This window comes from Cuculus canorus, chromosome 5 (genome assembly GCF_017976375.1).
Source record: "Cuculus canorus isolate bCucCan1 chromosome 5, bCucCan1.pri, whole genome shotgun sequence".
NCBI classification, from domain to species: domain Eukaryota; kingdom Metazoa; phylum Chordata; class Aves; order Cuculiformes; family Cuculidae; genus Cuculus; species Cuculus canorus.
In genome coordinates, this window is record NC_071405.1 from 30,338,899 (window position 1) to 30,409,423 (window position 70,525).

At 44.8% G+C, this 70,525-nt stretch overlaps 2 protein-coding genes and 1 non-coding gene across 12 annotated transcripts; 2 read left to right on the plus strand and 1 right to left on the minus strand.

Moving 5' to 3' along the window:
* Positions 1 to 251: 251 nt before the first annotated feature.
* Positions 252 to 40,121, minus strand: LOC128852391 (exocyst complex component 3-like). Of its 8 annotated transcripts, none has more exons than XM_054068942.1 (15): positions 37,995 to 38,028; positions 37,819 to 37,903; positions 23,516 to 23,629; positions 22,446 to 22,772; positions 20,185 to 20,779; positions 18,659 to 18,776; positions 14,696 to 14,770; positions 12,580 to 12,680; positions 11,451 to 11,543; positions 10,000 to 10,132; positions 8,809 to 8,919; positions 7,159 to 7,314; positions 4,062 to 4,183; positions 2,339 to 2,524; positions 252 to 388 (listed from the first exon to the last, which is right to left on the minus strand). In XM_054068942.1, the coding sequence occupies exons 4-14, from the start codon at positions 22,732 to 22,734 to the stop codon at positions 2,344 to 2,346; spliced, it is 1,974 nt and encodes a 657-aa protein (XP_053924917.1). In that variant the 5' UTR covers positions 22,735 to 22,772; positions 23,516 to 23,629; positions 37,819 to 37,903; positions 37,995 to 38,028; the 3' UTR covers positions 252 to 388; positions 2,339 to 2,343. The 8 variants fall into 8 exon arrangements, with proteins under 8 accessions (XP_053924917.1, XP_053924918.1, XP_053924920.1 ...); XM_054068944.1 differs by lacking the exons at positions 252 to 388; positions 37,995 to 38,028 and adding exons at positions 3,366 to 3,960; positions 40,032 to 40,121 and having other exon boundaries at positions 2,399 to 2,524; positions 37,819 to 37,942; XM_054068943.1 differs by lacking the exon at positions 23,516 to 23,629.
* A 10,831-nt stretch (positions 40,122 to 50,952) lies between these two features.
* Positions 50,953 to 58,752, plus strand: EIF5 (eukaryotic translation initiation factor 5). 3 transcript variants are annotated; one of them, XM_054068547.1, is made up of 13 exons: positions 50,953 to 51,100; positions 51,227 to 51,413; positions 52,892 to 53,037; positions 53,571 to 53,850; positions 54,123 to 54,204; positions 54,463 to 54,635; positions 54,954 to 55,065; positions 55,747 to 55,886; positions 56,369 to 56,527; positions 56,630 to 56,791; positions 57,028 to 57,192; positions 57,453 to 57,587; positions 58,360 to 58,752. In XM_054068547.1, exons 4-13 carry the CDS (start codon positions 53,779 to 53,781, stop codon positions 58,450 to 58,452), a joined length of 1,293 nt encoding a protein of 430 aa, XP_053924522.1. In that variant the 5' UTR covers positions 50,953 to 51,100; positions 51,227 to 51,413; positions 52,892 to 53,037; positions 53,571 to 53,778; the 3' UTR covers positions 58,453 to 58,752. The 3 variants fall into 3 exon arrangements, with proteins under 3 accessions (XP_053924522.1, XP_053924520.1, XP_053924521.1); XM_054068545.1 differs by lacking the exon at positions 52,892 to 53,037; XM_054068546.1 differs by lacking the exons at positions 50,953 to 51,100; positions 52,892 to 53,037 and having other exon boundaries at positions 51,114 to 51,413.
* On the plus strand, positions 55,410 to 55,533 carry LOC128852435 (small nucleolar RNA SNORA28). The gene has a single exon (XR_008450276.1). It is a non-coding gene; the product is annotated as a small nucleolar RNA SNORA28 (small nucleolar RNA).
* Positions 58,753 to 70,525: the final 11,773 nt, after the last annotated feature.

Below are 70,525 nucleotides of genomic sequence, written 5' to 3' on the forward strand. Positions count from 1 at the left end.
GTGATGCCATGTCATCCTCTAGGACACCGTGTGGTGCAGCACTCCCTGGTTTCATGTGAGATTGCATGAAACAAGGGGTGACAACAGAGAGAAATCTGGCAAGAGGGAACCTTCCTCCTCCACACACCACCATGCTACATCCTGGGAATAACCACCAGGATTCAGCTAAGCAGCAGTCTCTAGGAAATTTTGAAGGAATGTCTTTCTGCTATATCCCATTCATCTTCTGCCTGGACATCACATTTGGGCCAAAAGTGCAGGGATCATATCTTCCGTAGCTGTCAGGCTTCTCTGTGCATTCGGCTGCATGGCTTCCTGAAGCTTCCAAGGAGTTGTGATCGCAGTTGCTGCTGCGTGGGAGTGAGACCTCATGTTTCTCACAGGAGGCCTGAGGGAAAGCAAGAAAAATGCTGGATAATTAAATAGCACGCGTCAGAACATGTGCAAGAGTCAAACACCAGAAACATCCCTCCTATGCACATACTCTTGGATGAAGCTGTATCAACACTTACCTGCTAAAAATCTCCAGTTCCTGGGTTACTCTGGCTAACACAATCCACGGGCCCACAGCCGTGGGTAGCATCCCTGCTGCCCCCTGCCCACTCTAGCCAAATATGCTCATTTTCTTCTGGGAGGTTATTTCACACTAATACGAAACAACCAAAGATAACACTTTTCCAAAGTCCTCCCACCTCCATATACAGAAGCGACAAATACATGCAACTATTGTATTCCTGACTGGGAGAAAGCAGATAATTCCCAGTGTACCTGCAGGTCACATCCCACACCATGGCAGCAAATCTGCAGGGCTGGGATGAAAGGAGGAAGGTGACCTTCCTCTGAGCACACCCCATAACTGATTTCACCATTACTGCTAGCCCTGAGCTTAGGCGAGTCTCCTAACCTGTACTACACACAAGATTGCACCGCACTGCACACTCAGCTAGGTCTTCTGGGATTTGGGATCCTATTTACCTGGGGGATTTCAGGAAGTAGGAGATTAAGGGACTTACAGTGTTTAAAAAACATGTCCCTGAACCTCTTTTCTAAAGCAAAGGTGATGCCATGGGTAATTTCTTTAAAGGAGCATATAAAAGAGGGTGGCTGATAGCCAGCTCATTATATCAGAATTGGTTTACTTTAGGAAGGGAATGCTTGTGTGTTTATTAATTGTTTCTTTAATTGCCTTTGCTCCCTGCTACCAGGGTAGCCCGCTGTCTGCTTGTGCCTGGAGGCCCCAGGTCAGAGCCCTGCGTAATTCATCCCTGATCTGCTAATGTGGGGAACTATAAATAAATGGTGACACCAGAGAGCAGAGGAGGAGGTGGAAAGGGACTGTGCTTCTCGACCTGAGATACTCAGTCAAGTCAGCTAGTCAAACAAAAGGTGACTAGTGACAATCTGTAAATATTACCTGAGGGGGGCTGTTTCTAATAGCCAAGCACTCTAGCCTGGCAAAGATAAAACAAAATTATCTGGCTCTGAGCTGGAGCTGGACAGATTTGGACCAAAAAGAAGTTGCAGATTACTTGAAGTGAAGCAAACAGCCACATGTTCTCCACTAAGATATATTTTTAAACCATGAGGACCTGCTTAGTTTCGAAATCTGCTGCAACTTACCTCCCCCTAAAAAATACGCAATCTGTGACTGCGAAGGAATCCTTTAGGAAACAGAAAGAAGATTGCAGGTGTTCCAAATGAGCCCTGCCAATTCACCCCAGGGGATTTAAGGCCTTACATTGACAGTCATCCCTCTGACTTTTATCCCTCCTCCCTTCTGCCATACTCCTGCTGCCAGCATGGAGTGGGCACACTTGCCTCTGGTGCTCTCGGTCACCTGAACAGGACCAAGCCCAGTTTAATTAACACAGCTGCCATGGAGGGGGCAGCAGCAGAGCTCATATATCCCTCTCTTCAGCACCAGGGAAGCAGGAGGCCCACCAAGGAGGAAATCCCTCAGTATGCCCCGCCAGGAGGCAGCAGCACTTGCCTGGGAGATGCTGCCTGTGCACATAGTAAGAACTGTGAGGGAGGGGATGCTGCAAAGAGAAGCTGGTGCAGGAACACACAGATAGGAGCAAAGAACAGGGGAAAAGAGCCTGTCTTCTCATTTGTTCCTGCTGCAACCCTAATCGTGCATCTAAGCATTCGATGCCCTGTAATGCCTACAACACTATGCTTCATAACATGGAAATGTGCAGGCAGAGAGAGGGAAGTAGAACTGGTATATACCACAAAGAGGACCTCCAGGAGGTCAGTCTGCCTCCCTGTAAGCAAGACTGCCCACACCTGTGCAGGTACACGTGTTAAACACAAGCATGCTCACGCACATACCTACCTTTGCTAACAACAGAGGCAGCCACAGAGTCCACATTTGCTAGGTTTTACTTCTATGTCTGCAAAAAGCAAGTTTGCTTCTGTTTCTGATTCCCTGCAATTATCATGAAATGCCTTCAAGAGAGCAGCTCTGTCTTCTCGGCTGAGTGAGTCTTTTATGTCCAACACTGCATTCAGATGTTCCTTCCTTCCCAAAAGGATAAGAGGGCAGGTCAGTGAACAAGTCAAGAAAAAGAGCTTGCTTCCTATCACTCAGTTTGGTGGACCAGACCAAAGACTGGAAGCTGCCAGGCTGCTTTTTTTACACCCTCTGGCCACCTAACAAGGAGGAGGCTGTATCACAAGAGCTGTGTGGGATATGGCCAAGATCAGGGTGCACAGCATCCTTGTGAAGCTGTGGAAATCTTCACCTCAGGGTTCTTCTAGAAAAAGATCTGAATCTGCCATGATAGGCTACAGGATACTCTGCATTTGACAATTTGGAGGCATTTTTGATATCTTTTCTTCTTATAGCATTGCTTCACTGAGCACGGCCACACCATATGAGTCTGATTAACAAACAGGACAAATGTATTCTGGCCAAACAGTTTTAAACATACAGGAATCTGCGGAAATCAAGAACAGTGCATCTACTCACACCAGGATGACCTCCTCTGAGATCTGGATCAAAATTATATTCTTCTGAGTACTTATTATGCCAACTTCCTGTACTATGTATATCTCTACCGAAACATATAGTATTATATCTATATTACTAGTTATGTACGTGTGTGTATATATAGACATAGTAAGAAAATAAGAATTGCTATGCCATACCAGATAAGCAGCATTTTAGCTCAATAGCATCTTCAAAAGTAGTCAATGCTTGGGAAAAGAATACAGAAACTAAACAAAGCATAACATGATCTCTCTTTGCTTTTTTTTTTTTTTTTTTTTTTTTTCTTCTGGCAGACTGCAGTTTAGCGACTTCCTCTGCTGGGAGTTATATCATGACTGTCATGTTGAATAGGCACTGAATAATTACCTACCACAAATTGTCTGCTCCCAATTTGAAGCTCTTCACACCTTTGGCCTCCATAGCATGCTGTGACAGAGCACCCTGCACTGTAATCGCTTTAGCTTGGAAAATACAGTCACCAGCATAAGACACCAGAACAAAAGATGGATGTAATAAACCACAGACTTTGGAACAAATGCAGTCATCTAAGATCTCATCTTCCTAATGAAAGCTGGATTTCATTCCTCTTAACAGCTTCCTGTGAGAAATGGAAGTGTATTTTCTTGCTGAATATATCTAGGATTTGTGGAAATAGTTATAACTAGAAAAGGACTGGTGAAGTGTTAAAGACAAAAGCCAAGCACTTAGAAGTTATGAAATGCCTGAGTTAAGGATGTTCTTGGAACATACACTTGGCACATATGCCCATAAATTGTCCATTCAGATAGTATTTTTTCCACAGCAATTCTGGTTTGTTGACAGAGATTTCATCCTTCACCTTTACAGGAGGACATCTCAATTCCACTGCCTAATACCTGACAAAGTTACAAACCATGTTAATCAGCATCTGTGAACAGGCAGCACCAAGTGCACTCAAAGGTAAGCATTGTGCCTGGCCCAGCGTGCTGCAAAGAGCAAATATCACAGTATTAATATTGCTAAAGGTCTTCGGGAGATGAAAAATCATGTAAGAAACTATGCAAGTAAAACCAATAAAAGACCTCACCTTAGATAAGGAAACTCTTTGAGAATGGGTAGAAGGGCTATTTTCATCCCCTCAGCATCAGAAGTTTGAATAAGTTCTAAAATTGCTTTTATAGGATCCTTGAGGGGACCAGCTGCAGGACCCTGGGGAGAGAAGCAAGGCTGTGTTCAGGGCAAGGGAAGCAGCATACAACATTAAAAGCCAGACTTGTATCAGACTGGGGAGCTCACTGCATGCTTTACAATTTTTGCAGTACTGTTTGTGCATGTGTGTAGAAGACTGTTTTCCCTCTGGGGCAGGAGAAAAGAAACCAACGTGTAGCACAGACTGCTTCCAGGCATAAAATATGCTTTCAATAGCACAGAATACCCTCTTGCATTTCTTTTTGCGAAACAGGCAAAGGTATCTACGTCACCAGTCCCTTGAAACTGTTTTGCCCTTTGGGAAGTGGTTTTCTTCCACAGGTAAGCACAGCCCTGCATGTATGTGAAAACAAGCTCAGTTGGTGAGCACATGACGGCATTTCTGCAGCCCTGGAGCAAGCCCAGGGACAGCAAAGTGACCTTGGGAAGAGCATGAGGGGACACAGATTCTCTAAAAAAAAAATGGAAGCGGGGCTGGACACTATAAAGGACATGATATGGCTGGTGGATGCTGCATATGATCAGCTCCATCTGAGCTAGAGCACACAGAATAAAACCTCATTGAGAAACAGCATTTTTAGCAAAGCTGGAGGAAGCAGAATGCGGATGAAGTGCTGAAAGAGCTTCACGTCTTGCTCACATTTTTCATTGGTGCAGTAATGAAATTAAATTGCTTCCCTGAATTATTGATGCCATCACGTCAGCAAAGACTCTGTGACAAAGCAAACCTGGAGAACAGGCTGCCAAACTGGGGTAGGAGAAGCCCAGGCTCCCCTGATCTCCACAGGGTATTAGAAACATCAGGCTGCATGCTCTGTCTAGCTCACCTCCACATTGAACATAAATTAAAAATAATAGTGATATTTGAAGCAGTCTTCTCTCTCTTCCTCCGCACTGCAGGCACACAGCATGTCTAGCTCTGCACAGTGCACAAGCTGTACTCGGCTCCTAACACACCGATACTGCAAGGCTTCACACTTGGCAAGCTCAGTATTACAAAATGCTAATTGATTTGAAGGTGTCAGATTTAGTTATGAACTATATTAATTGGCAAGGTCAGAGGTAAACAGCCTGCAATCTAAAAGGACAAAAAAGAGGTGTCTTGTCAGCAGTGCTTAAGTTCCTTTGCCACATACTGCACTTGAGAGAGAAGCAAGGTATTTCCTAATGTGTTTTGAGGACAGAGGGGAAGGAAGAGCCTGGAGAGAGGGCAGAGCAGGGCAGGGAGCAGGTGCAGCCTGTGCAGCAACTGCATGATAAATTCAATCTGCAGCAGAGTACATATTTTGCATGCATAACCATGTGCCTCATTCGACTGACAGTCCCCTGCAAATCACTTGCGCATTTCCTCCCTGAGGTTTTCAGTACTCCCACATCAATAAGAAAGTGAACAGATTTAGGGCACAAGGGAAACTGTGCTAACTAAACGCAGAATTTTTTACCCAAGCAGGGTTTCAATATGTAATCAGATTTCTTGTATCCCCTTTACACTATAAAACCAGCTATCCTTGCACATAACATCCAAAGCTGATGCTGAGCACAGCATTGCTGGTAAACTTCCAAGTTGAGATTAGGGAATCTTCCTGCTATTTCCAATGGCTCAGTTGCTCAAGGCATTGACTTGGCTGTGAGTGATCACTCCAGGAAATATGGATCTTCAGTTAAAAGCACTGCCAGCTTCCAACTTTACACCATGAAAATAACACATTAAATGTAATAGATCTGGGAAGTTTTTAGAGGAGATTACAGGTGATCATTTTGATTTCTTTTGATTTGATTCTTTAGACAAACCAAGAATTGCTGACAGATGGCTTGTAGGAGGGTTTATATAGGAGAAAATACATATCCAGTTCCTAGCACTTAAATTTGGAAGTCACGAGAATGACTCCAAATTTGTGAAATTATTAAAATCAATACAGCTGCAACATTGTCTGCTCTGTCACATCTGAGTCCTGTTACCAAACTACCTTTGCTATCACCCAGCCTCTTGCAAAGTGTTATGCCTGCCCACTCTCAGCCTGCATTTCCAAATGAGCTATGGCAAGGGACATTGCATGGCAGCAATTCTCCAGCTGGAGGAGCCACAGGAGGGGATGCTGCTGGCACTGAAGTTCCTGCCCTTGGGTAATCAAGGAACCCATATGACAGCCTGGTGGCATCCCCAGATTCCGTGTGTAGCATTGCCAATTACACCAGACAACTAATTGAGCAAAGAGGCTTTTTAAATATTCCAAGATTGCCTCTGCAAATCAGACCTAGCATTTTTTCCGTAAGTTTTCTTCAAAGGTGTGGCTCAGCTTTTACACCCAATCTATCCCTTTTGAAAGGCATCTTTACCTCCCGATGCTATGAGGTGTTTACCCCTGCAGGAAAACTCGTTCCTTCCTGCAGCTGTCACCAGCCACAACAGCATCAGCATGTTTCCACCCATGACGCTGCAGCACAGGGAAATGGCTCACACAGCCATCAGCCCAGCTCTGAGGGAATGAGAAGGGCCTGCAGGGAGGGAGGAGGCTGGTCAGAGGGTAACAACACATTCCCCACGTCCTGGGAGGAGAAGACATACAGGGCAACACACAGAGAAAGTGAAGATGTGGAGTAGCTGATTTGGTTCATCACTCTAGAGGCTCAAGGGAAAGTACTGAGGGGAACACAGTTCTTCATCATCTGCACCTCCATTCTATGTACCAAAGGCTTCCCTGGGGAAGCTGACAGCTTTGGAGCTGTCTTACCAGCTCAGAGGAAATTCTTATTTCAGTGGTAGGAATGCAAAATTTGCCTCCTCTAGTCACACATTTCAAAACTATAAACTAACAGCTTCTGGCAGATCAGAAGGGCTGTCAGCACATCTGATTGTCATTTCTGTGAAGGCAGATACCACCGTGGTGAGACCTCTTAAGCTTTCAGAGCCTTTTCCTCTACTGGTACTGTTCTTGATGACAGAGAGCAAAACTGTAACCTTGTCAAAGACTTACTAAGCACACTTTAAAGACTGTTTGCAGCATCCTATGATCTTCTTCTATCTTGCCGATGATCCTCCTTCTCTGCACAGAAGATGGTTTCCTGGAAGTGGTCAGGAGGGCCTGCATATATTCTGTAATAATGATGGCGTTGACAGCCATGACAAGTGCCTGTTCCAGAGCAAAGACACCCAGATTAACTTCCCTGTACCAAGCAAGGACCAGACCATACCTACAGGACTCTGATCAATGTAAACAGTGGATATAGGCTCCGTGCAGATGGCCGTTCCATTTCTTTGCTTAAGTATCCCTTTAAAATGCCTGATCTAATGGAGCTCCTCCAAGCTGTATGTGGATGACAAAAAGTGTGGAGATGGTAAGTATGGAGACATCTAACCAAAAGCAATGGGACCAGTTAGGTGAGCCAAAAGTCACTCACACTTCAGAACATCAGTGACACTTGGCTTAGCTCCAAGTCAACACACACATCAGTTGAGGAAAGCATGGATTTACAGACTAAGCCAGATCCAGCCTCTCTGGAGCACCACTACTAGAGACATTCCAGGGACATACCTTTGGGCACACAGTTATGGCTGGGCACAGAGTAGTCACTTGGGCATCTCTGAGCCACCCACACCCTGCTGAGAAACATGCAGTGTCTGAAAGGGACAGAGGGTATTTCTAAGGGGAAATGGGCTGCTGCACAGAAACCACATTTTCATTAGCAATTGAAATCAGAGCCAGTTTAGGCTGCAGTCCAAAGGTACAGGAAATCCCCAGTCCTGTGCAAAAGAGACAAAGCAAGAGACAGACAGCTCTGGCACAGCGCTCCACCACCGAGCTGCTGCTTGCCCCAGCACTAATGTGACATAATGTCCAGTGACAGGCTCTGAGCAACAGCAGAATAACTCCTAATTTTTTTCTGTTCCGTTACCTTTTTCCACATTTCAAAATGTTAATTAAAACTGGCACTGACAAAGAGCCTGCAGACTGGGAAGGGTAAGAGAAAGAGAGGCCAGTACTTAGGGATACATGTGCAGCACAGGTAGCAGCAGCAAATCCAACCTGTGAGCAAAAGACCTCAGGTACCAATCTCACTGCTGAAGAGCCAAACTCAAAGGTGTCATAAGACTCTGGAAAAGTTAAAGGTGAAATAGCTTAGGTGCTTTGTGCGGTTGCCCTTTATCAACCCTGGCATATTTAACGCTGTCTGAGAAACCATGTCCTTTGAGGATCTGGACCTTTCACCTCTCCACGTGTCCACTCTTCATCAAAGGGATGATGTATACCTTACAGCTAAGGTTGAAGCACGTTAGAAGCTGAAGTTTACAATATAATGGTATTGGGGCAATGCTAGTATCAGATATGGCCCAATGTTCCTGCTCTATATTTAGATTCATTACTTATATTCAGTTTCCACATTTCTTCCATTGTTGGTTTCGCTGCTGAGATTGCATAAAGAGCCTTGCTATCAGAGTAAAGAAGATATCCAACTCTGTTGGACAAAGGAACTGAACTGGGACCACTAGATCTTTAAAAGCCCTTTTAACAACAGATGAAATTGTAGTTTGGATTAATGTTCAAATACTGTGCCATCCAGAGGTTGAAGGCCTAGTTTTAGTTACTTCCTGAGTAGTATCTTGTTCTTTCTTTCCTATTTCTTACCTTATACACCTCTGTTTTTTTCTTCCCAAATGCCAAAAAGCTTTGCTTTAAAGATTCAAGGATGTGGTCAAAACCACTGTCAAACTTTTTGAAGTGGTCCTTCAGTGATCCCTGAGGAAAAGGGACAGACAGAGTCAAAAGGTGCACATATAGAGACACTGCACAGACAACAGAGGGGAATTACTGTACTTTTGCTCTTTCTGCTATCAGAAACACTTCTTCATGAGCAGCAGCATCCTGTGCCTTCATTTCAAAGAGAAGCAAAACGTGAAAGAAAGAAATAATTCAAACTCAGGAAGGGTGTATTAAGTTCTTAAGCACAATCCTGGAAGACCAAAAACTACGAAAAATGGGTAGCAATAGCTCTTATCCAGGGTCTATGTAAAACCTGCCCCTATGGATGGCGAGTGCAGGAAGAGCCAGCTATTCAGTGTTTTTTTTCTCCAGCGTCCTGCTCTCAGCATGGCCATTCCCTCTTATTCAATGGGAAAGTATAAGTATCAATTAGCAGGCACACGGGATAAATTCTGCTTTTCATGATGCAAATCCTGTGTCAACATAGCTAGAGGAGGTCTTAAAACCTGAGCCCCAGGTGTCCTGTTCCTCCCCAGCATTGTCCACAATCCCTGTCAGAACCACCCTCAACTCCTATCTTGACATGTAGGCCCATGGGACAGGCACACACCACCACCCACTATTAGGAGCCTGCAGTCATGTGTTATCTGAATATGGAGCCCAGGATATGAAGCTGGGTGTCTGGTATAAGAGTTTAACATGACAAAGTGTGAAGGAAGGGGAACTTACCCAAGGGAGGGATATATTTCTGGTCAGCCTTCTCTACATCCTGACTAACCATCATAGCTTTGGGCTCTGTGAGTCATCACTGCCCTGGGAAGATGCTCAGCTGCTGAGGATGAGTAGGTACCAGGTGAAGTTCAGACCCTGCAGTTTGGGTGCCCAGGGGCAGCACGGTGTACCCATTTGTAGCACAACAGCAAATACTACAAACAGTAGAATCCAGAAACTGAAAAGATGAAGCTGTCAGTATGCAGCTTCAGACAAGGCAGAGGAAGGTACTAGGCCTGAAGATTAAACTGTGGTTTCACCCATTTCAAATCATGGATGTAAGAGTGAAGTGTGTGCCTGCCCTACAGTTTTAAAATATTCAGTGTTAACGTGAGTCTCCCATACCTTGACTTTAGAAGTGACTGTTTGCAGAAAATACTCCGTAATCTCATCTTCCATCCTGTCTAGAAATCCATTTACCTTAACATCCTGACCAGTGCTGGCACTGCAAATGTATGTTAGCTTATGCCATATAGTTCTGTTAAAAAAAAAAAGGGAGGGGATATGGAAAGTATTGATCAGATCAAACCAGGTGATTCTCTCAGATCAAAACTCTTCCAACAGTAACCAACATGACTGCCTGGGTAATTGAATGGACATATGCTCAGGTCCAGGGCTGGAGAAGTGATCCACATATGTGCACCCTTCTTTGCACACAAATGCCACTTGTAGCCTCCATTAGTGAGATTAGATAGGTAAAAATTCTAGTATTTTAAAAAATTAGGAGGTGTGAAGTGGCCTTGATGAATGGAGACTGGATGAGCATCCTGCGGGCCTCTCATACCCTACAAATACAAGACGAACAATAATCTTCCATCAGAACAGACTTCAAGTCAGAAAATCCTAGTTAAAAATGATTACCAGTTTGAAACTGGACATTTTACTTTCTGTGAAAGCTCAGTGTATAACATCATTCTCAGTATCACTGTAAAGAATTATGTAAGAGAGTCTTATCAGTATTCAGTCCAGGATCCAACATCAGCAACATGCAAATACAACAAACAAAACAGCTACCTAGGCTCAATGCAAGGCTGCAACATCAAGTAAGCACTGTCCATATGCTGGATTTAGGCATTTTGCTGACTCCAAAGATCCCCAGACAATGTCACACAGGAAGGAAGGAAGCAATCTTGTTCTCTGTACTGCTGCAAGCACTTCTGAAATTAGTCTGTAGGTGCAAACAGCCTCCCCCACCCTTCTGTGCTTTATTGCCTACCTCCTTCCTAGCAACCCAGGGAAAGCCTGGCATGTTCAACTGAGTTTCATTCAGTGAAGTAATTAAGATTGGGGTTAAATTGAAGTGCACACCCATCTTAGGGCAACATTTATGAAGCTTTCCTGCTAAGGGAGAATGGGTCAGGGAGAAGAAACACCTCACAACACATAGCAGAGTTGGCCAGGGTAACGCCCCCACATGCAATGTGGCGTCCCTGCATGCCTCCTGCTCGCCTCCTGCTCAAGGTAGAGGACACCAGGAAGAATGAGATGGTGGACCACAGACTATGGTCCCTGTATCTGCAGGGTTTGGGAGCACGTGAGAAGCAGAAGTACCAGGCTGCCAATACAGCAGTCCTGGCCCTGGCCACAGGCAGAGCCCCACATGAGTCTTTTGCTGGGTCAGCCAGGCAGCTCTGAAGAGGTCTTGCTGACCACAGCTAGCTCCCCCCTTCCTTAAGGGTCGGTGTGCATGAGGTTACATGACCAGATACCAGATGGCTGACCTCATAGGAGAGTAGGAAGATCAGACAGAAGAAAATTAATTTCACTACGGCTGCCTCTAGAGTCTTGTTTCTAACCTGAGAATGCAGCAGTTCTCCAGGATTCGCAAGCTGCTACCAATCCCCAGGCAGCCATCGAGCTGGAAGAAGCTTCTTACTTCATTTTCATAGCTAGATTAAAACAGGAAGACATATCTTTAAGCAGGTGTGCTCCATAATGCATCTGAAAGTGTTAGCCCAGCAGCAAATGGGGGAAATATCTTCCAATTATTTATATTTTCATTATGCAGAGTTTCACTCCCCAAGGGGGGGATCTAAAGCAGAACAAAGACAATCTCTGTTGTGCCCAGCTGGTGAGGAAGTAGAGCACAGGAGTGGCACAGAGAGAGCCCTCGAGCTGCCTGGGTGCCACTGCCAGAGGTCAAGAGGCAGGACGTTCATTTTACCATTGCTGTGGCTGCTTCTGGAAAGAAACTGGGGCTTTGTTGATAAAGCTGCAGAATAAAGCCTCAGCATGTGTGAATAACCCACAAAGTCTATCAACCACTTCATCATAGCTTCAGTCCACAAATGTCTCCTGGACAACTCCATTCAACTCCATTTTACAGGAATTTCCTTCCTCTTATAATGTGAAGGGCCAAGGATCTTAAATGAAACCTCCTCTGAAATGTTCCTCTACAACCAGCAGCACTGACATTTTCTGCTGCAGGGAGGGAGATGCCCAAGAACAAAAAGCAGATAAAGGAAGCCTGAAGAAGTGGTAAGAGGGCAGAAGATGAGAAGAAGATATTTGTCCTCTTCTGAGAAGCAGGACAAAGCAGAGCTCCTCACCTTCCCAGGGAACTAGCAGGGAGCACCATGCCTGGAAAGCACAGCCCAAGCCTGGCCACTGGCCACATAGCTGCACCTCTTTCTGGTTGTTTTTAAGGTCCGAGCCTCTCCAGAACAAACATCCCCCAAGGCTTTAACCTGTCCAGGCAAGTCTGGTGCTCTTTGTTCCCTCAGCTTTAGTCCAACAACCAATGCTGAGCACATAAACAGCAGCGAAGAGCTGTCCCTCCAGTAACAGCTTGATGGGAAACAACCATCAAACAAAACAGGAGCAATGGCAGATCCGGGTTAACATAGCAGCAGCAGTCACTTCATCAGGATTTCTTTCTTCTGAGCACTGAGGACGTGCCAAGGAGGAAAACAGCATCCTTCCTACCTCGCCAAGAAGCTCAGGCACTCCTCCAGGCACACAGCTTCCACCTTCTCACTCAAGCTCTCGCTGACACGCCAGGTAGCCTCCATCTTCTCTGTTAGTATCTGTGGATTTCAAAGTGTAAGAGAATGGGCCAAAGCTATTTTTCCTATATAGTGAACAGGAATACATCCCATCCCTCACTTCACTGCAAATCCCCTTGCCTCCTAGTCAACAACTTCAGTTTGGGTTTTGAGAGACCTTATGAAAATGAAAGTAGACCTGCCATCTGAGGGAGCACTTGCATTTCTGCATGATTCACCCTCACAGATAAAATTGGGTGCAAATACTAAAAAAAAAAAGTTTAGTAGCTCTGTGTGCCCTGTGCCTCTGCCAGAGTTTCTACTAGGGATGTCTGAAGAAGACAGGTGTCTTCTGCTCATGCCTGACGTGGCAATGTGTGTTAAACCCCATATCACCTGTCTTGCCCCACTGACCCCAGTTGGGTGGCCCAGGTGCCTGCAGGAGGTGGGCTGTGCCAGATAGCTAAAAATCCATCCCATATTGGGCAGGCTTGAGCAGGTGGCAACTTAATGCTGCCCATTAGTTGTTCTGTGGAAACAATAGCTTGAAGGGGAGGAGAGCCAGATGGATAAAAGGAGACAGATGGAATCATACCACTGTGATCTCCTGGTGCTCTGGAAAGCATGAGCCAGAGACAAAGGGTGACTCATACCATGAATGGGTTTTTCCACAGCTCACAACAGATGAAAAAGTTCTCCCAAAGGGGCAGGATAAAATATGCTACCCCAAACTGCCAGGGAACCATGGCTGAAGAATTTCCATGATACCTTGTTCGTTTTCTATCTCGTCTTAAAGCATAAGCCTAAGAAAATTGAGGAGGTGGTAATTTGATAAGGCTTTCCAATTTCTCCAGGCTTTTCCATTATCTACCCCAGAGCATTCAAAACTGTCAGTTACATACACAACAGAGCAAAACCACTTGTGCTGAAGCATAGCCAGATGTTGCAGATATGAGGACCACAGAATTCAAAGCAGTCTTTGGCCTGGTCCTTGTAAGAAAGCTTTGTTCTGTCAGCCAGCAGCAGGGCAGGGGGAAAGCTGGTTTGATAGCTAAAAGCAACCCTAGCACTGGTACATCACTGAGTACATCACTGTTTCCCTGCTCTAACAGGCACAGAGCAATGCAAGGAGGGAGCTGTCCTGGCTACAGGCTCTGCGTTTGGTCCCTGGGTCTGAGCTGGGTGAGAAAAGCCAGGTTTTTCCAGCTAAAGCCGTGTCCTCAGAAGGAAAGCCAGTTGTTGTTGACCCATAATGCCTACTGCCACCTCCAACAGGGTGCCTGAGGTTGTCTGCCATCCCAAAGAACCATGGGGCTACTTCTCTCTCTCATGACCTGAAACAGGATTGCTGCTGGGGGGTAGCAGTGGAGAAGCAAGACACAATCACGTTAGCCCACAACCTGCTCCTGACCTGCAGCATCACTTGCGTCCACATGAACACTCCAGGATTTATTTTAAACCTTCTGCATGTCTTGATCTAAACACTCTCTGGCCATGGTATGTACTGCTCATAAATTGGCAGCGTGCTTCCGCAGTGTCCTCCAAGCACTTGGCTGTGCTCTCAAGTAATCTCTTGTGCTGCCTAACCTATCAGGGCAGCAGTCACAGCTGCACCCTGCACACAAGCAGGGAGCATGCTGCCTGCATTGGCACCACCAGATACGTGGACCTGCCATGGCTTGGCAACTCTTTCTGCTTTTATAAAAGTGTTTTGCAGAACTCATACAGAGCAGACCAGTTAACATACACCATGACTTACCAAAATATTGTATGAAAATCTGGGCGCATACATGAAAATACAGTTTCAGCTCAAATCAGCTAATCTCAGGCTCATCGTTTTTAATTAGTTTAGTTCTCTTTACATATGCACAAGATAAAAACATGTTTGGGAGCAAAGGGATGCATTTTAAGTATTGCAGCTAACTTGCAAGCTTGTAACACACTGACCTTAGCCCAAAGACATTCAAAACTCAGTCTTGCCAAATGCCTACATATTTGTGGGGAAAAAAAACATAACTGCTCCAAACATGAGAGTTTTTCAGTTCCTTCTGGTTTACCTGAATGACTGCAGCATCTGTACAAGGGGGTTTCCCAATATCAAAGGCTTCTCTCAGAGCTTTCCCTACTTCCTTCTAAATATGAAAAGAAACGAAAAAAAGAACAGTTGAGATACAATGGCATTTGTAATGAGTTAGGTTTCCCAGTCTCTCTTTATACATTTGGACTACACGAATTTCCGTCTCTATTTTTTTGGCCATGTCATTTAACCCAAAGCCTGGCTATTTTCCAGCTGACCTAATAACATTGTTCTGTTTTGTTCTACATTGTTTGTTTGAGTTTAAATGATTTGCAGCTTCCTTTCATCCCAGTGTCAGCTCGGGTTATCTACAGTCTTCCCTAGTTAGCTTGGCTCAAATGAAGGCGTCCACACAGCAAAACAACATTTAGGCACAACACTGTGCTGCCAGCTACCGTATCTGAGATTTTCCACTGCTCCTAGCTCGAGCCGGCACCCACATAAACCAGCCAGTGCTAATTAAAAGCATTTCCTCACTTGAGTCAGGGACTTGTGAGTGCAAAGAGGAGCTGGGTTACTGTTTTGAGCTACTGCCACAGAGAGATGAGCCCCACAAGGCTGCACGATGGGAAATTTCCCAAGGCTTGGCTGGCTTGTGTTATTTTGAATAGACTGTAAAAGCAAAACACTGCAGAGAAAGGGCTCATTGCTTAAAACATGATCTGACCTTTATAGAAGCTTTAAACTCAAAAGCTTGGCTTGCTTATTTATTCTTTCATTTCTGCTTCTTCCTCCAAGGAAACAGAAAGAATGTAAAGTCTGATCTTCCATTTTTGTCTTTGTTCTTTTTGGGCTGATGAATTAGGAAATTTGTGGCTGTCACTGAAGAATTTCATCAAAAGTATATTCAAAACAACTGCTCTGCTAAAATCATTGAAAAGTGTTAATCAAATACAAATAAGTAGTTGTAAACAACCCAAGAAAAAATTCCTTTCCTCATGAGTGCCATCACCTGACTGTGCACAATTGTGTGAGCATGACGTGCTGAGATAATACATCCCAGCCAAGCTGCACAAACACTTCTAGCCTGCACAGTAAAATGTGTCATCTTAAGCCAACATAAAGGTCTTGCAGGCAATGGAACAGAGCATGCATTTAGTTAGTAACTGCAAGGCAATAACTTGTTGAACTATGGTCTTAGTTGCTCTGGATCAGACAATGTTTCTGAATCAGCACAAGTTTCAGATCCATGGACGGGCAGCCCATCAGTGTGAACAGCCCATCCAACCACTTCCTCTCAGAAAATACAAGGGGTTGAGTTATAACTTGGGTCCATTGTCTGTCCAGCTGCTGTTTTAAAACACATGAGAACTTAACATCCTTTAGATCTCTACATAGTTGTCAAGTGCAGTCAAAATTGGCTAAGAGGCTCAAACTGGGGAGGTGTGCATCACTGACACACTGACAGGCAGAACAACTGCACAGTTTTATTCCTTTGGGTAGCTGCAGGTCCTCTGCCCAGATTCTCCAAAGCACATGAACTTCACAGTCCTCCTTTTATCTACTTGAAAAAAACAGAAGGACGGAGGGAGGAAGACACAGGTTCAAGTGATTCTTTGTGGGTCAGCCTAAACCATCCTCGAGCTTCTGTCCAGGTGTGTGTGTCCAGTCCTGCCATCACTGATTTTGGACAAATAGCCTGTTTTGAGCTAAGGCTGGAAAAGCGGGGGATAGAAAGTTCATTTTCTACCTCTCCGTATCGGAGTGAACCTTGGCATTGTGCTGGAAGGTTTGCCTTGCACTCATACTAAATTCCCCGGTACAGTAGCAAGGGCAAGGGGGTTGAGTTGACAATCCAATCAATGGCACTGTCATTTCCAGTGTACCAGCCTTGCGACCTCAAAGGCTCAAAGTCCCCTTGCCCTAAACACGTCTGGGCTGAGGGAATGCTGCCTGTGTGCAGAGCTGGCTGAATTCCCCATAGAGGAGTTCGGAAGTAGTTTTGAACCCCAGGTGGTGCCTGAGCTCTCAGCACCTTAAGGTATGGTCGCAGTTCTCACAGCTTATTTCTGTTTGAAGTGCTTTTAGTTTGTGCAGATAGCAGGATAGCACTCCCAGTGACAAGCCAGGTATTCACAGGCAAAGTAGGCCATGGCTTACTCTTGGCAGTATCTTTTCATTTGGAAAAATTTAGTCATCTACTGAAGTGGCAAAACCCACACAATGGGATTTACAGTCACAATTCTTTATTAAAACTACTCATAGATAACTGAAAGGATATTTGTTCAAGAACAGCTTCTGAATATTTGGAATAATACAGGACTGGAGTATCCTAGAAAAAGTAATAGAAGGTTAAAGCAGGTTTTATAAGCAAAGACATGTCCATAATTTTTCCATATGGAGTCAGCTCATGTGCACTTAAGCTCATTAGCTTGAACCTGGAGCTGGTCCTCTGCTGGCCAAATCTGAAGTGAGCTTGCTTACTGCTGTATCACTCTCTCCAGCAATTCCAGCTCTGCTCTCTGTGTACAATGCAGCACCATGTACAGCTGTGATGCTTCCAGATTCAAGGTGGCATGAAAAAATGCAGCCAACTCAGGGCAGTGTGGCACAAAAGCTTATAACCCCTGCCAAATCTATGTCAGCCTGCTCAGCGCATGGTGTATCAGGAAAGCAGAGAGTTCATCATTAAACAAGAGCTTTCTCCAGACATTACATTAGAAGGAATAAAAAAAAATTTAAAAAGGAGTTAAATTCTCTATCCGTGTGTCACTGTTAGTCAGCATCTGGGAGGGTTTGTCAATGACTCAGTGACATGCTCTAAGATAACCTCACTAGCACTACCCTGAGTAAAGTCACTTCCTTCACCGAAATACATGCTAAAAACAGACCTTAAGAACATGTGGTCTTCCACAGAGTCATCATTAGAAACATCCCATAAAGATGCTTGATGTTAAACACTGAAATCAGTAGATTTTAAGCATATGGTCACCAGCTGGCACCTCTACTCCCATGTTTGTGACTTCTTGTTCTCCTTCAGGGACTAGGTCTTGAGGAAAACTTCTGCAGTTTAGCATAATTCCCTTGGGGTGATTCAGCAGTTTGCCACAACATTTCCCCTCTTCTGCTCGTCAGGGGACTGATGGGAAGGGAAACATAAGAGATGAGTGGGTAACTCCTGCTGCTGCATTTCGGCTTTAGTTGAATCTAAAAGGCCCCACTGAGTTTTCCAAACAGCATGGTTTCCTTCAGAGTTCCCCATTCTGCAATGCATCTTCCCTGCTTCATCTGTATCCCACTCACCGAGACAGCACGCTTCAAAGGGGGAGTTTCACTGAGAAAAGGAGAACCTGCAGCCCTGGAGCTGAGGCACCCTGTAGGATTGCAAGGCAGGATGCCCTGCTCTGTCCCTGCGGGACAGCCATGCTGGGTGTGCACAATTTCTTGTGCTGGGCTCTGGAAATAATCTTTGCTATAACCTCAGCAGTATCAGTTTAGCAGGCTGGAGAGGGCTGTGAGGGGTCTACATACAGACAAATCCTGCAGCCTCAATATCCTGCACAGCTGAGGCAAAGGGACTATAAAAAAGCCCAACCATTGCACACCATGGGCTCATTAACAGCTGGAGAGAAGATGAACATCATCTTGAAACAGCCCTCAATAAGGAAGTGGATTTCACACATTTTTCCTTTCCTCAGACACATTGGCTTCTGAGCAGAGTAGATTGCAGCCCTGTGAAAGCGCAGCAATCAGATGAAGAGGAAATTGCAAATGTCCCAGCATGTCTTTGCTATGGAGCAAGGACAGGGCAGCATCCCTTTGACAGAAGACAGTCATGGATCTTCATATCTGGGCTCAGCAATGAAACTTAGCCAAGACAGAGACCTTGGGGCTCACACACACCTGAGCAGAGCTGGCTCAGCTAATTTAACAAGGGCACTCTTTATTTTAAAACCATGGGAATAAAAACAGGCAGATTGTGGTAAAACTCCTGAGTTCTTACCCGGGCAACTGCAAGTAACTTTTCCTCAATCTTCAAAATAATCCACACGAGATACTGCACACCAAGGGAAAGGTTGTGCTGGGGGGTCTGCCTGGGTCTCAGACATGTCTCGCTGCCACTGCGTACAGAAACAAGAGCTCAGCCAGAAGGGCAGCTTCCCGCTGGTCCACAGCCCATATCCCACCTGGCACCCCCTGCACAGCTGCTAAGCAAACAGGATGCTCTGCAAGGACCCAGCAGCGTTTGCAGCAACAGGGCAGCCACAACATGGTAGATCATCTTTGTCCTGCCCTATTGCCAGCTATTCATTTGTGCTGTTTCTTTTTCTTCTTCCTATATTTGCTACCCAATTAGCAATTTTTGCCCACCACTTCCCTCTCCCCTTCCCTCAGTCCTGCTGCTGAATTCCTTCATGGGCTTGGCCAGAGTCACCCAAACACACTTCCAGGGATGCATATTTTTACAAATGTCATATATTCTCTCTGAATGGAATAAAAAGCACTTATATACTAGGACAACTGCATCTATATGGGAACATTTCATCAATCCATTACTCTTATCTAAAACCAAAGTTTAACCATTTCAAACCTATAAAAGTAGCAATAGAAGGGATGCATCCTGGCCATCTCCCATGTGTCTGAGGACAGAACACAGCAGCGTGTACCCACTACCCTCCCTGGGAAGAGCCCACCTGATCAAATGGTTATGAACTAATCAAGGGTTCATAAGTTCAATTAATACAAGGAACAGAGAAGCAGTAAGCTTGGATGGAAGCAATTAAATAACCTAAAAGGGCTGAAAACTATTAGGACATAAGTAGATTGAAGCTGTCAAGTAGCAAAGTAACCATGGACACAGAGAATCAAACACCCTTGTCATACAAAAAGAAATCACAAGAAAGCTTCAGTCTTTGATGACACCCACAAGCTTTCAATTCACATTGAGCCAAAAGGTCCCAGTTATGCTGCTCTTCAGATCAGGGGGAAAGCCACATCCGTTTTCCCAAATGTGTGAAGGAATTTAATGATCAGCTATATGTTTTTCCTGTGATCTGAACACTGATGCAGGAAGTATGGAAAGAGCTAGTCAAACTACAAGGCAGATAAAGCATTAAGAGAATCAAGGAGACAACAGGAGTCCACAGAGCACCATCCTAACATAAAGGCCAGACGAAATTACTCTGGAGTAATAGGAGTATTATGGTCCTTGATAAAAAAGGTTTAATGTGAGAGAATTGTTTAAGAAAAGCAGGACACTGTGCATGTCCACAGGAGGCCAGTGGCAAAACATCCGTCTACCTCAGGTAAACCCCTGAGCCCGATACTAAGGATTTAGAAAGAGGCATGGTACTGCATGAAAAAAGGCTCTGATTCTGACAGCACAGAAGATAAAACAGGTAGTGGGAAAGGCTAAACTCAGTAAGAGTCCTGAGCATCACCACATTAACAGGAAGCAGTGATTGTCCTCAGAACTGAAGAGCAGAGACAGAGAAAAAATGTAGAGAAAAAGAATTCCTTCAAACATACCTTTTGTACATTTTAAGACCCCATCCATAAACTAAAAGACCTTGGCTGAAGCTGAAATGGTTATTGTCAGTAAGCGTGGAAAGGTGAGAAGACAAAGAGGTGTGACAGCAGCGGGCATAATTGACGAGTAGTCCTGCCTCCTTGAAGACACCACTTCTGTGCTCCAGGCTTGGGAGAAACACCGTTTCCAGTTGACTCAGATGCTGTTTTAGTGCAGTCTCATCTGTGTTACTAGAGGAACCAAGCAGGGGAATCTGAGCTGTCATATGGTGTATTAGTTTTTCTTCCAGATCCTTCCTCCAGAAGTTTGGACTCCAGGTGGAAACAGACTCCATTTCTTGGCCACTGCCAAGCCACTCCATTTCCTTCTGCTTCTGCCACTTCAGTGATTCCCCTACTGACTGTAATGCCTCCAGGGATATCGTACCAGTTCCATTGAATGCTTCTTCCACCACAGTCCACATTCGTTCAGCCAATAGTGTATAAAGTGATTCAGACTTTCCCACACCAGTGCTTCCAGACTGCTCCAGATCGAAAATATGATCACATGCTTCAAGAAATTTTCCTTCCTCAATGCATCTGCAGATTATTTCTTCTGTAACAGAGAGAGTAACAAGACAATTTGATGTTTATTCACTCCTCTACAGGACCCATCACTTTAATATCCAAGTACTGAAGTATGTAGTTTATATGTATCCTAAAATTCCTCAGGATCTATTCAAGATCACCTCACTTAAGGTCTAGCACACGCATTTTTCAGTTTCTTTAGAGCAACCACTTTCTTTCCTTCTTCTATCTTTCATCCTTTCTCCTCAAGGCTAACTAAGCCTGCAGACTAGTCTTCTGCAGCTTTCAGTCATCATTCCAGTAGAACTCCTCATGCAGGCAATGCAGATTCATTAATGACAATCTTTCCTTAAGGAAGGTACCTTTTGTCCAGAAGAAAAGCATTACAGAAAGCACATTGTCTAAAACAGCCAACAGCTGAAAACCGAGCCTAGAAGGAATCCTCTGTCTTCTCTACAGAAACTGTACCAGGACCAAAGTGCTGCAAACTCTCTTATAAGGTCTCTCCTACCTGTTCACAGTCTGGCATGGCTATGCAGAGGGTCTCACTCCTGCCAGATAGCTCTTGTCTTAGACTGAGGCTGTGCAGTGCAGTACAGGGCCCTCTCTTTGTTGGGGCTTTTTAAATAGGCCAAACAGCTATCTGTGCTACTTCATCCAAAGGTGAAAATCAGAAGGTGGGATACTTATCTGCAGTGTGTCAGCAAAGGCGATTCACATAACACCCCATCATTTCCATGTCTGCAAGAAGCTGCAGTGAATGAGCCATTGCCCTAATCACCAGACACCATGTAAAGGCAGTTGTGAAATCATTAAACTCCAAAAGCTGGCAGATGAAGTTTTTCAGCACTGCGTGCTTCCAAAGTATATTGCCCACCACTAACAGTAAAAGTAATCTCACAAGAACTACACAGAGCTGGGTTTTCTTTTTTCCTGTGCATGATACGAATTAAAAAGTTGAGCAACAAATGGTTAATCAGATTTGCCCCAAGGTACCTGAAGAAGAGCCCAGAGGAACAATCAAACTTGATGAGAAGTTAAGCAAGTACAGAAGCAGTAGAGCTCTGAAATCAATTCAGGATATAGCTTTGGGCATAGAGGGAAGAATGAAGGAGTATGAGCTTCTCATTCACCTATATCCTAACTTTCCGCTATGAAAATACCTCATCTGTGCAGTAGGAATTAATCAAACAGGACTGGAGGGCAGAACATGACACCAAGTGGAGAAGGGTTGATCCAAGGATCTTCAACAAAGCAACTGGCAGGCTGCTCAGGAGGGATCTTGCAAGCTGTGCTCATCTGGCCTCAATACATGCAGCACATATGAAAGGTTCACTTAGTACAATTGGCCCATGCGCAGCCTACCTCTCCCTCCCCATCTGTGGAAGAACAGCACACTCATACTCAACAGGGTGCCAGTCATATGCACATCATGCTTCTCACAAGACACATTAGGATTCTTTGCAGGGGTAAAAATAAGAACAGCAAAGAGAAATCCTTGTGAGGCAAAGGGAAAGTGAAATATAGAAGTTTCCAGAGGACCAAATGTACAATTCAGAAAGGACAAGAACTCAGCTGAAGAATGGAAGAAAGCGTAAAGCACCTACTCCAGAAGCTAACAAAAACAAGAGCCCACAGGGCTGAGAGAGATAGAGAAGGTCCAGGACTGGACCTAGAGATAACTTCAAGGTTACCTGCAGGAGTTTCTCTCTTTTCTTTCTTCCTACTGGTTGCCATCTTCAACAAATTCCCTGCCACATCCTCACTGCCAGCCTTCCCCTCTGCTGCCTCTTTTCCATTAGCCATAGCTTTTAGCAATTTGCCTGCTACGGTTTTCAGTTTCCCTCTCCTTTTCGCTTCCTGCTTCTTTCTTTCCTCGTGCATGGCCTTTGGCAGCATCCTTGCATTTTCTGCGGCCGTGTTCTCCCACTTGCTGCCTCTTCTCACAAAGGCTCCCCAGGAATACTTTGTCTTCCTCATCATCCTAGTAGATTCTGATGTTTTCTGTCCAACTTGGAATACTATTAGAAAAAAAGCATTACAAACACTTCTATGCCAGGTGATCTTAGTGGTTGTCTCCCAGAGCAGACATTTCTGCCCAGATTTATCCTTTTTTCCGTGCAGCTATAGCCTCCACCTGCCTTCTAAGAAGATGAACCTGGTTCCTGCGCATGCTGAGTGAGGACATTTTTATAGGCTATCAGCCCTCTTATGTAACTTCTCTCTCTCTTCTAGGAAAATAATGTCAAAAACCTCACACATAATCTAACCACAAGAACTGGGGGAAAGCCAGTGGGGTTTTCAGCTTTTTCTAAATGACTAAAACATCCCTGCGTCCTGCCAGTTAGTTTGATGGCAATCCTACCAGTTTAAGGGAGTTGATCATTAATAGTTTTCATGAAGCACACATCATCACTTGCCACCCATCCCATGTGCCCTGGCTGCCCCTGAGTTCTCCTCTGGCAAGGAGATTACACCTGGCTTTGGAGCCAAATTTTTCCTCATCTCCCAGCAAGCCTAGTGTAAGCCAAGAAGGAAATAAAGCCCCAGAGAACAGGCATTGGTTTTCATGTTTTAGCAGCACAATTCAGAGGAGATAAGAGTGATCTCAGCCTTCTGGATTGTGCAATTTTCCAGAAACTACATACACTGTTATGTATTGTTTTATATTTATACACACACATATATGTAAATGGTGTAGCATTACAGCAATCCATCATAAACATGTGCATGTCTGTCTATAGACACCTACAGGTCTACTCACCAGCCACCCTCCCCGGAGAAGGGAAAGGAGATATATGTCCACTCAGTGCAAGGACTGTATTGGCAAAGTCTGGGGATGCTAAAGGTTCTGATCCATAATCCTCAGAACAAATTCCTAGACAGAAAATATCATTTAACTCCAGGAACTCATGTTTAAAATAGATTTTTTACAAGTCCCTGCATTGCTATGAGAAAGGCACTACACTTAGACATAAGCTGAAATGCGGCTCTTAGCATGCTCTCTTTGCTAGATAGTTACAAACTGGCTTTTATTTCTACTTTCCATTACTATAAAAATGAAATCAAGAACTTGAGGATTCTCATCAGCTGAAGAAAGTGCCTTGTGTTAGCCATTACAAGCTGTACTGATTCAAAACCATCTACTATTGAAGAAGTATTTGGGGGGTGGTATGAATTTAAGGGCCAATTTTTCAACACAGCATCTAGATTAATCAGAATATATGCATTCCTCTTTCTGGGTTAATGTCTGCAATTTCTTCCAAGACTTTCTACTTTTGTCGTGACAGTAAAATTCCACTAGTTTCCTACTTGGAAACCAAGTGAATGTCATGTTGTTCTGGCTCTCTTACTCAGCGATTAATTCCACCAGCATGTTATCACAGAGATGTTTGATTCATTAGTAATGATAGGGAGGAGGAAATAAATACATTTCATTTTGAAGTGCAAACAGAAATTCCAGCAGTGGTCATACATTTGAGCTGCTGCCAGTAGGAAACACTGAGGTTGCAAAATACAGTGTTTTCCCAGGTTGGGAAAAAAAGTTGAAAGCTGAGAAGCTTTCTGTATTTCCCTTTGGCCTTAGTTTTTAATTGGATAAAGTTAAAAGTTTCCTTTGGAATATTATAACTGCACTATATATGAATGCAAGATGGAGTGAGAGGGTTAGTACTGAAGAGACACATTCCAGGCGTGCCAAAACCCTTCAGCAACATTTTCCCATGAAAATTCCAGCACAATGTGTTTATGTTTCACTTCATCAGCAGTCTTCCAACAAGCCCAGCTCTAACAAAAATAATTTCCCCAGACTTCTGTGTGCAAGGAAATTGGATGTCAAAGTGCCAGTCCTGCAGGCAAGATTCTCTGCAGTATACAGATTTTGAAGACAGTACAATTGCAGATCGTGCCCTAAACTAGGCCAACATGATGTATGGGAATTGCTGTATTTTCCCAGAAAGCTTCTTTCAAGGGAATACAATATGAGCCTGTGGAAAGCAGGGAATGACTGAGCAGAGATGGATAGACTTCCTGAGGTCAAGACCATCTTTTGCTGCATGGTCCACACGATCCACTCAATCAAAGCCATGGCAAATGCTTCCCAAGATGAGAATGCCCTCAGGCCACACACCACCTGAGCCATGCAGTACCAATAACCCAAATCTCATCTGTTCACCCTGTAATTCATTCACAAATCAGGGGCAATGTGTGTGTATAGGCAAAGCAACCAGGGAAGCAGGCAGCTACGAGCACCCTACAAAGTGACAGCAAGTTGGGGATGGCCTTTCTGACTGTGGGTGCTGAGCCTCCTGCTGCAGCGGGAGCAGCCATCCAACTCCACCCACTCCACATGCCTTTACCCACAAGTACTTTCCAAAGGCAAGGGTTGAAGGATGCATTACTGATGGGGAACATAACATACCAGGAGAGGGCATGCCACAAAGGGGCTGCCAAAAGACCACCAGCAGCCTGCTTTTCTGGGTCTATATACCTTAACAGCACATGTAGGGTCCACAGGTCTCTCCTCTCTGTCTATAATGCTATTTTACTGCTCAGGTTAAGTTTCTGCAGCTAAAATATTGGCATGATTTGACTCTCCAGAAACATTTTCTAATGCAGTGCTTCCATGAATAACTTTATGAATAGACAAGCAAAGTCCCCAAGGAAACTACACCTTTACAGCAGAGGAGCTGAAAGGTATCAAGATCAAACTAGAACAAAGGTCTTTCACAGAGTGTTAGCATAATGCAGAGGGGTTGTTTGCTGTCCAAAACTATCATTTTGGGCAGGGGAATTGCGACACTGCTACATTTCACCTGCTCCCTGCATGTGCTCTTAAGCTGCTGACATGAGGGAAGTCCTTCCAAGCAGAAAGAAGGGCAGTAGGAAACTACAAGGGCACAGCACCATGACAAGCATAGTTCTGCTCCTGAACAATCTCCCTTGTCAGGTGTACCAAATGACCTTCTCTTCCTCAAAAGTCACTAGTTGGAAGCCCGCCCCTTCTTCCTGGAGTTTAAATGCCTCTATTTATCCACAGTGTGAGTTCTGCAGGGGAGGTCATTCTCCTTTCTGCCCTGACCCTTGCTATGCTCACTGCAAAAGAGGAGCAATTTGTCTTCTGGGAATATCCCCAGTATTCAGGAGTTTCCCCTGTTGCCTGGAGCTCCTGGAAAAGCCCGCAGCCTCCTCACATCACTGAGAGACTGTCTTTCTATCTCAGAAAAACTGTAACCCCTTTGTCTTTGGGATCTTTCACTAAACAAGCAGATATTTCAGATAAATTTTTATATTGTTTCTCTGTTGACTTAACAACTCTTTATCTTGCTGCTTCCCATTTCTTTTTCCTAAATAGATAAAAATCTCCTCATAATAAGTGAATTGTGTGCCTGACTTGAACAATAGCTGTTTGGTCTGAATGCTAATCGGATGAAGTCAGACTATTAGCACTTCAAATGAAATGACATTGCAAGAGTCCAATTACGTTAATATTCTAATTCCAGCAATGCAGTGATGCCCCTGCTTGCTTTGCAGGGACTCAACATGAATACAGTCAAACATATACAATGGAAACTTTGTGCTCAGTAGCATCTGTTATATGAAATACTCTTGAGTCCTAACAGGCAGGCTGGATCTGCAGTATCCAGAGAGAGAGATCTGGGGTTTTTTTCCACCTACTTCTTTGTTCCCAGAACACGTTGGTAGTCTCCACCAGTTTGAACCAAAGGCATGAAAGATGATGGAAAGTCGTATTAATTACAATGATTAAACATGCAGAGTATAGCACAGAAGCACGGTGGTTCCCTGAAGTATAAAACCATGCAAAAGCACTTTGTGAAGCTATGCTGTACTCTGACAATACGTTCTTCCACCCACCTTTGACTTCATCAGCAAAGAACAGCCAGTCTGCGCTATAAGCAAGGTAGGCATTCTTGAGAAAAGAGAAAACAAACAAACTAACAAATAAAACAAAACAAAAAATCTCCCCCTCCAGTTTGACATTGCAGCCAGCATTGTCATAATAGTCATATGAAAGAGATGAGTTCATTATTTGTGCAAAATTAGTTGTTTATCATTCTGCAGAAAGCATATATTATTCTTATTTCCTAAGGATAACCTATTTCCTAAAGGAATGACGCAGGTTGTGTGCATCTCTGTTCATCTTATCTCCTGTCCTGATGCACTTGAGTAGGTTTAAGTCAGTTTTAACCGATTTTAAAGCCAGTTTTAACCAAACTGACAGAGGATGGCTGGCACAAAATAGTACACCCTTAAACATTTCATGAAAATAGATGGCTGAGGAGAGAAGAAAGACCCCCACTACTCCTGTTGAGGAAGAAAACACATCGTGAGCTCAGCCTTTATTTGCCTTCAGAGACTCCACCCAGCAGCTCAAGCTGAAGGTACGCAGACGCAGTTTCCTTGCCTCTCTTGCTCACCAAATCTCCAGCTAACCCATGTGTGTCTGTGAGTAAGCAAAGCAGCACAAATATTGAATACAAGCAAACTTTGCTGTAGCAACAGCTGAAATGAAACTGCTTCCCTATAGTGCCTCCTTGCCCCAGGCAGCAACCCCTTGGCTCTCTGACATGTGTAACCCCAAACAGGCAAAAAACTGAGAGTTTGGAGTTAATTTGGAGCTGCTGCTCTTGCCTGATGGCTGTGGCTGAAGCAAAAGGTAAAGAAGGAGCCTTCTGCCTTTTTCTTATGAGTGCATTTGCTTGATTAGCTCTTCTTCATTCAACCACTGATTTTCATCACATTTTGCAAAATTTAAACTGAAACTTCTCTCATGCTCTGGATTTGTCTGAAACAGGAGGAATTTAGTTTATGAGGAGGGGACAGACAGATGGATTGGCAGACACACAGGCGGCATTGTCCCAGTAGTTCCAGAAACCACACTAATGCCTTAAGAATAAGTTCCCCAAAGAACTGAGCGCTGCCCCTTGCCCTGCCCTGAACACTGAAACAAAAGACATTTGGACGTGATGTACAATTTGCACTGCCTCTGTTTTCCTCCTGATTGTGAGGACCCCGTTCCAAACTAACCTCAATTTTCACTTAATTAGTAACCTACTTCTGCCATTGCTTTGGAATATTTTTAGCCAATTCCTGGGGATTTTGCCTAATTCTGCACTTTTTTCCGCAGAGTGAAAAAAAGTACTGCTTTAAGGAAGATGTTTCCCCTTCTGACAAAAGCAACAGGAATAGTAGCAATAAATAAATCCCATAACTCCAAAATTTTGAAGACGAACTTTAAAATAGGGATGTTCAAAGTGACCCTAAAAATCTCTGCCTTCAAAATATCTTATCCATGCAGTAAGAAAAGAATAAAGTAATAATTCCTGAAGTAGCACCTCAGTCTTCAGTAAAGAAACTGTGTCCAAGCTGGGAATTTCTGCTCCCTGGTTTTGCCCCGCAGGCCTCCAGCAAGGACTGAGGAGACTGCAACTTCTTTCTGTTTTTCTTCAGCATCAGTGAAGAGGAAGAAAAATTTACCCATCAGAGTACAATACAGACTGGTTAAAAAAGAGTTTCTCCAGGCCCCAAAAATAAGATAAAATATTTCAAAGCAAACTTGATGATTTTCACATAATTAATCAACCCTGAGGCCCTGTTTGGAGCTAGACTATATTTATCTGTGGGGAGGTGCAGGAGGACCTGGAGGCAGCTACCAGGAGGAGCTGGAGGCAGTTTCTGTGCCACTCCCCATCCCTGTACAGAGCCAGTGGCTCTTTTGGCATTACTGGTGTGGAGGAACAAGGACTGCAGTCCTCAGTGTGGCACTGGCACCAAGAGGAGGGGGGCCATGGACCCAGGGAGCTGTCATGGGTCAGGGAGCTGACCCAGGGAGCTCTCATGGGTCAGGGAGCTGACCCATGGACCCTGTCAGCTCCATCCCCTTGCCCCATGCACCTTGATTTGGTAACAGCTGCCACCTGCTTGCTACAGTGTGAGCTGGGCAGGATGTAAATTTACTGTAAAGGTTTGAAGGCTATTTTCCAGTTTCTCCATGGGCAAGTCATCAGGGAAAGCAGCAGGCATGGAAAACATCAGTGCCACAAAGTGAGGGAGGCTGACCAAACCTGTGTCTACCCAGGGCCTCTGGAGTCCCACCTGAGCAGCAGGTGAAGAAGTGATACTGTCTGACTGTGTCCTCCTACCATATACACCTCTATACAAACAATATAGACTATATATATACCCCATGCCGAACTGCAGTGCACTGTGCCAAGGAGGTGTTTGAAGGACAAGTGACCTGGTCCCTTTGCCTCAGAAGGGATCAAGGAAAAATATCCCAGAAGTAGTTTTTCACATCTTATCTCCTATTAATCAGGGTCCACCCTCCACACTTCAGTGCTTGGAAAGCCCAAGTCCTGAACAGTCTTCTCACAGCAGCTCAGGGAAGTGTTTCTGCCTTAGAAACCAGCGCAGTGCTGTGGGCTGTTAGTCTGATTGCATCCCTGGCTTCTAATCCTAGGAGTTATCTGAAGAGTTATCCAAGGAAGGCTCCAGGGGCAGGTCTGCGGAAGAACACTACAACTTAAGTGCTGGTTGCTGTCCTTGGGATGGAAAGATCTCTAAAAAAACATAAATTACGGGTAACATTTGCTAGTGTGGTAAAGAATGCACTACCTCAACAAGCACCAAGCATCTTTTCAACTTGATCCATTATTTTATCCACAGGGAGGATTTTTTGGGAAAGCTTACATTATGAATATTCTGTCTCTATTTGGACAGAGACAAGCCTAAAATGATTTTATTCAAGTATTTGCTTTTGACTTAGACTGACAGGATATCTCTGTGCATTTCTACATAGAATCTTTACAGCAGTAGAAACTTTAGGTTTAACTTTGCAGGAAACTTCCTACACACAACTGTACCCACAGCCCTATACTGCACAGCACATGCAGAGATTTGGGACTGAAAATCCACATTGCATCATTTGCATGTTTTTCCTGCTGCCACAAGAGGCCAGTGATTGTGTAATTTCTGGTCTCCTGTGTTTCACCCCCACCGTACTTACATGGCTTCACAGGCACATCTGTCACACCATCTGGAGGCCAAAAATCACATCTACAGACTGGCTTCCAGGATCTCCCAAGATCTCTCAGATAGGAGCTGGGCATACTTACATATCAACACAAGAGCAAAACAACCATCTCTCCACTCAACATTGGTGTCAGGTATCTCTGATAACAAAGGCAGGAACACCCCACACACCTGAACTGCCAAACGAGTTGTTATGTGGGATGGGGTACATCAACAACACAACTCAGGGTTGTTATCCACATTGCTGAACACTGACACTGCCGACAGGTTGTGTAGGAGAGGAGGTGAGAGGAAAGAGACTGGTTTTCATATAGACACCTAAATAAATCACATTTTCAGAAACACCTACCTAGCAGAAATGCACCTACCATCTCCCATTGTCACTTCCCATCAGTCTGAGTAAGAACTCCATTCCCACCGCACACTGAGCGGGGAGCTGGTTTAGCCACCAGCCCTGGTAAAGCTCAGGGTATCGAATGATGCCATGTCAGACTGTAAAAAGGTCAAGCTTTAAAAGGTTTTTGCAATCTCTAAGCACTGGAGCTAGCTGGTTAAAGTGAGGGGTTTGCTACAGCAAGAGCAACCGAAAAGGGTCTGAGGAGTGAGATGATCATCCTCTGAAACAGCTACAGAAAAATACCCTGGGGAGGAACTCTGCATGAGCACAAGAAGCACTACGTTGTTATCAGCATGAGTTCAAGGTGAATAAAGAAGGCTTTTCAAATACAGGGTGATAAAACATTTGCACTGCACCACTGTGTTTTCTTCCAAAACCAGAAAAGCATTCAGAGATGTAGCAGTAGAAAATTCACCACTGCTACATGATGTGGAAGCTTCCTGAGAGTCTTCAATGTTTCCTGACCTGTGCTTCTCGTACAGAAATCAAAGGAATACTGACAAAGCAAGACTTGTGGGGGAGGCATGAGATACAGGCAAGGTAAAGGAAAGGGAAAAGTGTTTGTAATTAATTCATCTGCTGATGGAATCAGGATGTATCTCATCTTTCTGTCGCTTCCCACTTCTCAGCAAAGCGGAGGGAGCACTATATAAAGATTCAGAGACACTAACCCAACTCCCAGGAGCTGCACATCACCAACTGCCAGCACATTGGCAGTGTTCCTCTGCCACCTTCATTGCAACCGCTCTGCAGGCATTCATCACTCACAGCAAGCTTACCCCTGCAAAAGGAGAAAGATGTGGTCCTCAGGGAACAAGAACTAGGTAATTTGTACAGATGTTTCTAAATTAACAAGCAAATTAAAAAAAGGAACCAGTATTTTCCTTTCCATTCCGAACAAGCATGTTACCTATACTGTTGTGACCTTAGGTCTCTAGCACATGTTATTTACTGGCTGTGAAGAGGCAAGACTCTTGAAAATCAATTATAAAAGCACTAGGGGCACATTCCAACAAAGGGTTTAAGTACATTACTATATCCTTAATTTCAAGGAGAACAGTCAACTTCTTAGCAGTACGCATCTGTTTATTGAGCAGGAAACGGTTGTGTGGAGTGGTGTTTGTATGCTCCATGGCTACAGGACAACAAATGCCTTGGAGTCAATAACATCTGCAAATCACACAAACTGCAAACCAATTTAATATAACAATCTTGACATACCACAAAATTGTTGGATTTTAAGGCGGCTGCTTTGGAGCTTGTTTGTTTGAATGAATGTATTTTAAATGGGATTTTATGCACAAAGTTTTAATGAGGAGCTTCCAAGCCCGATAAGTTAAATGTTCACCAAGGTCTCCTTGGCTGTTTCCAGACTTCTCACAGTTAAATATACCTTAGATGGGCAAAATGGGTAAAATGGCTGCGAAATATAAGCTCTCATGGTCGTGTTTTACATCAAGAAAAAAGATGGCTACATTGATTCTGTTGGTGAGGATAAGAAAATTAACTAGGCACTTCCTAGCCCTAAGTCTTACTAACCTGACCCTGAGTAACCACTTAGGACCATGCAAAGGGAGAGCCAAAGAGCTGTAAAATATCTTCTGCATTAAAATGGCTACAGATCCCAATCTGTACAAGTGGGACTTGAATCCTTAATGTCCACAATTGCCTTCCCCCACTCCTTGCATGTGTAAATACAACTGAGAAAAAGCATATTAACATTTTCTTTCCTCTTGCTTCCCAGTCTCAGAGGGCCATCACACACAGAGAAAACAGGAATGCCAGGCTGGACTGTAGTCTTACACAAAATATATAACACAACAGATCCGTCATAGTACAACCAGTTCCAAGAAGCAGCAGATGTACCTTGTGATATTAATTTATTCTAACAGTTTTTGAAGGGAAGAGATGGAAAGGGATATTGATATGTATTGATATGAAGTACTGACTGGTATTTAAAACCTTTGACATTACCATATGCTCCTGGAAATAACCGCCGGTGCTATTAGCTGCTGTCATTGATAACAGCATGTAAATGACTACCTAATCTGCATAAACAATTAAATAATTAGGTGTCATATGTAAGAGCAGTTATTTATAGGTGCAGAATCAGAGACAAAATTTAAGCCCCATCCTCATAACGTATCATCTCATGAATCAGATCCCCTTGAATAGTGGTACAGATCTTCATCACCGAGTGCTCTACCTTAGGTTTAAAAAAAAAATAAAAAGCACAATTAATATTTCATATTATTGATTTTCCCTTGTGACACACTGAGTCAGTAATGCCTGCATCTATCCTGCTGGCAGGAAGCTTCGGCTGCCATCCACAAAAAGCCTGACAACTTTTGGAGCTCATTATGAACAAAACAAGCCAGGAAAACATCCCGTCCTGCTCCATCCCCTGCATTCAGTGAAGTCTTGATCTATTCTTACGAAGAGCTGACCTAGATTCTCTGCCTGAAAGAGAGCACTTCCCAGCATCGAGGCTGTTCAGAGGGCAGAAATTCATGTATCACTTATCATGAGAGAGGGGGGAAAAAAAAGGATATAATCTTAAAGGAAAGTGATGTCATCCATTAGTTTAAAAAACCTTTATCCATAGCCACACAAAATACTCCCTGACGTGCTTCTGCTCTCATTGCAGTCTGGAAAGGACTGCAGCCCTCATCTCAGCACACAAGGCAGGCTAGTCAGCCACAGCTCCATGGAGAGGCTGAGACGTGCCAAAGCCGTGGAGGACATGACTGCACAGCGGGGTGACCATCTTACTGCTCATGAGCCTCCCGGTGGCTTTCCAGCAGCTCAGAGGCAGGTCTTGCCCCCGAGCTTCTGTCAGCAAGTCTGTGCTGGATCAAGGACTGCTGGCTCACATCAAGCCAAGAGAAAAGAAGCCAGTGAGGTCCACTGAGCTCTACACTGCTAGGTCATGATTAGACCCATCTGCAGACACATCACACATCCATCACTCCTGGGAAGTTAGGGAGGCCTTGATGAGGCAATGTCATATATCCTACTGGTGAACCACATAGGACGCTTCTCCATCTGCCAGTATGGGAAGTGCTTCCTGGGGTACTCAATTACAAAATGATGGTGGTTTATGGCTCAGAGGGACAGGAAGGCTGGTCAGCCCTGGAGTAAAGACCTCTGAGACCTTTTCTTTCTGCCTCTGCTACTGATCCATTTTGTCTACAATCACATTCCTCATTTCCCTGAGATCCTAGCAGGCTCCTCCATAAGCCGGGCCCAGTAACCTTTCATATTAACCAACGGTAGTCACCAGACCAGGTTCAGGGTCCTTGAGGGTGTCCACCACAGCAAGGGATGCTAGCTTGATGCCCTTATGGCTGCTGTCACTGCTATCACTGATGCTGAGCTGCCCACAGGAAGCAGCTCCAGGTCCAGGACAGCACCTGAGAAGCATCCCCTTGGGAGGGATGAGAAGGAGCAAGCAGGCAGGAGCTAGCGAAGGACACAGGCCCTCCAAGGCACAGCTTCCACCCCAGGGCTATAGTTCAGCACTGACTGCGGAAACAAGGACAAGAACCCAGACTGAGTCCTCAGGGCAGGCAGGAGCTGGGCAGCCAAGGGAGGTCTCTTTTAACACCAAAACATTTCAATCTGGCTCTGAGTCACAGATGGCGGCACAAAGCTAAATACACCTTCATAAATTCACATAATTCACATGCTCTGATCACAGAGATATTCTGCCCTTTCTCCAGATGTGAACATCCTAGACTGAGTCTACAGAAGAGGACTTGTCATGTAGAACCTCATGACTGCAGCACACAGGCACAAACCACATGTCCAGCCCACACAGAAGGCAAGTGACTGCTGTGGGCCATGCTGCCAGTGAGCACTCCGCCTTCTTCTCTTCCCTGGAACTTCCAGAGGGGCCACCAAGAGAAGAACATAAGAACTAATTAAACATTTCTTAATTCAGATCTGGTTCAACAAATGCAAACACTGTGTTAGGCAACTGGGTTTTCCTCGCCAGATTATTTTTTGCATGTGGGCAACATGCAAACTAGGTCAGTATTATTCCTACCGAAACACTTATTTTTAGAAAATCATGTGAATGTCTGACTTTTATTTATGAGAGCACAGAAAGATCCACTGTATATTTTCCTGTCTGTCTTGTTTGGGCTGGTTTGTTTTTTTAGTTCTTTAAGTGGGTTACTGAGATCTCAGGTCTCTTTTTAAAAGGCAAAGTCAGACCAAACCAAGAGACCTCGCAGGTCACATGCCTTGGCAATCAACAGAACAAAGCACATGAAGCGGTGAGCAAACCAAACCAGACAAGAGCACAGAGACGCTATGAAAAGGTAAGACAATGATGCGGGTAACAAGGGAGAAGGATATGGAGTAGAAAGGACGCTAGGGGGTTATGGAATGTAAAAATCAGGCAGAGTTTGAAAGATGATAGACAACACTTAACAACGCTTGCAAGGCTAGACACAAGATCTCAGCAGTTAGACAAAAGTTAGCAGGAGAGCCAAGTTCAGCAACAGAAAACTTGTGAAGAGGCTCATGGTTAATTTTCAAGACCTTTTCTTACCTCCTTGGCACAAACAAAACAAGTTGAGGCAACCAAATCCTATGCCAGCTTTTCATTCAGCAGGTTAGTAGTAGTCACAACCTCAACCAATATCCAAAAGACAACCAAGTCTGGCTGGATCTTCTTGAGGGGAAGAGAGCCCAGACCTAGAAGTGACCATCTGTGTCCAGGTTTCTACCTGCCTGGTTTTCATTTGGCTTGCCCGGGGAACACAGAGTCGTCACCCTCTGCATGAGTTAACAGGCAATTGAATTTCTGGGGATGTGAATCTTTTGACTAATATTGCATGGCCAGTGTGAAGAAGTCTGCCTCTCTGCTGATAATCCAGACTGCTTTTATAATCAGAAAAAAAGGTACAGACATAGGCACTGCCCTTTCTCTCAACCAAATGCGGATACCTAAAATAAGCCAGTCAAGTGGCATACCAGCACTGCCTAATTCTCTCCATCAGGAACAGAAGAAATTCAGTATCAGTAGCTTGGATGTTGATGTATCCATTTCAGAGGAGATGAGCCAACTCCTAGATTACCAGAAATTAACCACCACAAAAAGTGTCAGAAACTAGTTTCCAGGCCCGCTGGTCTTCTGACTTTTTACTCACTTGAAAAAATTCAGACGTACACAGTTTGTGAGAGCATAGGGTCAATTGTACAGCTGACAGCTGACGAGTCACAAACCTTTTTGGGTTGTGTATTTGGCAATGGCTACAACAAAAGTTGCACCCTGGGGCAAGTCACCTAAGCAGGAGGTGTGGGCCTGCATGGGAATCTTGCTTGCCCACTTCACCAGGACACCACCACCAGCCAGGGCTTCTGCACAGCTGGGAAACACTACTGGCACTTGGCTTCTGAACTGTGCAAGCAACATCAGATCTTGCTGCTGAAAGAATGAAAGCATAGGGATGGGCTGCTCCTGCCACAGGGGAAAAGGAAGAGGTTGAGGTGACTGGAAGGGTCTTCTGCTCACCAGAATCTTTTCTGCCTCTGCGTAGAAACTGCTGCCTCAGGAACTGAGGCCCCTTTGTGGTCCCAGCTGCCTCTTTGGCAATCCACCAACATGCCACATACGCTCAAATTCAGAGAATCCGTTTTCATCTGTCCTTTCTAATTTAACTCAAGCCCTGAAGCCCCCATCCCAAGCATCCTGCCTCTGTGAGCTAACTGCTGATACCATCTAGGCGACTCTCCCGAAAATCAAGAACTTCAAAAGAAACAACACAGTCAGAGACAAAGACAACTGGATCAGATCCAACCCAGCTACCAAACCACAAATAGCACTTCTTTCTCCAGCAAAGACCACGCAGAGCATTAGGTATACACTGCAGATAAAGCTACAGAAACTATGTCCTCCAATTCAGGGCAGTCAGCTGTAGATCTTCCTGCAAAAAAGAAATGCCACAAATGAGTGGAGGAAAAGGCAGGCATCTGGCTAGGCCACCTTTCAGCTTGGAAACTCAGCTCTGTCTTTCAGGCATGGTGACTGAGAATCACATGCCAGGATGTTCAGGGTTGTTTTAAGAAGATGGGACATGTCCTGTAAACTTGCTGGAGTGGCCTAGATGATACAGGCTGGCCGGGGGATTAGCCGTTCATGTCCGTGTCATCATCTAACACTACTATGCCACGTGATTCTAATACTACTCCCAGGAAAACGAGTGGTTTTGGATAAGAGTCAAGAAGACAGCTTCTCATACCCCAAACTTACCACCCTTTTTCCATTCCCCACATAAGACTTGTACATGGGTCACTTCTGCTATGCATCACCTCCAACTTATAGCATGTGATGTTGCACTGAATTTTCTGTAATTATACTTTTTTTTGATCAATTCATACAAAAATAAAATATACTTTATAAGTCACTGACACATGTGCTCTCAATCTTATTGTTAAAACCAGCAAACTAATACTGCCTTGAAAAAGAACTGAAGGCAGCAATTATTCACTGTACTCATTAGTAGCAAAAAGTGCTTTCCAGCCATTTCAGTTACCCCTGAAATAACTCAGTTGTTGGTGCCAGATTCCCATTTATCTCAAGAGCCTTCTGTGACAACAACAAACAATAGCTTCTTCTTGATTTATCAGGCTTCCCATAAGAGGAACATTTCATGTTACAAAGGAAGGGCCACATAATTGTGCCTTACAACCTCAAGGTACACGGGACTTTCACAGATCTCTTAGAAATTTCAATATACGCAACACCAAGGAGAGTTACAAGCAGCCCAAGGAAAACAGTCTGATGTGGAAACTCTCTTCTGAAAACAGAAGTCTCTTCTAAAAACAAAAGTACTAATGAGTGCAGGACAATGGGCACAGGTGTTCAGGCAAAGAAAAAGCAGAACTGTAATGGGAGCCAGGTTATCAGCTGTCCCGCAATAAGAGAGATGGTCCAGGTCTGCTCTGTCACCCACCAGCACCATGCACTGCGTCACTGAAGTTCATGGAGCCACCCCAGAAGCTGAAGCTATTGAAGTGGTAACACAACTCCTCTGTTTCTGCTCTTCAGAAAGCATGAGTCCTTTTCTCTTTTAATCAAAGTGATGTTCTGCTCAATGCTACATTTCCTCATGGGCAACATGGAAGAGTCATTCCAGTGCAAAGACTCTGTGAGAGCAGATTCAGGGTCACAGCAGACTGTCACACACAAGACAATCCTGAATTCCCTCATTCTTTAAACATCCTTTCTTCACATTTGGTTTTGTCTCATTTTTTTTCCCACAACCATGAAATGAAGACTTTGTGTCATTTTCAGGGAGGGTAATGTTTTATTTAAAATGGCCCGCTAGCACCATGAATTTTACATGACAGAAGCTCCATCCCACAACATCCTTAAACCTGTCCTTGCTAGTCAGCAGGGCTCTGATCCTTCAGCCAAGTGATGCAGTACCTTCCACCAGGAACCCTAGCATGAGGCCTGTGTCATGTTGTTCACAAGCGTATCCCTTCTCCCTGCTGACCACCACTGAAACATAGCCTGCCCTGAAGTATTGCCTTAGAGACCTTCCCAAGAGACAGATGTACTGCATCATCTCCCCTTCCCAACGCTTCCCACAGAACACACCCACCTCTCCCCTGCAGACTGATTGGAGATACGCAGATGGAGCAGAGGCTGGGCAGGTCCAGTGGAGCATCCTATCTGCTGCAGTGCTTCTGGAGGTCACAGATAAGCAAGTGAAGGCAAGGGCAGTGCTGAGGGCATAGATACATAAGCAAAACATAACAGAGTGAAGGTCAGACATACCTTCCCACGATTTTGTGTTCAGTGAAAGACCCTGTTATGTCTGTGAGCCATGCCTGGTTATAAGCGTTCAGAAAGACCAGCTTTTACAGTAAACCAACAATATTCAACTCTCAATTAGCCATGGAAGTTTAGCTGAGTTGGAGATTAACCAGACCTTTCCTCCCCATAGCAACGATGGCTACACCACCATGCTACTGCATAGCTAACTGCCCCGGGACTGTGCCCCACTAAGACCCCTGCAGGTTAAAGCTCTCCCCACACAGCACAAAAACAGGCAGGCTTGTTACAAGCCTTTCAGTGGTAAAAGACCTAAATATGTTTTTATTCCACAACTAACATATAGCTTGTACTAACCAGGACCTGGTTTTATTCAGGTTGCCCCATCTCACATTGTCTTCAGTGGCTGAAAGGTGACAAAATCTAAGTGAACCAGCCAATGCTAGAATAAGAAAACACTGCACAGCCTGCAAAAGCTGTCCCAAGCACTAGGCAGCTGGTATGCTGACACCGTTGCTTATGTGCTGAGTAATGATATCTCGCTGTTTCTTTGTGCCTCCTTACTCATGTTTTTCCATCTGTTGTTCCCTATCTTCCACTTGGATTGTATGCTGTTCAAAGTAGGGCTTTCTGTTAGCACCTAGGAGATAATCTATGGCAGGGCACCACAAAATCAATCTGGGAGTCAACATTGTACAGAAATGTCTGTATGACATGTTGTATGTCTAAATGGTAAGTATGGTGTGTCTGGATGGAAAATATGACTCAGAAGTGTTACTAACACTATTTTTCCTGTGTCCATAAACCTAAGAAAAGGAAGAAATAAGGGAGTGGGTAGAAAAAGACAGCAAGGCAAGGAGACAGCAGGCTGTCGGGCAAGCATGTCTCAAATACAAATGCACTATTTGACTGATATACAGATCAGATGCTGAGAAGAACCGAGCATTTGCAACTCCCACACAAACTCTCATTACTTTTATAGTTATTAACTTTGCGTGCTTCTCCATCTTGCTTTTGTTTCATCACTCATATACACACACCAAGACCTGAATCGTCTCTTCATGTATCTCAGGGACTTACTGGCATATCATGCACATGCACAGTTACTCCCACAAGTCAAGGAATCTCTTTCACTGCCTTCTGTACATGATGATAGTGGAACTACACTGGTCACCAGGACAACAGTCACAGCCTGTCAAACTGATAAGAAGTTAGTTGGCTGCATTCATGCTCTGAGAGAGAGCAAGACTGAAGAAATAAATGTAATAGACAGCAGTGAACTGCAAACGGCAGCTGGTTTTCCCCTTAGGGAATTGGAATGAGAATGAATATGAGAACAACAAAGAAAGGAGAAGGTCTGAAGAGAAGAGGCTTTCTGTTTAATTTTTAAAGCTCCACAGTTAATTGGAAATGAGAACAATTTGATTAAGACACAACTGGAGCTCAGACAAACAGCTTATCTCACCTCTGCCATGCAAAGGGGGGAGGGTTTGAGCCCAGATAGCCCCACATTTCCAAAAGTGACCAAAGTTATCGTCATGCCAATGGGCTCAGAAGCTGTCCCTGCTGGACACTGAAGTAAGGGACAACTAAAAGAAATAAGCATTACACTCCAGGCATTCCCTGTTGCTAGAATTGCTTCTCACCAACAGCAGCCAGGACTGCTCAAGGACTGTGCTACCTCATGCTAACACACAAGATGTCTCCCGGCTGGACCTGAACTCCCTACAGGAAGAGAAGGCTACTTCTTCCCACAAAACAGCCCCATCAAATAGTACTGAGCTGAATCCAGTATCAAGGCATGCCACTCAAGAACTATATTGTCAAACAGGCATTTGATAGATATGGAGGTCAAGTTACAAATCCAGCCATTCGATTGCTGCCAAAGTTCAGGAAAACACAGAACTGGTATCTCTAATGTTTAGTCTTATGGCTTCAAAACCCAGACTCCGTCAATTTTGACACTGCAGAAACAGATACGAAAGGCAGTCTGAAAAGGAAACCAGTTGTAAGTGGAAGTCAAGTTCATTTTAGAGTCACCTGTAGTCCACAGGCTGGGAGGAGGATGTCATAGTCAGAACTTATCAAAGTGGTAAAGCCTTGTCAGAACAGAAGAAGAAGGGATTGAACATATCCCAGTGAAGTCCAGTAAGTCCAATAAGACCATTCCCACAAAACTGATTAGAGATGCTGTCCTATCTCTTTGAGGGATACTCGTGGACAAGGCAGGGCTGTTGCCAGAGCAGAGCTTGCATTAGTTTTATTCAGACAAAGGTCTGGAAATGTAGGTCATACTTGTTAAGCTCTAATCTAAATGGAACAGGAAAGCAATACAAATAGTGCCATGCTGTTTGACACGGGATCAGGCAGACACACCAGCCAGTGCTAAAGGGCTAGGTGATGGTTAAAGGTCTCCCCCTGCCCCACTCCCTGCTTCTTCTTAAACACAGACAAAGAACTTCAGTCTCCTCCTGTCTCCCAGCTGCAATTCAGCAGCGAATTCTCTTGTTAGAAAGGTGCCCCTGCATTTAGACACCTCTCTATCCCCTAGCCTGCACATTAGGGACTGGCAACATCAGCTGTACAAATATCTCTGCTTGGCTGTGGCTAAGATATACACAATGGTCCAACACGTTCAAGGCTTTTCTGAGCACAACAAAGCAACACCAAGTAACAGAAAAAGTCATCAAGGCCATATAAGTGTGTTTCTTGCATTTCTTCTGCATCTCAGTCAAAACAGGCAGGCATAATGCAGGGAGACAAGGAAGCCTTTCTCAGCAAGCAGTGTGGCATGCACTCCTAGGTCACCTCAGGCGGCTGTCTGTCTGCCCAGTCCCCTTTCCCTGTTTTGATTGCAGCTGTATCCTTTCTGTATCAAGATGCAGACTTCATGCATGCTCACCTTTGCCCTCTGCTACAAGCTGTTTCTGCTTAGCTAATGCTTTTCTTGGCAGGCTCAGCCAGGCGAGCCAGAGTTCAGTTTGCACCCCGACCAACTGAAGCACAGCTCTAGGAAATGCCGCAGGGATATGGCTAAGATGAACTGAAGTTGCTTACATGGAGCTGCAAATTACTCTGTGTTGGTACTCAGCCAGTGAGATTCTGGCCCATGACCAGTGTCCAGCCACAAAGGACAAATCAAAATAAACAAACCAGGAGTTTCTTCTTGGGACGTATTATGAGGAGATTTTAAAAGCAAGATTTAAGAACAGAATCCTGTCTGTCTTTAATGCCTTCGCATGGACTGTGCATAATGACAGATCCTGTAAAAAGCTTTAAACAGAGATAGCATAAGTGGGAAATCGGTAAGACACAAGACACAGGGCAAGAGTTAAGACATATAGGGCTTTTCACAGCTCGAGAACAGCTCTCTCATGCAAGTGATGTACACCAAGCTTTCAAAAGTGGTCACAGTGAATGGCTGAAGCTTAGCTGGTCCTGAGTAAAGGCTTAAGAATTTTACTTCATTTTATCTGATATTTTTTTATTTGTTGAGAAGCAGCCATTAGTCAGTGCTATATGAAAGAGACTGCTATGGGAACCCCCTGATTAATAACTCTCCTTTGATTCATTTGATCTTATTAGCAGGTTTTTCAGAAGATATATCGCACAGCCTCTTGTGCAATAGCCCTGTGTGCAGGGCATCAAAGACATGATCAGCAGAAATATGCAGGTTGGAATCACTATGGCAAACACAACTCTGTTTGCATATCTGGAGCACAGTGAGTAAATAGGCAAAGATCAGGCAAACCCACCACAATCTAAATTAAGCTACAGAGCTGCTTCTCTAAGACCTTTGCTAGGGTAAGAGAAGACATTACTGAGCAGTTTAGCCCATAGCTGGGGATAAAGAGTTTTGTGCTGACTCCTAAGCAACCCAGCAAGTAGGCTGTACCCTGGCAGCCCACTGCTACTTTGCCTCCTTCCCTGCTGCTCCGGGAGCTGAGTAAGTTGCGACTGATCTGCCTGCAGATGTCACAGCATACATGTGCCTCCCTGTGCAGCAGAATTAGCACATTGCCTGACAAGGTGCAGGGGCCAAGCTGCTCACCCTCCTGCCTATCTGAATGTTTTGCAGGGTGCAGAATACGGTGGCTCAGGATTCTCTGCAGACATCTGCAAGGGGAGACTTTTCAGGCTTCGTCTGTATGACTCAGCTGTTTACTGCAAGTTTCTGTGGGAGCAGCAGTGGCACTGAGATTCACATTTTGTTATCCGTAAAATGAAAAGAAGTTTTATTGAATATGTACTAGTAAACATTCTCCAGAGCACACAGACTCACAGACTTATCCTTGCAGCAGATAGACCAAACTCTCAAAATCCCTTTGTCTCAGTGCACCAGGAAAAGAAGCAAGCAGGGAAAATAAGGGCTTTCCTTCTTCAGCCACAGTAGGTGCTACTAACTAAAAGAACCAGCTATCTACAAACTAAAAATAATGATTTACAAGCATACATCTTTGAAGACAGAGGTATTATATCTATATGGCACAATCAGGGACAAGTACACAAAGCCACTACCAGGAAAGAATCCCAGAAGTAAAGCCTCCAAGTTAAACTGGGCCATTACCCACTGGTATAAAATGGTGCATCTCCATGGACTTGAGTGAGCTCACAAGCATCTGCATATGACCTTTGAGATCCCACCTGCACCCACACACCTTCTCTAACTTCATTTAGAACAGAGAAATCCATCACCTAGTCATCCGTTAATCTGTCAGCTGTACAAACAATCAGAAATGAGAGGAGTCGTGTATTTATTACACATTTCTGAATAAGTCATGCCCAGTATCTAGGACAAACAATACATTAAACCCTAAAGAACACTTTGAAAGCTTTTTGCCTGCTGGAGACAACAATGAAAAAGTAACATGATAGAAAGAGAACAGTAAATCATTCATGATAATAATTAAAACCAAACTGTGGGTGAGGTGCAGTAAAACAACAGGGAAAACAGACTGTATTCTTAAGTATCATAATTTTTAGAGTGTGGAGTGTTTATGAGCAAGTTTAAGAAGTCCTATTTTGTGTCTTTTAGTGCAGAGATGTACCAGATACAAAATCCATGCAGAACTCCACAACCACAAGTTAGAGCTTTTTCAGATGCCCTATGACTACATCAGGCAGTGAAGCAAAAATGCTACTGTGCTTAAAATCACTTGTGCAAATAAGGCTTAACAAAAGGCACATAGTGAAATAAGGATAAATTAGACTTACGAGGGCTGAATAATGCTTTACACCAGTGATCTCACATGCACACAATCATTTTGGAATCCTAAAATTATGTTCTGAAAAAGATACAGTGCCAAATGTTCACAGTTACCACCTAATCTAATACATCTGTTGGTACCATAGTTCCCCAGATGACTGTGGTAGCCAGGAATCATGTGGATGATTATTAGCATTTATTTCAGACCTCTTCAAAGTGAAAATGTATCTGTTTCAGGAAAGCTTGTTTCCTAAAAGTATCTCAAACAAAAAGCTCAAAAACAATCAAAGCAGCCAAGTTTTGTTTCTTAGAGTCCTATTATAACACCCTTGAGCCTCAAGGCAAAGTTTAGCCTCCATTACGCATCTGAGCATTCATTATCCCAACTGTATGCCTTAAGACCTTTCAAAAACTGATTTTGAAAACATTTTGAGGCAGTAATATCTTTGGTAAGAAAGTTCTGCCCTCCATGTGCCTCCTGCTTGTTCTCAAAAAGAAAATTCTATATTACGTCAATAAAATCATGCTAGACTTTACAGTCAACACCATGTTTGACCTGGATTCATATTCAAGGGTATTTTTAGACTCATTTCTTAAACAAGCAAGATTTCTGCGATTGTGGTTTGCCTATCTGTGTATGCACCTGCCTGCCTGTCTCTTCAGCCCCATCTACCTGTTCCTAAACCCCTGGATAGTTCCAAATACACTAACGTTCAGGTATGTGAGGCATGGGGAGATGGGAGGAGTGAGACATTATTAGTGCTTGAAGTCAGCTTTTAGTAGCCATCACAGAATCCTCACAAGCCAAAACCAGACTTAATTCATTACACCACTCTTGGAAACCATGTGTGTTACCAGCTATTTTAATATTGTGACTAGCCTATGTAATATCCAAAGCATACGTAACACTTGGCATGTGCAACCCATAGAACAAAGTTTCTGCCTCTCTTTTCTTAAGTACCACTCTTTTTCTTTCAGTTTGGCAAATAATTTACTTCAGTAATATAAATATTTGAGCCGCAAACCACCAGAGAATTCAAAGACTTTGGCACTGCATCGCAGTCATGTATTATATGCTTCATTACAAAAAGTAATCCCTGTATTTTTTTAAGAAGCCCACACCAGCTGTACTCAAGCTCAAGGCAAAACATATCAAACAAGCAGCAAATTCTGAATTACAACCTACAAATTCAACATTATCCACTACAAAACCCATAGTGCCCTACTTTCCAAGTGCAAGAGAGGCAACCCTGCAAGTGAGAAAAAAACAGTCTTTGGAGACAAAACTTTTCCTACGATGTATCTAGCTGTCTGTTTCTAAGTGCACAGCTCTGCCCTCCCAGCCAGGCAGTGCCTTTGAAGGTTTGGTTCTGTAGGATATGAAGGTTTTCCTTTGCTTTCAGAACAGACTCTTCCTTTGCTTTCAGCACAAACATCAGGGACACCTTCTCCCCTACTAGATCTGCCAGCAGAAGCACAAACATTATCTCCAGCTGGGTCTCAGTACTGCCTCCAAACCTCAGCTCTCCCAGCAATGCCCTCGTATTATTTTAAAGCAAAGAAATTCCTCCATGCTCAACTGAGCAGAGCAGAAGAGCAAAACATGTTGTAACCAGCAGTACAGACCCCTAGGAACTAGCTCAGGAGCAACATGTTTCTGCCAAGGGGAGAGGGACTTCGACGGAACTTAAGATCTCCAACATCAAACTGGAAGGAGGTTCTGAAGAGAGGTTCTCAAAAGAAGGGGCTACCATGCCTTCATTTTAGGAAAAGCAGAAAGCTTATAGCTAACTCTAAGCACTCATTACAGGTTTTTTACTACTTAGGTTTAACATCTGCTGGGAAATCAAGACCAATAATCACAGCACTGGCTGCCAGAAAAAGGATGTGTAAGGATGTGCATGTGGAGGTGTTGGCAAAGCACTACAGCTGCGCAGAACCTGAGCAATTTCTTTAATGAAATGGAAATGAAAGCATAAATCACTAAAACGATACTGGAAGAGAGATTTAACTTAATGCACAAGCAGACAGATTTTGATGTCTGAAACCTGGCTATAACAGGCAGCAGGGAAATGTAAATGTAGTGTGGTTGCTAATGGGCATAATGTACAGGCAGGCAGCTTTGACAGCATGTTCTCAGCTGGAAGCTATATTCCTCAAGGACTCCTTATCTTCCACATCCACTTCTTTCAGCAACCATATAAATGTAGCGGGCAGATTTGCTAACCACAAGCATGTAGCTGCTAGGTAATGCTAGTGCTTGCAAGTTAGGCCCATAGCCAAAGCTGCTACCGGGACAAACCAAGGAAACCTGGCTTCTCCGATTCCTACTACCAACACTTTCATATACCGCTGAGACACACAGAGTAGAGAGAGCTCTCCAAGCTGGAGGCATTCCTTTTTCACAGACCTCTGAGCTGTGCTGGGCTGAATTCACCTCCTGACTCAATTTCCACTCCATTTGCACTCTTCACTCGTTCCTGTGAGTTTGCCTTTGTTTATTTGCCTCTTCAAACACAGCCAGCCTGGTTTTATTTGGTCAAAAGGATGTTTTATTTTGTCCTTTCAACCAAACAACTGCTGTCTGCAAAATTCCCAACAGACACCACCCCACAGACAAAGAACCAGCCTAGTGCAATGCCAAAGGCGAGGGTACACTATTGAAAAATCACCAGCACAGAAAAAAACATGTGAAGCAAATCAATGTATTCATGTTAAAAAATAAAGAAATACCACAATGAAAATCCATGGGGGTACCACAGTGGGACCACTTAAATGGCTATTGAGTACATGCAGCCTGATAGCCCAACCACCCACTTTTCTAATCCATTGCTGAAAATAGGCACTGCTTAAAATCCAGAGATGCATGACAACCTTTAGCCCTTCTCTCAGCCCACATGGATGGATATTACTCAGATGTTCAGGAAGCTTGCTATTTCTTCCAGATATACCAGTTGGTCTAAGAAAACCTACATTACTACTATCATTTTGGAATGGGTCTTCCAGCAAACAAATATCCAGCCAGAGCCAGGATACTCTCTGCTCACGGCAGCCTTATTCATGGAAGCCAAAGTGACAACAGACTCATCAGCTTCAAACAATGTTCTGGGAAGCCATCCCCTACTCTGTTCAATGCAAGGTGGCAAATGTACTTGGTGCTGGATACAGCGTTGGTATGGGTGGGCAGTCACCCATCTCAGCAGACAATCTAATACGTGAGTCTCCTATTGAGCAGCACTAGCTGGAAAGTCAGGCCCAGCACCCCATTAGCACAGCTCCTCTACCCAGCCAGCCTGTATTCACCCTCTACTTAACCTCCTCATAATGGCTATCTGTGTATCTATGCTCATATACTTGCTCTCCTTTTTTCTCTATTTACTAATTTCTGAACTACTAATAACAGCTAACAAGAATGATAATGTTGCAGAGCATGCAGAGGAAGGCATTTCACAAAGTGAATCACCCCAAGATGAATAGGAAGCTGCTGGACAGCAATGAATGTGAAGCTTCTGAACAGTAAAACCAGAATTAACCTCTGCCCTCGCTACCGATCATTGTCTAGTGTCAATCTCGATGGATTTTGGACTCATGCTTTCCCAAAGGCTGCATATTCAAACCTGGCATGTAAATAATTAAACTTTCTCTACGCATTTCCAAGATAGAAGAAAGGCTATTGCTGTTCAGGGTTCAGTGTAACTATACGTAATCTTGGCACTCTTTCCATCTTCTGAAATTACAGCAAAGCCATGAAGATGGCATGACAAGGAGTCACTTACTCAGCTGCTAAGGGTTCCTGCCTGGACAAAAAAACCAGCTCCGAACTAGCCACTGGGAGATAACACAAACAGCTTACAATGGAGGAAAAAAAACATTCTTCAAGGTCAAGGTTACCAATAGGGTAGTGAAAGAGGGTTATGTTTATAGCCAACCACATCACTGACAGACAATGAACTTGGTGAAGAATAAATCACGGACAGAACACAAGGTTGTCCATCAGAGAATATAAACATACATGATAACAATATCCATTTTTGAAAATTTACATTTTAAATGTAGACCTATGTTAAGATTTTCAATAGCTTCTGATTTTGCTGCATTACCACAGACATTGGCTCTTTATTATTTTTAATAAAAACTGACAAAGGCAGCATAGAACAAACTTGAATTGTTCAAGGCTGAACTCGGTGATAATACAGCATTCCCGTGACAAGGAAACGCACCCTAAGGTCCACTGTAGAAAATTTCCTATTCTCAGACACGAAATCACTTCCAAAACCTCACTTACTAAGGCCATTTAAAATGTCTTAACTATAAAAGTATATAAAAAAACTGTTTAGATTCTACCAGTGAAAAGTAAAGCACACAAGTAGTCTGTATTTTGAAGGTCACACAACCAATGTGAACTACGAACTTCAGGATTCATGAAACCACAGCATTTTAAAGAAGAGGGAGAGAAAATATTTTTCTGTCTTGCCCCAGCTGCAAAATACTAAAATGAACAAAATATAAATATTAAAATTCAGTAAAAATATTTGAGATCTAACATTTAATATTAATGAATTGTTCTGGTGAGAAAAAAAATAAATGAAGAACTAGACACCAAGAAAAAAACACAATTTTTTGTATGACGCAGGAGAATATCATGTGACTTCATCAGTATGGGACTTGCTTTTTGCAGAAGGAACACTATTTTAAAAGGTAACTCAACTTCATGGTGTCAATTTATATACTATAAAATTTATTGAAAATTCTAATCATAACTGTTCAGACTTACTTATTATGTCAAATAGCACAAAATCCAGGGACTCATTTCCCTTTTGCTGCTCTATAAAGTGGTGTTAGCAATAGTATGAGTTAACACTCGTAATTTATTAACCTCATAGGTGTTGTAGCATGGAACTAAAGCCACAGACAGGAGGCATTTAGCAAGTTATACATGCTGTGTATGTTCACAGAAAAGGAATTCCTGCTGTGCTTTTCTTGCCTCCCACATTTTTATGATTTTTTTACCCTTATAGTAACCACCAAGCCTCACATATTTTTGAGATGCTTCCTTATTTTGCCCTAAACTTTCTCCTGTTTTAAAAAGCATTCCTGTGTATTTATCAAGGAGACATTTAACATAAACTGAAGAATTTTTAATTTTTTCAGAAGCAGATAGTGAAGTCCAAGACAGACTCACAAGATGTTACAGGATGGTGTCCTGGCTACAATGACTTGTTATTCCATGGGCCAAAAAGAGAAGTAGTGTGTCACTGGAAGTGTTCGTAATGATAGCCCAGCTTTTATGATTTCTAAAAGCTCATATATCAGTCACCTTCATATTTTAATGTAGTTCTTTTGCATATCACACAAAAAAGTGTTCAAGATGTACTGGAAGGTTCAACAGGAGTGGTGTGTTCCCTTTGAGCACAACAACATGTTATCAAAGTCAGCTGGGAAACCTACATTTCAAAACTAACTTCAGGCAGGAAGAGATTTAGAATACATGACATTTAATGTTACCACTAGTTCTACCTTATTCCCTCTCTTTTCCTCTATACACCCACATAGCCATCACGAATATCTACGTTATTCAGAAAGACACAGTGACAGGAACCGAGGAGTATTGTTCTGCTGGGGACTATTTATAAGGGAAAGACAGTTGGTTCATCACTCAATTGATAAAGTCAAAAAAGTTCTTTGCCACTTGAACGTTATTCACATACTAAAATGTCCAAAATATGCAATACCTGTGATACTGAAAGAGTGAAGATGAAAGAATATGGGAAAGAGCAGACCACGGGGAAGTAAGGACCAAAGTTTTATGTTTTTTAAGTGAATGCAAATCATAGAACCATAGAATGGGTTGGGTTGAAATGCACCTTAAAGCCCTTGCAGTTCCACCCCCGCTGCGATGGGCAGGGACATCTTCCATTCAATCAGGTCATTCAAAGCCTCATCCAACCTGGTCTTGAACATCCCCTGGGATGGGGCATCCACATCTTCTCTGGGCAACCTGGGCCAGTGCCTCACCACCCTCACAGGAAAAAAAAATCTTCCTAATATCTAATCTAAATCTACCTGCCTTCAGTTTCATACCATTACCCTTTGTCCTGACCCTACACTACCTGATAAAGAGCCCATCCCCAGCTTTCCTGTAGCCTACCCCGACCCTTACGTACTGGAAGGCTGCCTAAGGGCTTCCCAGAGCCTTCTCTTCTCCAGCATGAGCAACCTGAATTCATGTAATTCATCCAGGGTCCCAATTCAGCTAAAGAGGGCTGGTAACATTTTTCATTAAGAATAGAGAGTACATACACATGGCAATTGCATCAGCCTTTGTAAGGATGAAGCACTCAGAACTATGCAAAGCGGAGTCTGACACAGAAATTAAATAATAGGCTCTTTCCTGCACCCTGAAAGCAGTCTGTACAGGAAAAACACAACTTATTCAGCAATACAATTGCTTTAAATTATTTGTAATATAGTTGCTGTGATGTTGGAGGTTGTGGTATAATATAGTTGTAATAATATAGTTGTTGTGATGTGTTGAGGGTTGGAACTTTAAGGTCCCTTCCAGCTCTAATTATTCTATGAGTCTATGACTCTACGTCCGTACTGGGACCAATGCTGTTTAATATTTTCATCAATGATTTAAACAGCGAGATTGAGTGCACCCTCAGCAAGTTGCAGGTGACACCAAGCTGAGTGGTGCGGTTGTCATGCCAGAGAGATGGGATATCATCCAGAGGGACCTGGACAAGTTGGAGAAGTGGGCCTGGAGAAATGAACTTTATGAGATTCAACAAGGCCAAGTGCAAGGTCCCACACCAGGGTCCAGGCAATCTGTGGTTTCAATACAGGATGAGGGATGATGTGCTTGAGAGCAGCCCTGCGGAGAAGGACATGAGCCAGCAACATGCGCTTGCAGCCCAGGCGGCCAACTGTATCCTGGGCTGCATCAAAAGAAGCGTGGCCAGCAGGTCTAGGGAGATGATTCTGCCCCTCTATTTCTTTCTTGTGAGTCCTGGAGTCCTGTGTCCAGATTTGGAATCCCAAACATAAGAAGAGTATGGAGCCGTTGGAACAGGTCCAGAGATTACAAGGATGATCCGAGAGCTGGAGCAGCTCCTATATGAGGACAGGCTGAGAGAGTTGGGGTTGTTCAGCCTGGAGAAGGCGCCAAGAAGACCTTAGAGCAGCTTCCAGTACCTGAAAAGACTACAGGAAGGATCGAGAGGGACTTATTACGAGGGCATGGAGTGATAGAGGTGGAGGCCTTTTAAATCGGAAAGGGAAGATATGGACCGGGAAGAAATTCTTGACGATGAGGGCGGTGAGGCCCTGGCACAAGTTGCCCAGGTAAGCTGTGGCTGTCCCATCCCACTGAAGATGTTGAAGGACACGTTGGATGGTGCTTTGAGCCCGATCCAGTGGGAGTGTCCCTGCCCGTGGCGGGGGAGGGGACTGCATGGGATTTAAGTTGCCCTCCAACCCACTCTACGACTGTCTGCCGAGCGTCGGGCCTGCTACCGCCTCTCACACTCAACCCCGCAACGCTGCAGCCTCCGCCGCGCGCACTCCTCCCGCTCCCCCCCCCCGCCAGAGCGGGGCCGGGGACGCGGGGGGCGGCGCGGAGCCCCCTCCCCGCGCGGCCCCGCGTGCTCTCGCGAGACTCGGGGCTGTAGACGCGATGTCCTTTGGAAGCGCTGGCGGGGGGGAGGAGGCAGGGTAAGGGGCGCGCCCGAGTTTTGATTGACAGCCGCAGTAGCCAATGAAAGGAGGGGATGCCAGACTCCAGCCAATCACGTGCCCGCGAGGCGAGAGCCGAGCCAATAGCGGCGCCGGGGGGGCGGGCCTTGCCGCTGGCTGATTGATCCCAGCTCTGGCGTTGTTCAGTCAGCGCGAGAACATTCTAGAGGTGAGTACGGGGCGGCCGTTGCCGGGGTCCCGTCAGCTGCTCCTTGTGCCCCGAGCTGCGCGCCGCCCTCTGCCTCTCCCTCCTTCTCCTCCTCTAACAATGCCCTCGGCTGCCTCTCGCCCGCAGGTTCCCCGGCACCGCTGTCCCTGCTGACACCGTCCGACCCAGGACGCCGGGACCCGGAGGCTGCGGCGTCCCCCGCCTCCTCCGCCCGGATACCCGCGCCCCCACGGCCCTGTTCTCCTCGCACACTCGGCTTCGTCGCAGCCCGGGGCGAGCAGCGTTGGGTTTATGTCTTTATTGGACGAAAACGGTATTGGCGCTGGGCTGGGGTGGGGCGGGGAAGGGTTTGTGTCCGGTGCCCGTGGCACGGGGGGGGTTAGAACTGGATGAGCTTTAAGGTCCTTTCCACCGTAAACCATGATCGTTGGAAAGGGGAGAGCGGGCGGGCGCCTCGGGCTGCGCTGGGGCGCCGGGTTGTGATGGTGGCGAGTGGGTTTTGTATCCGTGCTTTGGTGGGAAAAGGAAAAGAGGTGTAAAAACAACACCAAAGCAGAAAGCGCCCTTCCCTCCCCACCCCAACGCTTCCTTTGCAGCTGTTTGCTGGGTTTTATTGTTGTGTTCGTCGGGTGTTTTTTACCGCCCCCCGCAAGCACCGCCATGCGATGAGACAAGATGGCGGCGGCGGGGGCCGCGCCTCCCCGTGCGGCGCGCTAGCCGGGGGTGGGGTGGGGGTTGGATGGTGGGGGTGTGTGTGCTGTGGCGCAGTTACCAACCCGCCGCCGGGGGGAAGGAAGGGGGGGCGCGCGGGAGGCGGAGAGTGGGGGGGCCCCCTTCGAGGCTGCAGTGCTGCGCATGCGTGGCTGGAGATAGGAAGGGCGGGGGGCGTTTTCCTCGGCTCTTCCAGGGCTGACTCAGTGCTTAATTGCTGCATTTATGACTCATCGCAGGCCTGAGCGGGGCGGGGAAACGGGGCTTTGAAGGAGGGCCGGCAATCGCTGCCTTCCCGCTTGTTTTTTTTTTTTTTCCCCCTGTGTGCATAACATATAGAGGGGGTGGTGCTTGGGATGAGGTGTCTTAGGGACCAGGAGAGGGAGCTTTAGTCTGCAGCAGACAAAACCTGTAACCTGGAAGGAGGGGAAACCGCACATTCTATCTAAGAGCTCATGCTCAGTCAGCGAGATACCTGCTTTTCTCTGTGCTTCTGCAAGTATGTGGTCAGGTCACATGGTGGCTCTTTTTAGGCATCTTGAGAAAGGAAGCCTCGTGCTTGGAAGAATTTCCACAGTGCAGTTTTTGCTGAGTGTGCTGGTAAAGTCAGAAAAGTACCCAACTTCAGCCCCAAACAGTACACTGAGAAAAGGCAATACTGCATCTGGACTAACATACAACACAAGGCACATAGAAATCTCTGCTTCTTGTGTAAAGAATCTATAAACCTGACTGGAGGGGCTTAAATGATGTGGCACCAGTAGATGCGCTCTTATGCATCAGTAGTAAGAAAGCTGTTTTAATGGGTCAGTACTTCTGTCATTAATGATGACAACATGATGATGTGTCAGAATAGCTTCATAGAATAGTCAGGGTTGCCTGTATAGTCAGCCAGTTGTGGCTTAACTACTCTTACATCTGATTATAGAGACGCATGTTAATTTAAATAAATAAATACTGCTTAAGGCAACTTTAATAATAGGATTCATCCTCCTTCCCCTTCCTCTCCTTCCCCCTTTGCCTAAGAAAAAAAAACAACTGGAAAAGCTACTGCACTGCTCTGTATCTCTGCATTGCTAGGCTTTCTTCAGTGAAGCAACTTGTGTCAGACTTTTATCAGGCTTATTGTTAAGTCAGAACTCAACAGAAGCTGCTATGAGAATCCATAAGTGAGAGGGGGAATTACCTAATTTTCAACTCTTTTCCACTCCGGTCCAAAAAAACTGGTAAGCCATGTAAAAATTATGTTGGGCTACAGATTGCTGCTGCTTCATCTTACTGATATTTCTCAGCATTCTGGCAGACTTTGCTTTATGTGATAGGTTCATGCTATGATATGGAATTTAAAACCGTTTTCCAGATCTTTCTCCCATTTCCTGCAGCCTGAAACTTATCACATGACCCTCTCTGTGCAAGAGCGGTGGTCTCCATAATAAATTAAGCAGTGTTCCTTTCCCTTCCTTACTGGTCACAGCACTCCTTCAGGAGTTGATTGTACAGAAAATAGTCTTAAGCTGTTCAGTGGTTTTTGGGTAGTAAGAAAGAAGAGGGTGGAAAGCGCTGTGGTGTAGTAGAGGAGAAGGTACTTAGTAGTATAATTCAGGGGTTTTGTTTTCAGTTCAGAAGTTGAAGAAAGCCATAGCATAAAGAATTTTCTTCTTGTAATGTTAAATATAGTCCCTTGTATAGCTCTGTAGCAAAATCTGATAGGTGCATATTAAAATAAATCTTGTTTCTTTTCTGTTTATTAACACTGCAGAGCTGTTGCGCAGCCAGTGGTACCTATATTGGGGAAACATAGCATACAAGCAAGAACCTTACAGCCTCAGTGGCGAAAATTTTTTCATGTCAGAGACCGAGAACTCTTGCAGTCGTTTATGTCATCCCGTCTTCTCCAGACAGAAGATACCAAAAAACTGCAATCAAAGATCTCTTCATCTTATTGATAAAGCTACTAATAAGGCAAAATGTCTGTCAACGTCAACCGCAGTGTTTCAGATCAGTTCTATCGCTACAAAATGCCCCGTCTGATTGCCAAGGTAACTTACTAGCCATTAGTGGTAAGTAGGTAGTGTTTCACACTACTCGATCTCTTGATAGGGGTGGAAGAGAGATGTGAAGTAATAATGATAATTTTTAGGCAGATTGAGGGCAAGGCAGGGAGGATGTCTGCTCCTTTCTGTCCAGGCTAAGTGCACATTAGCTCAACTAACAAGACAGGCTTCAAAGCAGACTTTAATGTAGTGAAACTGGGAATGCATCCTGGGTTTGGCTGTTGCAGTCACTTAATCTTAAAACACTTTTTCTTTAGGTGGAGGGCAAAGGAAATGGAATAAAGACGGTTATAGTCAACATGGTTGACGTTGCAAAGGCGCTTAATCGGCCTCCAACGTGTAAGTAGTCTGGAGTGATACATGCTTAATCGGCCTCCAACGTGTAAGTAGTCTGGAGTGATACATGCTTTTATGTTCGAAGTGGGAGTGCTAAATAGCTGATAAAGCATTAATATTCTTTCTCAAGATCTGTAAGAAAGAAATGTGATTATCTCAGGATCAAATAATGAACAGAAAGAAGCAGTAGCATATTTACTAATTGTTAAAAATCACAGTGAAGATACAAGTGCAGAGGTAGTTATTACACTTTCTTTACAGATCCTACCAAATTTTTTGGTTGTGAGCTGGGAGCACAGACCCAGTTTGATGTTAAGAATGACCGTTACATTGTCAATGGATCTCATGAGGCGAATAAGCTGCAAGACATGTTGGATGGATTCATTAAAAAATTTGTTCTCTGTCCTGAGTGTGAGAATCCTGAAACTGATCTGGTAAGTGCCTTTCTCTGTATTCATGGTAGCACTATAGAAGCAGTTTTTTAGATGTTTGTGGAAGCGGAGCGAAGTTAATAGCCGTCTTGACTATGGAGAGAAAATCCAGTACATGCAGGCCCTTTGGGAAGGTTTTACACTTGTAACAGCTCAAAACTTCTGAGCTAAATTGTTGCTTCTAAACTTACTGTGGGAGATGCAAAGCGTTTAAATCTCTGCCTTAATCATGTGGACGTGATTAACGTAAACATCAGGTTTAGGCTTTAATGCATAATTGTTCCAAGTGGTGTGTTAACTGGGGTTTGTTCTTTATTGCAGCATGTCAATCCTAAGAAACAAACTATAGGTAATTCTTGCAAAGCCTGTGGCTATCGAGGCATGCTTGACACAAACCATAAACTTTGCACGTTCATTCTCAAAAACCCACCTGGTAAGTGTTTGTATTTATTTAGTGGTGGTAAAGGGAACTTATTCAGTGCCTGCGCTGTTGAAGTAGAAAAACAAATAGCTCACATCTAATTAAAAGAGTAGAAAGGCTTCAGTATACTCCTAGAGTATGTTTGTGGGTCACAATGAAGTAGCGGCCGGCATTCATAGCTTCGATGTGAGCAGTCTCTCCCCTTCCAGATTTGCCTAAGCAGGACAAAACTTTGCAGGAGGAGAGCTAGTGAGCAGGAGCTCATTGCAGTTTTGTCTTTTAAGTCAATATGATATAGAATAGTCGGAACTAGCGTTTACTATACTGCTGCTAACTGTAATGTACTTGTTCTGTGCAAGCAACACTCTGTAGTAAGCATCTAGTTGCCTGCTGCAATTTAAGCTTGCTAGAGTAGAAAAGTCTAACCTATTCCAGGAGTCTCTGCTTTGTGAGGTCACCTGTTATATAGACTTGGACAACCTGATCTCTTGATGAGAAACAAGACTTTCCCTGGAACCAGGGGTTTCCCTAGAAGGTGTACATCTGCCCTGCGTGTATCTGGGGATGGTACTATGCATAATATGCTGCTAATAAATGCATCCAGACCTTCTTGAGGCTTTGGTAGAGGGGCAGTAGTGCAGGAACTTAAGATTTCTCAAGTTTGTAGAATCAAACATTTAAATTCACTTGCAGAAAGTGGTGAAGCTGGTACAGGAAAGAAAGAAAAGGAGAAGAAGAACAGAAAAGGCAAGGACAAAGAGAATGGTTCTGTGTCCAGCAATGAGACACTTCCACCCCCACCTCCAGAGGAGATGACCCCTCCACAGGTTGTGGTAAGCAGTGTCTTGCTCTGGTTTAAAACCTTTAAATGGCTGGTATTCCTTGCAAGTCTATACTGTAACAAAAGTTTTTACTGTATCCAGAACTTCACTGCTAGAAGTATCCCAGTCTCCTCTCCATAGCAATCTCATCACCTCTTCAGTAGCATCATGTGTGCTTCTTGCTGAGTGAAAGCTGCATACTCTTTACAATCTACATGCTTGGAAAGCGGTATCTCTGTATTAGAGTTGCAAAGCTTCACTTCACTTCACTTTACGGATGGCTATATGGTCTAGTCTAACTTCCATTCTGTCTTTCCTACACCTGCGCTTCCCCCATCATTCTTTGATGTACAGATCATAGTGTAAGCTGTTCTCTAGGGAGGAATCAAAAATACTCGTTTATAAGAATACTCAAATCCGTATGCAGAAATAACACCTATTGCTAAGCTTGTAATAACATTGTATGAACCTGCTGGTTTGGTTTTGGATTTTAGGAGGAGGAGGATGATGATGACTGGGGTGAAGACACAACAGAAGAAGCCCAGAGGCGTAGAATGGATGAAATCAGTGACCACGCAAAGAACCTCACACTTAGTGAAGACCTGGAAAGAACTGTGGAGGAGAGAGTCAACTTACTATTTGATTTTGTGAAGGTGAATATTCTCTGGTTATTTGCTTGGTAGTTACTCTGTTGTAGTTGTACAAAAAGTTGATAAGGAGACTAAACACAAACTCTTTTATATCTGTTTCTGTAGAAAAAGAAGGAAGAAGGTGTCATTGATACTTCTGACAAAGACATTGTAGCAGAAGCAGAGAGACTGGATGTAAAGGCTATGGGCCCTCTAGTTCTCACTGAAGTCCTTTTCAACGAGAAGATTCGTGAACAGATAAGGAAATACAGACGTCACTTCCTTCGTGTAAGCAGTGTCTTCCACCCAGTGCGCAACAACTATTGGGTTGGCTTTTTGTTCTGGATTACTGTGAGGAAGAAGGCTTTTCGGGGTTTTTTGCTTTTAAACCCCTCTTAGCTAGGGAGACCTGCTGGGGGGAATGGTGCTAGGTGTTGTATATTTTATCTCTTTAAGTTGAGAGCAGCAGCAGCTCTTTCTGGAGGGGGAAAAAGCTAATTCCATTGCTTTTGCATCGATTCTAGTTCTGCCACAACAACAAGAAAGCCCAGAGGTACCTTCTCCATGGCTTTGAGTGTGTGGTGGCCATGCATCAGTCTCAGCTTATTTCTAAAATACCACATATTTTGAAGGAAATGTATGACGCAGATCTTCTGGAAGAAGAAGTCATCCTTGGCTGGGCAGAAAAGGTAAGGGGTAATGTTACATGTGCTATACCAGCCAAGTACCTGAATGTGAGATACTGCATCTGGTTTATCTGTTCTGTTTTAACAGCTGATGCAGATGCCATTAAAGAACTAATCTCAGATAAATTCTTCTCTGGGAGAAACATCCCTTTCGAAAATGGGCTGTTTGAGGCAGTGGAGTGTGGTTGGAGTTATAAGTTAAACTTGATCTGATGTAAATTCCTTCAGTGTTAAGGCAAAGTCTGCGTTCTTCTGTCTTTTAGGCCTCAAAGAAATATGTTTCAAAGGAGCTTGCCAAAGAAATTCGTGTCAAAGCAGAACCATTTATTAAATGGCTAAAGGAAGCTGAAGAAGAATCTTCCGGTAATGAAGAAGACGATGAAGATGAAAATATAGAGGTAGGAAAGAAAAGACTCGTTTATGTAGACAAATCAAAGGCTGTGCTATTCCTGCACACTTAAGTTGTGTGCTTTGTCCTGGTGCAGTATGAAAGAGCTTACTGTGCGTGGTGGGAACTGGAACTCCTGCTTTATAATGTTTCATCAGAGAGTTTTGCTGCACGTACTTGTCTACCGAAGATACAGTGTAGGTGGATCTTAAAGGCAAAGACATTCAATGTGGAATGGTATAGTCTCTTGCACAGTAGTAGCTCACGTAGTGCAAGATTGACAAGGTGTTGTGCATGAAGCTTTGTATTCTAGAAGAGTTACTGGGTGTGTGTTAAAAAAGCTAATTAAAGAACAAGTGGATGTTTTCCTCACAGTTTAGGCATAGGTAAAATCTGTAACCTACACTTCAGCTGTCTGTGGTTGTGACTTTTTTTTTTGCATATGGTGTTTGTTCCTCCTCCCTGTAGTACCTACTTTTCCTGGATATGAGATCCTTCTTTCTACAGATGCACATGCCCATATATGCCTTCTAAAGGCAGATACTATGGTGTAGCAGTAGTTTGAGCATGCCAGTTCGGGTTTCCTGTGCAATATTAATTCTTGTACTGGAGGGTGCCGTGTGGTGTATCTGGGAACACAGAGCAGTGTGTTAAGCAGCTCATGGTAGGAGACAAGAAGGCTGTGGAGTAGGCAGGGGTTGTGATTCCTGATGTGAAAGTTAATCTTGTGTTTACTGATGGCAGGATGTGTTGTGGTAAAAATGTGTGTCTTGTCTCTGCAGGTGGTGTACTCTACAACTGCCAGTGTACCTAAAGTTGAAACTGTGAAGCCTGCAAACAATAAAGATGATGATATTGATATTGATGCCATTTAAAGTGATGCAACGTCGCTTCCAGCATAATAATGCAAACTTCTCTGCGTTTGCTGCCAGAAGTGTGACTTGTATGTGCACAAGCTGAAATGGCTTAACATCCTGCTACTCTTTGTACTCTGAAATGTATCTTTTTACTGTGACTGGTCTTGTGTAACTAAGCCTAATACCAAGGAGTCAGCACTTTGGTGAACTGATCTAGTTTGCAACTGGCATGTTCTAGTTTGTTTTTCTAACTTGTGTTGGACACCTGCTCGGAGCACATCTATACAGTTGTGGAAATAAAGGATTTGGTTTTGGTCAGTCTTCGCTTGTGAATCTGAACTCCCTTATTTCTTTTCCAAGTAAGTATTGGTACAGCTTTGTGACAGGTGCAGAGTTGGAAACAAAATAACAAAATCTCGAATGAGACCAAAAAAACCCTTCAGTTTTAAGGCTATTTGCAACAGTGAAGATTTGAAGCCTCGGCAAGAAGCAGGTGTTGGGTAATGTACAGTGTATAGATGTCAGCTTCTGAAAACAGCTGGCAATGTGCTGGATTCTGATTCTTGCAGGCTTTTTTAACAAAACCTACCACAGATGCTCATATGCAAGTTCCTCGGGTGCTCTGAATTTTTCAGCAACTCCATTAAACACGGGTTTTGGTTTTGTACCTGGAGCTGCGGGAACCAGTACTTCTGCAGTTCACATGCACTGCCAGCTGGGCCGTGGCGCTACTGTGCACTGTCATTAGCATAGGAAATGGGCAGCATGCTCCAGTCTGATGGGGGAGCAGGGAGGCAGGCACCATCTGTGCCTTGGCTACAGGAGGGCTGGCCTGCCTAGCTCTGAAGTGAGTTTTGTAGCTGCTTGGTGCTGATACTGAGGTAGAGAGTTTCTTTATAACAGTACAAAGAAACCTAGCCTGTCTAAATCTGGAAGCTAGCATGGTGAGTCTAGGAAGATGGGACAGGGCATAGTTTTGTTCCCCTTCACAGCTTTTTGTTCCAGAAGGCCAAGTGTCAAGAGACAGCGATTTGTTTTTTCATTGTTCTTAGATTTGGTATTACAAGTTTTGAGACATGGCTGTAGTGCACAATGAGCTGTTTTTTCTAATCCAACCGAAGATTTTGTTTGCTGGTTGCAATAGCAGTGGCTTGAGCTGCAGGTTTTCCTCTGCAGAATGCAGGAGTGTAGGTCTGTGAGCTTGCTGTTGAGTTGCAGGTGGTCACCCTAGCATCAGATTGTCACTTGGCACTAGTGGATGTCCCAAACGTGTTAGAAAGATGGGGATAAACTCCAGAGCAACTGGAAGTTATGCTTTGGACAGGTGGTTTATTGCAATCATAGAAAATGAACTTAAATACAGGTTTAGTCCTGTTTTTTTTTCTCTTGTAGGAACATTTGTTCATTCTAGTTAAACTGAGCTTGTATTTCAAGAATATGCCAGTTATGATTGTTGGAAACTTAGAAGATGAATTATTAATCCCTATGTGATCTGCTGCTGCCAGCACACACCTCCTTTGTGTAACGGTTGTGAGTGCAGCATTACAGGCGTTTACCTGACAGGTTAAGAAGCCAAGTCTGGAAGATTGGGGTCCTCTTGAAAAAATACAGTGTAGCTGTTACAGAGCTGCTGATTTTGCTTGCTGCTGCTGTACTGAGGTGTATAGGTGAGTTTTAGTTTGGGTAGCAATGGAGAGATGAGAATCTGTGGAACTTCCTAACAGCAAAATTCTAGAACTTCGGAGGCGGAGGGAAGGGTTAAACACACTGCTTCCTGCTGGCTTGTATCAACAGGTTGTGTGTTAGCAATGCCCAGAAGGTGGAAACATGCACCAATGTCTCCCGCTCACCTCGATGACATGGCTTGTAAGGCTTGTCTTCCTCGAGTTAGGCCTCCCTGGTAGTCGCATGTTGCAGTGGGAGGTGCTTGTATATTGGGTAACTTCTTTGGATAGGGGTTTGAGTTGGCTCTGCCTTTCCAAGCAGGATCTGTGCTTGGTGTGAGAGCATTAAGGAGAAGCTTAAGTCTTGCTCTTTCTCAGGAGCATGTCACAGCTGCACTGTTGAGAAACTATCCCTTTAGCTAACCACACAATAGCTCTGTGCAGCATGGGCAGCACCCTTCTCATTCTCACAGTGTAGGTCAGCATGGTTCACTGAACTGATAGCAAGGACCAACCTAAGGGGCTACAGATAGGGCTTTCAGATCCAGGTTGATACCATCTCTAGGATGTGACCAGGTAGTTTCTGTCTGAAGTATGTGCTGAGTGGTGTGAGCTGCCACTAGCTGTAACATGGTGAAGTTTCATTGTAGAGCAGTCTTGATCACAATTGCAGCTGCCACCAAAGGGGATAATCTTTTCCACACCAAGACATAGTGACTAATGAGACACAGCTGTTCCCTCCAGGAAATAAATTCACGCAAAACAGTTTTCTGCAGGGTCAGGGATGTCATGGCAAAGCTATATGACCGGCTTGGGATAACCCTGGTGGGAGTGTGCAGGGAGTGAAAGTGTTCTTGTCTGTGGTAGCCCACAAGTGGATTATGAAGTGGTACCCCAGTATACGGATGTGGAGGAGGCTTCTAGAAGCACTGAGGCCACTGCTAGCTGAAATCTCTGCTACCGAGTTATACTTCTTTCCCTGTTTTCACATGTAAATTGCTATTTCCCTGTTTTCACATGTAAATTGCTAGATCCTTAATTGAAGATTCTACCAGCTAATGAAAAGGAGTGCTTGTTTTGTTAGCGTTTCTTCAGAGAAGGAAGGAATCTGACTTAGAAGTTTCCTGAGTCTTTGACTTTATTGCTGCTGCTAACTTAGAAGTAACAAGAATATCTTCAAAAGGCAGCTTGGTGTTCAGGTGCAATTACCTCAAAGCTTCAGAGAGTTTCCTGTCCAGATGCCATGAGTCTCTGAAGCTCCTTCATCTCATTCCAGGAGCCTGTGATCAAGAGCTTTACAGTTGCTCAGCTGCCTTCATGAGTGGCTTCTCTGTCCAGCACAACGGGGAGCTTCTCAGCCAATGGCTTTGTTTGGGGCAGCATCATGAGAGGATGAAGGGAGCTCAGCAATTCAACCGGGGTTTGAAATCCTGATGGTTGTTGTGTGTATGAGAAGTAAAATTGTCTGGGTATACTTTTTATCAATGAGAGCCTAAAGATGGTCATTAAAGGCCCAGGCCTTGCTCAGCTGGATGTGGTAGATGTATTATATAAAAGGATGCCCTTTGCTTCTGAGAGTGCACAGCTCAGAGGAATGAGGGGAGAGGCTCTTTATCAAGAAGTGTAGTGATAGGACTAGGGCTAATGGTTTTAAGCCAAAAGAGGGGACATTTAAATTAGCTATTAGGAAAAAGTGATTTCCAGCGAGGGTGGTGAGGCACTGGCCCAGGTTGCCCGGGGAAGCTGTGGATGCCCCATTCCTGGAGGTGTTCAGGGGCAAGCTGGATGAGGCTTTGAGCAACCTGGTCCAGTGGAAGGTGTCCCTGCCCATGGCAGGGGGGTCATAACTGGAAGGGCTTTAAGGTCCCTTCCAGCCCAAACCATTCTGTGATGACTAAATGTATGGGGTAAGTGACTTGAAGGGATTGCAGTTGACATAGTGATGTGCTGAACGCTTTCTATTTCCCCTTGCTGTGGTAATGGCTGCCCCAGCTGCTGCAACTGCGATACAATTATCCCAAAGAGGTCAGCTTTTTAAAGAGGGTGCAATCAGCCCTGTGGGGTCACTTGCATGAGGCTTTTCTGTGAGGCTATCATTCCTCCCCACTAAGTCCAAAGAACAAGAGAGATCTGAGATGCTTGCTGAGAGATCCCAATCTTCACCCATGTCAAACAGCTTGGCTGATTTGTTGCTGGCTGGATGTACCACAGAGTTAAGAAAGTTGATTTGTAACTGTAATAAATAATGCTTAGTATGGGAGTATGCCAGTTGTGCAAGTTCTGAAGCTTGATATTTGAAAGGAAGAGGTATCAGTGAAAAGTAGTTAATGTAGTGATCTGTAATGAAGCTGTCCTTTCATTTGTATGCTGCTGCAGGGCAGTAATGAATATCACAGCAATTCTGGGCTCCCAGTGAAACCAGTGAAAGGAAATGGCAACCCGAGATGGAACAAAAGTAGCTGACCCACCAATTAGTCTTCCAAACTGTGGCAGCTATTTTCTTCTCAAACTAATTACTCTGAAAGAGCCTCGGAGGGCTGTTGCTGAGGATTTACTCCTTGGCATTCACTAACATCACTGAACCATGAAGATGTGGAACAGAAAATCTAGAAGTAAAGGCAATAAAAAGCAGTTTGAAAGCAATGCTCTTTAAAGCCTTATCTGTGAAATACTGTTTGCGTGCTTACCTTTCAGCTTCAGTCTTATAATGTTGTTGGAGCCATTGGGATTACTTACATGCTTGACAGGCTGCTGGTAATGTCTATGTTCTTCATTTCGAAGACAGTTATTTTGCTACCACAGAGGTGTCAGAGTCTGTCTCTGGACCTGGCATCAGTGGGGAGCTGTTCTGGTGCCATTGACCAGCTTTCCCAGGACATTGCTTCCTTATGTGCTATGGACTGGCATAGCCCAGCTTAGAGCACCTTTACTTCATATCCATCAAGGATGTGGCCTAAGCACTCAGGTGATGTCAGAGGAAAAAGAAAAAAAAAAATCTGGTATCTTGGGGGAGGAGACCAAGAAACAGGGGTTCAGCTGTTCATTGTCAGTAATATACAGAGAACAGTTCCTTCTGTTGTGGTGAGTGTCATAGACTCGTAGAATAATAGAATCATAGAATAGTTTGGGTTGGAAGGGACCTTAAAGCCCATCCAGTTCCAATCCCCCTGCCATGGGCATGGACACCTCCCACTGGATCAGGCTGCCCAAGGCCCCATCCAGCCTGGCCTTGAACACCTCCAGGGATGGGGCAGCCACAACTTCCCTGGGCAACCTGGGCCAGTGTCTCACCACACTCATCATGAAGCAATTCCTCCTTATGCCTAGTCTAAATCTGTCCCTCTCCAGTTTATACCCATTGCCCCTCGCCCTATCACTACAAGCCTTTGTAAACAAGGAAATCCAATAAACTTAAACCATCTTTTCTGTACATCAATTATTGTACTTGCACCTGATTCAAAATTGGTGCTTACTAAATGAGTAGCTGAGGGTCTTCAGTAATTTAGCCTCAGCAAAAAGCTGTGTCCTGGGTTCTGTGTATGAAATCCACCAGTTTCCAGCGATGGATACGCAAATCTGTTGTGACAGGACAGGTCCAGGGTGAAGCTGGAAGCCAGGTCATTAAAGCAAGGCTGGGTGCAGTTGTGTCCATGCAGGTCCACAAGCTTGTCAAGGGCCCCATCCCAAGTGTTGAGGTGGGAGGCCCCAGACTGGGCTTCTCCTATCTCTTTCTCACGCAGTTCCTTCCACATCGCTCAGATCAGGGTTAGGCGGCTGCACTATATCGGAGCTGACCTTGAACACAGGCACCTGTGAGGTGGGAGAAGAGGTTGCAGAGCCTCCCAGGAACAGGGTTCCTGACATTTTCTGAGGCTGGAGCTAGAGGGCTGTTTTTTCCACTACTAATCTTATCTGATTACTGTGGCATTAGATGAACATTCCGCACAGTATTTTTTTTTCTCAAGGGAGGAAGAGCTGTTGCACACAAGAGCTCTGATCTGAGCCTAGGGTCGTAGGCACTTCATACATACATCGCAAATAAAGGAAGTATCGGCACCAGGAACTCCTCAACGGGAAGTTTGTGTGGGTGTTTTATTATTCTCTCTGAATTTTTGCTTGATACAGATTTTTATATCTACCTGATATATTAATAAAACCCAGCTAACAGCAGTGACGTCAATGCAGTTTGGCCTTGTATCTGTGCAATTAAGGTAGACATATGGCATCTTTTAAAGAAACATGAGGGAAGTATATTTCCCCAGGAGAATCCCATCTCTGTGTTGTCAGGGAAGTATTAATAAGTTATTAATTAAATAATTAATAGTCACTCTTATGGACAAAGTTAAGGTATACAAATTGCAAACAGAGTAGTTTAGTTCACACAAGAAAAGACTAAATAAAGAGACAAGGGGTTTTCACATGGTCTCTGATGCTGGGAAAAATGGATTTAAAGGCTACCATCTCCTGCCTCTGATGTTCCTTCAGCCTGTGCTAATATTCTGTATCATGAGCCAGAGGAGCTGGCAGTCCCAGCTGTATGTACTGTGGAGCTCAGGGTGGTTATGGTCAGTGGGCAAGCTCAGGGGGGAAATAGGATGCAGGAGCACAGCTGCAATGACAAGAAAACACTGTTCTGTGTGGGAAAGTCACGAGATTTTAAGTAGGCTCTTTTAGGTTCTTATTTATCACTTGGCATTTAATCCAGAAGTATGCATTCTACCTGCCTCCTCCATGAACAAGATGGCTAGATCTTCGTTTTCATTCAATAGAATCATAGAATGCTTTGAGTTTGAAAGGACATTTACAGATCATCCAGTCTAACCCTCCTGTGGAGGCACAGACATCTTCAACTTGATCAGGTTGCTCAGAGTCCCATCCAGCCTGCCCTGAGTGTCCCCATGGATGGGGCCTTGACTACTTCTCTGGGCAACCTGTTCCAGTGCTTCACCACCCTCTTTGTAAAACATTTCTTCCTTATTTCCAGTCTAAATCTACCCTCCTTTAGTTTAAAGCCATTACCCTTTGTTCTGCCACAACAGACCTTGCTAAAAAGTCTGCCCCCATCTTTCCTGTGGCCCCCTTTAAGTACTGGGAGACTGCAATAAGGTCCCCCCATAGCCTTCTCTTATCCAAGCTGCGAGACTCCTATGTAAGATCCAGAATGCAGAAAGGACAAGTCTAAGGAAAGTCATTGACTAGTGGTGGACTTTTCACAACATCAGAAGAACCAGTTTAAATGAGACAAATGATGTCAGCCAAGTCCCATGAGGTCAGATCAAGGCAGTAACTTCATCCACTCCGTCTGTTCTTGGAAGCACACCACCTCCAGAAAAGCAAGGTACCTGTTTAGGGGGAGTGGTACAGAAAACAGGAAGGGAACCTTTTTATAAGAAAAGCAGGCCATGCACTTCACAGTGGAGGTCACTGAAGAACATCACCTTCACCCTGCAGCCAAGTGAAGGAGCCAAATTTTTAGCAAGTAGATGACTTGCTGAAGTCAAGAGTTCAGAGATGGAAAAAACACCAGACTTACAATCATAAAATCATAGAGTAGTTTGGGTTGGAAGGGACCTTAAAGATCATCTAGTACCAACGACCTTGCGATGGGCAGGGACTCCAGGCTGCCCAAGGCCCCATCCAGCCTGGCCTTGAACACCTCCAGGGGTGGGGCAGACACAGCTTCCCTGGGCAACCTGTGCCAGTGCCTCACCACCCTCATTGTGAAGAAATTCTTCCTTATGTCTAGTCTAAATCCGCCTCTCTTCAGTTTATACCCATTGCCCCTCGTTCTATCACTACAAGCCTTTGTAAAAAGCCCCTCCCCTCACACATAGGCAGAACTAATCTTCTGTGTGCTCCTCATGATGATTAAAATAGAGTGGATAGAGGGTGGTGAGTTCACCTGGCCAGCTCCTGGTCAGTCCTGATACCAGAAGAGAGGAGCAATGTGTTTGACTTCGGCAAAACAAATGCCATAGGAAGAAAAAGTTGCTCAGGAAGCTCATGGAGCTGCACAGCCAGCCTCATGCTGCTAACCAGTCTTGGTGAACCTCCTCACTTTCATGGACCTGGAGATGCTTTCAGTATTGCATGGCCAGGTTTGGGTGCCCAGGTGAAACTCCTGCTCAGGCCCCTGGGGAAGGCAGGAGCATGAGGGCTCAGAGGGAGGCATAAGGGAAGCTAGGCTCAGCACCATGAGCACAGCAGGCTGCATCCTGGTCCAGGTCATTGAGCAGGAAGCCAGGAGGCAAAGGCGGCTGTGGTATGTGGGATGTGGAGGAGTGAGGTGAGGCCTTCCTGTTTAGTAAGGCCAACAGGCTTGTCTTGGGCAAGGGGGTGGCTTTATCTGAATAATCAAGAGGGAACTGAGTGTTCCTGGTGGGAGGAGAAGTGGGCGAGCAGGTACCTGTCTGCTGTGAGAACCTCTTCTGGGGGTGTTTGGTGATGTGCACTGGGAAACTGCGGTTCTTCACAAGTGCAAGGCAGTGACTGCTGCAGTTCCTTTCCTTTACATAGTCTTCTGTGATACTGGCACCACCTTTGTTCCCTCTTTCCCTCAGTACTGGCTGGTGGGACTGGAAGACAAAAAGAAGCAGTGGTATCACTAATACCAGAAAACCTGTTCTGCAGGAAGACCTGCAGATGCATGCAGGATGGGGAAGGAGCAGCCGTGCTCATGACCCAACCTGCCCTGCTCAGAGGCCAGAAGGGAGATTGGGGATGAAAGGCAACTTCCCCTGTCCTCCCGGTTCCCATGAACACATTCTCAGCCCTGGATCAAGGAGGCTGGCTGCTGTTCAGGGCCAGCCTACTAGGTAACCTGCTGGGAGCTACTGGTGGGCATGGCTGCTCATGGACTGCTCTGCCTTTCCTTTTCCTTGCTCTGCTTTGGTGGCAAAAGTCCCTGCCTTGGTTCAAAACCAGTGAGCATGGGGGGATTTTGGTGTCTGTACCAGAGACACCTGCAGCTGCCAAAGGGTTGACAACAAGGAGAGGTCTGTGCCCTGTGGAGGTACCCTGGTATTAGAGAAGCCACCAGTGCTGGGGATTTGTCACTTTCATAGAATCATAGAATGGTTTGGGTTGCAAGGAACCTTAAAGGCCATCCAGTTCCAAGCCCCCTGCCATGGGCAGGGACACCTTCTACTGGATCAGGTTGCTCAGGGACTAATCCAATCTGGTCTGGGACATCTTCAGGGATGGGACATCCATGACTTCTTTGGGCAACCTGGGCCAGTGTCTCAGTACCCTCACAGTAAGAAAGAGGGGAAGCTGTATGAGGAGCGGCTGAAGTCAATTGGTCTGTTCAGTCTAGAGGAGACTGAGGAAGGTCCTCATTGAGGTTTCCTGCTTCCTCACAAGGGGAGGAGGAGGAACAGGCGCTGATCTCTCTGGTCCAACAATAGGACCGGAGGGAATGGCAGGAAGATGTGCCAGGGAGGTTTAGGTTGGATGTCAGGAAAAGGTTCTTCATTCAGAGGGTGATAGAGCACTGGAACAGCTCCTCAGGGAAGCAGCGACGGTGCCAAGCCTGACAATAATCCAGACGCATTTGGACAATGTGTTCAGACACACGGTGTGAACGGTGGGGGTGTCCTGTGCAGGGACAGGAGCTGGACTCGATGATCCTCCCAGCTCAGGGCAGTCTATGACTCCATCACCAGGCATTTCTCGTCGCGGGGAGCGGGCTGGGGCCGGGCACGGCCTGCGGCTGCCACACCGTCACCCGCTACCCGCGGGGAGCGGGAGGCACCGCCCAGCGCCCTGCGCTGACCCCGCGCCGCCGCCAGGGGGGGGCCGAGCGCCGCCCGCCCCGCGAACGGGGGAGGGGGCAGAAACGCCTTAGAGTGGGAAAGCAGAAAAAAATGGTAAAAAGTAATGGGAAGGGGAAAGGGGGGGGGGGGGGGAAGGGAAGGGAAGGCAAGGGACGGGACGGGAAGGGAAGGGACGGGAAGGGAAGGGACGGGAAGGGACGGGAAGGGACGGGAAGGGAAGGGGGAAGGGGGAGGGGAAGGGAAAAAACAACCAAATAAAACAAAAAAATCCTCCGTCCCCTCTATTTTTCACACTCCTGAATATTTTATGTCTATGGATCTACCAGGATTAGTCTCCTCTCTCCCAGCACCCACTGAGTTCACATCTCCTTCCACATGTTTTTAGGGAATAAGTGCGAAATTCCCTGTGTTGGAGAGTTTCTTGTCCCAGCCTCACACCACACCTCTCGTTAGCCCCTGTGGAAAGCGGAGTAACCCCATCCAGAGGGCCAAAGAGCCTTGGGTCAAGGAGAGGACACAGTAGCCACCTTGTTACCCCACACCCTAGAATGGCCAAGGCATCAGAGCAGAGGAGACGCCTCTCTGGAAGGGAACAGTGGGGAGCCAAGCGATGGGGCGGGCAGTGAATGGAGGTCAAAGTAATGAAAACAATTGTGTCCTGGAACTACTGTCAGGAAAGCGTTTCAGAGCAAGAGTGTGCTACAGCTGCCTCTCCATTACATGCAGCCTATAAATCAGGTATTTTCTTCCAGAAAGTATATAGCACACCAGTGTTACACCCAGGGAGGACTTCCTTGCTGATATGCTTCACCCTGTGTTATGCAGGATGGTCTTAAATCCCCGAACCGTGTAATCTTGGTCCACATGCTTTGAGGGCAAAATGATACCCTTTATTTTGGAGGATGTCTCCAGGCCACATGTAGCCTGCAGGAACAGCTGCCACACCTCCACTGTGCAGAGCGAACACTGCACAGTCAGCAGCTGCATCCTCTATGCAGCTCCCAACTCTGTTTCCAGGTAACGCATCTTGTGAATGAGCCATTTCACCAGCTGCACTTGCCCAAATGCCAAGTGCAAGGGGATTCTGCGCTGTTTCACCCACATGGGTGCCTGTCCTGTCCTGCTGATGATCTCAGTGATTCAAAATCCTCTTCCAGCATGGGATGCGGCAGTGGTGCCAGGAGGGAGACAATCCCCTCTCATGCACCAGTGACTCACCACACAGGTCCCTGCAGTCCTGTGGTCTCCCCCTCCATTCCTAGTGCCCATAATGCTGTCATTAAACGCCTTCGAAGAGCTGTGTTAGTATGAGGATTACCTGCAACCACAGGGAGCTGCAGAGAAAATAAAACAAATGGCCTGGTAACACCATCCAGCTCCTGCCCAGCAGTCCAACAAGATGACTCTGAGTATCTATTTTTTTCCCCTGTTCTCCTGTGATGTTATTTTTCTGCATTCATGTTGCACTAGCAAAACTTAAATGAAAATCACAATGGCAGGAGCATCAGCCATGCAGGGGGAGAGAGGAGCTCCCTACATGATCCTGCCTGAAGCTGCTCCTTCAACAGCAGGGTTGAAAATCTTGACTTCGCTTGGACAGCAAGAGATGTTGCCCTGATGTGGAGGTTGATGGACACTGAGCTGTCTGCCTGTACATCATAGAATCAGGGAATCCTTAGGTTGGAAAAGACCTTTGAGGTCATCAAGTCGAATCATACCTGTCTACTACTAAACCATATGTGTAAGCATTTAGTCTACCTGTCTCTTAAATACCTCCAGGGATGGTATCCTTTTGGCTCTGGCAGAGACTAGTGCCAAAACTCACTGGCAGCATCTGGCTGCATCCATGTAGGTCTGCTGGGCATGGGCAAGCATGAACTCACTTCTTCCCATATGATGCTGTGCCTGCCCATGCCCAGCAGAGGAGCCAACCAGGCTGCTACCCGAAAAGCACCTGCAAATCATCAGTGGATGCAAATTCATGTGGCTGACAGCTTCATGTATTGCCTTAGAACCTCTGGTTGATCCGCCCAACCTTTCCTGCCAGATACTCCATTTGCCATGGGTATCTCTGTGAGACATGGGTTGGCATCTCCTTCTTGCCTAGGAACTAAACCGATGTTCCTTACCGTGGTGGTTTCAAGGTATGAGTAGCTGCTGAGCATCAGATGTGCTCCAACTGGTATCCCTACACACAGTGAGCAGAGAAAAGATCATCATAGAGAAAAAGGCAAATTTAAGATGACATCTTTTATTGAAAATGGAAAAAAATATCATTTTTCATGATAAATGAAGACAGGGGTGGGTGGGAAGAGGAGCAGTTTAAAAGATTTTTTTTCTATGTCTTCCTAAATTCTTTAAACACAAGCATTGCCTGCGTCTTTGGGGCGTGCTTTTAGACAGCTGCCAGACAAGAAAATTCATGGCCTTACAGGTGTCAGGGAAGCAAAAACCTGACTGTCTGACTCAGATTTGGGCAATTTTAATGTATTTGAGCTCCTCTCACTTGATATCTGTGAGATCAGATGCCTGGGAAAAAGCTGCTTGACCCTAAGTCTTGCTGGGAGGTGGGACCAGTTGGACACTGAAGTAAAAAAGCCCAGCGAGGCATCATCCTGCGCCTGGGTGTCAGGTCCCATTTGCAGGGAGAGG

What these genes read in the sequence shown, in the direction of transcription:
- LOC128852391 (XM_054068943.1), bottom strand. Translation starts at nt 22,734, where the DNA reads ATGATGAGGAAGACAAAGTATTCCTGGGGAGCCTTTGTGAGAAGAGGC. An exon ending in AGTTACTTGCAGTTGCCCGG is followed by an intron (nt 14,771 to 18,658) that starts GTAAGAACTCAG and finishes TTTCATATTTAG; the next exon opens with AAGGAAGTAGGGAAAGCTCT. An exon ending in AAAAAACAGAGGTGTATAAG is followed by an intron (nt 7,315 to 8,808) that starts GTAAGAAATAGG and finishes GCTCTGGAACAG; the next exon opens with GCACTTGTCATGGCTGTCAA.
- EIF5 (XM_054068547.1), top strand. Translation starts at nt 53,779, where the DNA reads ATGTCTGTCAACGTCAACCGCAGTGTTTCAGATCAGTTCTATCGCTAC. An exon ending in ACAGACGTCACTTCCTTCGT is followed by an intron (nt 56,792 to 57,027) that starts GTAAGCAGTGTC and finishes CATCGATTCTAG; the next exon opens with TTCTGCCACAACAACAAGAA. An exon ending in ATGAAGATGAAAATATAGAG is followed by an intron (nt 57,588 to 58,359) that starts GTAGGAAAGAAA and finishes TTGTCTCTGCAG; the next exon opens with GTGGTGTACTCTACAACTGC.